General features: G+C 48.1%; 1 protein-coding gene and 1 long non-coding RNA gene across 4 annotated transcripts; both read left to right on the forward strand.

The window, feature by feature from the left end:
* The first annotated feature begins 7,916 nt into the window (after positions 1–7,916).
* Positions 7,917–13,096, forward strand: LOC142920784 (uncharacterized). 3 transcript variants are annotated; one of them, XR_012939035.1, is made up of 6 exons: positions 7,917–8,138; positions 8,513–8,559; positions 10,342–10,481; positions 10,625–10,702; positions 11,088–11,180; positions 12,212–13,096. It is a non-coding gene; the product is annotated as an uncharacterized LOC142920784 (long non-coding RNA). The 3 variants fall into 3 exon arrangements; XR_012939034.1 differs by lacking the exon at positions 12,212–13,096 and adding an exon at positions 11,862–12,202 and having other exon boundaries at positions 7,918–8,138; XR_012939036.1 differs by lacking the exons at positions 8,513–8,559; positions 12,212–13,096 and adding an exon at positions 11,862–12,202 and having other exon boundaries at positions 7,920–8,138.
* Positions 13,097–21,597: 8,501 nt separating this feature from the next.
* Positions 21,598–46,161, forward strand: LOC142920785 (protein cordon-bleu-like). The gene is made up of 4 exons (XM_076062866.1): positions 21,598–21,957; positions 30,259–30,433; positions 37,165–37,381; positions 42,454–46,161. The coding sequence occupies exons 2-4, from the start codon at positions 30,270–30,272 to the stop codon at positions 42,712–42,714; spliced, it is 642 nt and encodes a 213-aa protein (XP_075918981.1). The 5' UTR covers positions 21,598–21,957; positions 30,259–30,269; the 3' UTR covers positions 42,715–46,161.
* The last annotated feature ends 25,663 nt before the right edge of the window (positions 46,162–71,824 follow it).

Consider the following 71,824-nt stretch of genomic DNA (forward strand, 5'->3'; position numbering starts at 1 on the left):
CCCTGGTCAATGTGTACTGACCATACTTCACCACGCTGGTCAATGTGTACTGACCATACTTCACCACCCTGGTCAATGTGTACTGACCATACTTCACACCGCTGGTCAATGTGGACTGACCATACTTCACCACCCTGGTCAATGTGTACTGACCATACTTCACCACGCTGGTCAATGCGACCTGACCATACTTCACCACGCTGGTCAATGCGGACTGACCATACTTCACCACGCTGGTCAATGTGTACTGACCATACTTCACCACTCTGGTCAATGTGTACTGACCATACTTCACCATGCTGGTCAATGTAGACTGACCATACTTCACCACGCTGGTCAATGTGTACTGACCATACTTCACCACCCTGGTCAATGTGTACTGACCATACTTGACCACCCTGGTCAATGTGTACTGACCATACTTCACCACGCTGGTCAATGTTTACTGACCACACTTCACCACGCTGGTCAATGTGTACTGACCATACTTCACCACGCTGGTCAATGTGTACTGACCATACTTCACCACGCTGGTCAATGTGTACTGACCATACTTCACCACCCTGGTCAATGTGTACTGACCATATTTCACCACGCTGGTCAATGTGTACTGACCATACTTCACCACGCTGGTCAATGTGTACTGACCATACTTCACCACTCTGGTCAATGTGAACTGACCATACTTCACCACCCTGGTCAATGTGGGTTGACCATACTTCACCACCCTGGTCAATGTGTACTGACCATACTTCACCACGCTGGTCAATGTGGACTGACCATACTTCACCACTCTGGTCAATGTGTACTGACCATACTTCACCACTCTGGTCAATGTGTACTGACCATACTTCACCACGCTGGTCAATGTGACCTGACCATACTTCACCACCCTGGTCAATGTGTACTGACCATACTTCACCACGCTGGTCAATGTGACCTGACCATACTTCACCACGCTGGTCAATGTGTACTGACCATACTTCACCACGCTGGTCAATGTGTACTGACCATACTTCACCACCCTGGTCAATGTGTACTGACCATACTTCACCACGCTGGTCAATGTGTACTGACCATACTTCACCACGCTGGTCAATGTGTACTGACCATACTTCACCACCCTGGTCAATGTGTACTGACCATACTTCACCACTCTGGTGAATGTGTACTGACCATACTTCACCACGCTGGTCAATGTGACCTGACCATACTTCACCACGCTGGTCAATGTGTACTGACCATACTTCACCACTCTGGTCAATGTGTACTGACCATGCTTCACCACGCTGGTCAATGTGGACTGACCATACTTCACCACCCTGGTCAATGTGTACTGACCATACTTCACCACTCTGGTCAATGTGTACTGACCATACTTCACCACGCTGGTCAATGTGACCTGACCATACTTCACCACGCTGGTCAATGTGTACTGACCATACTTCACCACTCTGGTCAATGTGTACTGACCATACTTCACCACGCTGGTCAATGTGGACTGACCATACTTCACCACCCTGGTCATTGTGACTTGACCATACTTCACCACCCTGGTCAATGTGTACTGACCATACTTCACCACCCTGGTCAATGTGTACTGACCATACTTCACCACCCTGGTCAATGTGTCCTGACCATACTTCACCACTCTGGTCAATGTGACCTGACCATAATTCACCACGCTGGTCAATGTGTACTGACCATACTTCACCACTCTGGTCAATGTGTACTGACCATACTTCACCACCCTGGTCAATGTGACCTGACCATACTTCACCACTCTGGTCAATGTGACCTGACCATACTTCACCATGCTGGTCAATGTGTACTGACCATACTTCACCACGCTGGTCAATGTGACCTGACCATACTTCAGCACGCTGGTCAATGTGTACTGACCATACTTCACCACGCTGGTCAATGTGACCTGACCATACTTCACCACGCTGGTCAATGTGTACTGACCATACTTCACCACCCTGGTCAATGTGTACTGACCATACTTCACCACCCTGGTCAATGTGACCTGACCATACTTCACCACTCTGGTCAATGTGTACTGACCATACTTCACCACGCTGGTCAATGTGACCTGACCATACTTCACCACGCTGGTCAATGTGTACTGACCATACTTCACCACTCTGGTAAATGTGTACTGACCATACTTCACCACCCTGGTCAATGCGACCTGACCATACTTCACCACGCTGGTCAATGTGTACTGACCATACTTCACCACCCTGGTCAATGTGTACTGACCATACTTCACCACCCTGGTCAATGTGTACTGACCATACTTCACCACTCTGGTCAATGTGTACTGACCATACTTCACCACCCTGGTCAATGTGTACTGACCATACTTCACCACGCTGGTCAATGTGTACTGACCATACTTCACCACGCTGGTCAATGTGTACTGACAATACTTCACCACCCTGGTCAATGTGTACTGACCATACTTCAGCACGCTGGTCGATGTGGACTGACCATACTTCACCACCCTGGTCAATGTGTACTGACCATACTGCACCACGCTGGTCAATGTGTACTGACCATACTTCACCACGCTGGTCAATGTGACCTGACCATACTTTACCACCCTGGTCAATGTGTACTGACCATACTTCACCACGCTGGTCAATGTGACCTGACCATACTTCACCACGCTGTTCAATGTGTACTGACCATACTTCACCACGCTGGTCAATGTGTACTGACCATACTTCACCACCCTGGTCAATGTGTACTGACCATACTTCACCACGCTGGTCAATGTGTACTGACCATACTTCACCACCCTGGTCAATGTGTACTGACCATACTTCACACCGCTGGTCAATGTGGACTGACCATACTTCACCACCCTGGTCAATGTGTACTGACCATACTTCACCACGCTGGTCAATGCGACCTGACCATACTTCACCACGCTGGTCAATGTGACCTGACCATACTTCACCACCATGGTCAATGTGTACTGACCATGCTTCACCACGCTGGTCAATGTGGACTGACCATACTTCACCACCCTGGTCAATGTGTACTGACCATACTTCACCACTCTGGTCAATGTGTACTGACCATACTTCACCACGCTGGTCAATGTGACCTGACCATACTTCACCACGCTGGTCAATGTGTACTGACCATACTTCACCACTCTGGTCAATGTGTACTGACCATACTTCACCACGCTGGTCAATGTGGACTGACCATCCTTCACCACCCTGGTCATTGTGACTTGACCATACTTCACCACCCTGGTCAATGTGTACTGACCATACTTCACCACCCTGGTCAATGTGTACTGACCATACTTCACCACCCTGGTCAATGTGTCCTGACCATACTTCACCACTCTGGTCAATGTGACCTGACCATAATTCACCACGCTGGTCAATGTGTACTGACCATACTTCACCACTCTGGTCAATGTGTACTGACCATACTTCACCACCCTGGTCAATGTGACCTGACCATACTTCACCACTCTGGTCAATGTGACCTGACCATACTTCACCATGCTGGTCAATGTGTACTGACCATACTTCACCACGCTGGTCAATGTGACCTGACCATACTTCAGCACGCTGGTCAATGTGTACTGACCATACTTCACCACGCTGGTCAATGTGACCTGACCATACTTCACCACGCTGGTCAATGTGTACTGACCATACTTCACCACCCTGGTCAATGTGTACTGACCATACTTCACCACCCTGGTCAATGTGACCTGACCATACTTCACCACTCTGGTCAATGTGTACTGACCATACTTCACCACGCTGGTCAATGTGACCTGACCATACTTCACCACGCTGGTCAATGTGTACTGACCATACTTCACCACTCTGGTAAATGTGTACTGACCATACTTCACCACCCTGGTCAATGCGACCTGACCATACTTCACCACGCTGGTCAATGTGTACTGACCATACTTCACCACCCTGGTCAATGTGTACTGACCATACTTCACCACCCTGGTCAATGTGTACTGACCATACTTCACCACTCTGGTCAATGTGTACTGACCATACTTCACCACCCTGGTCAATGTGTACTGACCATACTTCACCACGCTGGTCAATGTGTACTGACCATACTTCACCACGCTGGTCAATGTGTACTGACAATACTTCACCACCCTGGTCAATGTGTACTGACCATACTTCAGCACGCTGGTCGATGTGGACTGACCATACTTCACCACCCTGGTCAATGTGTACTGACCATACTGCACCACGCTGGTCAATGTGTACTGACCATACTTCACCACGCTGGTCAATGTGACCTGACCATACTTTACCACCCTGGTCAATGTGTACTGACCATACTTCACCACGCTGGTCAATGTGACCTGACCATACTTCACCACGCTGTTCAATGTGTACTGACCATACTTCACCACGCTGGTCAATGTGTACTGACCATACTTCACCACCCTGGTCAATGTGTACTGACCATACTTCACCACGCTGGTCAATGTGTACTGACCATACTTCACCACCCTGGTCAATGTGTACTGACCATACTTCACACCGCTGGTCAATGTGGACTGACCATACTTCACCACCCTGGTCAATGTGTACTGACCATACTTCACCACGCTGGTCAATGCGACCTGACCATACTTCACCACGCTGGTCAATGCGGACTGACCATACTTCACCACGCTGGTCAATGTGTACTGACCATACTTCACCACTCTGGTCAATGTGTACTGACCATACTTCACCATGCTGGTCAATGTAGACTGACCATACTTCACCACGCTGGTCAATGTGTACTGACCATACTTCACCACCCTGGTCAATGTGTACTGACCATACTTGACCACCCTGGTCAATGTGTACTGACCATACTTCACCACGCTGGTCAATGTTTACTGACCACACTTCACCACGCTGGTCAATGTGTACTGACCATACTTCACCACGCTGGTCAATGTGTACTGACCATACTTCACCACGCTGGTCAATGTGTACTGACCATACTTCACCACCCTGGTCAATGTGTACTGACCATATTTCACCACGCTGGTCAATGTGTACTGACCATACTTCACCACGCTGGTCAATGTGTACTGACCATACTTCACCACGCTGGTCAATGTGTACTGACCATACTTCACCTCTCTGGTCAATGTGTACTGACCATACTTCACCACTCTGGTCAATGTGTAGTGACCATACTTCACCACCCTGGTCAATGTGTACTGACCATACTTCACAACGCTGGTCAATGTGACCTGACCATACTTCACCACCCTGGTCAATGTGACCTGACCATACTTCACCACGCTGGTCAATGTGTACTGACCATACTTCACCACGCTGGTCAATGTGTACTGACCATACTTCACCACGCTGGTCAATGTGTACTGACCATACTTCACCACGCTGGTCAATGTGTACTGACCATACTTCACCACGCTGGTCAATGTGTACTGACCATACTTCACCACGCTGGTCAATGTGTACTGACCATACTTCACCACGCTGGTCAATGTGTACTGACCATACTTCACCTCTCTGGTCAATGTGTACTGACCATACTTCACCACTCTGGTCAATGTGTACTGACCATACTTCACCACCCTGGTCAATGTGTACTGACCATACTTCACAACGCTGGTCAATGTGACCTGACCATACTTCACCACCCTGGTCAATGTGACCTGACCATACTTCACCACGCTGGTCAATGTGACCTGACCATACTTCACCACCCTGGTCAATGTGACCTGACCATACTTCACCACCCTGGTCAATGTGTACTGACCATACTTCACCACTCTGGTCAATGTGGAATGACCATACTTCACCACTCTGGTAAATGTGTACTGACCATACTTCACCACCCTGGTCAATGTGACCTGATCATACTTCACCACCCTGGTCAATGTGACCTGACCATACTTCACCACCCTGGTCAATGTGACCTGACCATACTTCACCACCCTGGTCAATGTGTACTGACCATACTTCACCACTCTGGTCAATGTGGAATGACCATACTTCACCACTCTGGTAAATGTGTACTGACCATACTTCACCACCCTGGTCAATGTGTACTGACCATACTTCACCACTCTGGTCAATGTGTACTGACCATACTTCACCACTCTGGTCAATGTGTACTGACCATACTTCACCACCCTGGTCAATGTGGACTGACCATACTTCACCACGCTGGTCAATGTGTACTGACCATACTTCACCACGCTGGTCAATGTGTACTGACCATACTTCACCACCCTGGTCAATGTGACCTGACCATACTTCACCACCCTGGTCAATGCGACCTGACCATACTTCACCACGCTGGTCAATGCGTGCTAACCATTGTGCCACCGCTCCCCCCCGTCGCCCTAAACGTGCTCAACCTGCGCAAATATTAAACGCCGTGTATATTACGATGATAAAATAAACATTAGGCGAGTAATTTAAGAGTTGTGTTTAATTAAAAGTTTACCTCACGCGAGCCCCCAGCGCAGCCGTTTCCACTTTTCCCGCCAAAAACAAACCGTCACCAAAACCAACGCTGCAAACTCTTCACGTTCCCACTTGGACGGCTAACTTCAGCTTAATTATTAATTATCTATCACTCGTGACTCTCTCTCTCTACACACACACATGTGTGTACATGTACACGATGAGGAGATTATTTACTTTGTTAACAAAACAACCTCGCGGTGGCCTTCAGGGACTGAGAGGCGCTGCCGAGGGCGCGAGGGTGGGGGGAGGCAGCCGGGGCCACGTGACCCGGAGTCACAAAAAGCGCGGGAAATTTGAAAAACCTCGCCTGGTCTACAGGAGGTCGTAGTTCATAGTTTCATTTACTTGGTATAGCCCTGTGAGCCATTCGGCTCTTGAATCGGGTGCAACCACAACAAACAAAAAAACATGAACAAGAAAACATCTTAAAGTGATTATGTGACTGTGCAAACAGAAAATCCAGGGAAAAAAACATAAAAAATATTCCTGAAATAGCACCGTACACCAACGCTGTGTGCAAAAAATCCCAGTGGGATGCAAGTCAAAATAACAACAACAACAACAACCACAAGACAACTAAGATTAAGGACATCAGTCTAATTCCGTACTACAATAAACAAAAACATGGCCAAAAAAAAAAACGTTTTCGAAATCACCAAAATAAAAGCGATACATGCAATGTAACAGTGATCATAGGGACTGTGACCGAATTTTTAACAATAAACTACATAAATAAATTATAACACCAAAATCTAGAGCCGTATTTTAGGCCACTGAATAGCAGTGGCAGCTAGGGGTGTACAACTCCTCTAGAGCAGTTTTGAGTGAAGATCTCATAGGTAGTGATTCAAGTTGCAGTTTATTGGCAATAGCATTCCAGACCCTGGGGGCATCAATAGCAAAGGCCCTTCCTCCTGTTTTTGTACGGCAATAGGGAATGTGAAGCTGGTAAATGAGCGAAGACCTGAGGTCAAATTTGTTCTTTGAAACAGAGAGGAGATCCAGTAGGTAGTCTGCGGAATTTTTTGTAAGTACATCGTGAATAAATAAGATCTGGTGCACAAGCCGTCGAACATTAAGATATGTTAAGTTTGACCCAATGTAGAGATCACAGTGGTGAGTCTATGGTGCAGTGTTGAGTCTATGGTGCAGTGTTGAGTCTATGGGGAGTGTTGAGTCTATGGGCAGTGCTGAGTCTATGGGCAGTGTTGAGTCTATGGGCAGTGTTGAGTCTATGGTGCAGTGTTGAGTATATGGGCAGTGTTGAGTCTATGGGCAGTGTTGAGTCTATGGGCAGTGCTGAGTCTATGGGCAGTGCTGAGTCTATGGGCAGTGTTGAGTCTATGGGCAGTGCTGAGTCTATGGGCAGTGTTTATCAATTCTACAGAATCTGAGCCTCGCTCGCACTGCGTGTTCGCCTATCCACACTACGATTTATAAAAGCGCCCTGCTAAGGCCTCACGTGATAACAGCCCCGCCGAGTCGCCTGCCCGTGATTCGAGGCACGGAACGTCGAATCTCCTCCTCCACCACGACAACACGAGGACATTGTTTTGTTTGTAACCTCACCACGAAGGAGGATATAGCTCAAGACCCCCTCCCCAGCACCTACGCAGCGTTGCGCTGGTGAGTGCCGCGTTGAGGCCTATTCCGGGAGTGTCACCGGTCTCGGCTAGATTGCCCAGCCGGCCGAGGCGGCACTTTGGCCGGCTACAGATGCTGCTGTCATGCGATGGTCTCCATGGAGACCTGGAAGATGGTCTCTAGGTTATGTTGTGGGTTAGCAAGCTTCCAAAGGATGCGTGAAGGCTGCCGCTCGGCTTTTTGTAACGAATCTTTGCTGCGTGTTTTAAACTTTAATTGTTTGCGATGCACGCGTGTCAACGTGGTGATGCGTCGCTCAAAGACTTCACTCGAGCGCGTCGTGTTCAAGCTCACTTTGTCTACCTTAGGAGCTTACAAAGTGCCGCCCAATAATTTACCATGCGTCTGCCTCTTAGGCCGAGTGAACCGCTTGAACAAGGGCACATTCAGAAGCGTAAACTCTGTGAGTATCTCGTTTTAAATTTTGATTTGAAGCTTTCGTGACTGCAGTAATTCATATTCTTAGCTCTTTCGGTAAAGTCACGTTGAAGGGAAACAATAAAATAATAAAATATATATAAAATAATTAAAATTCTCACGACGTTTCGACCTGATGACGACCGTTTGTGTTATGGTCGAAACGTCGTGAGAAATTTTATTGTTTTATATATATTTTATTATTTTATTGTTTCCCTTCAACGTGACTTTACCGAAATAGCTAAGAATATCTCGTTTTATTCATAGTTCGTGTTTCCAAGGACAAAAACAATTGCACATTCTCATTACCAATACATCGACCTGGCTGGTGGTCACACTTGCCAGGAGCCCCTTTCCCTGTCGGCTTGACATTTTTTTCAACTCAATTGTTTTTTTACACAGCTCTTGGACAGACGTGCGGCAGTGTTGGTTTATATCCTGGAAGGTGCTCTCACTCCAGGGGCTGTTTCATTGATGGGAAAATAACCTGAGCTGGGGCTGTAATCAATGTTGTTTTATTGATCTAGTTTAAAACATCAGCACGAACATCGGTGCCAAACTAACACGATGTGAGGCGCTAGATTTGAAGCTTTCGTGATGTGCAAGGATTCATAGTCTTTAGCTTTTTTTCGGTAAAGTCGCGCTGGTAAAAAAAATAAAGTTAAACCCAAGTTAAACTTTAGCAGCCTTATAGTTTACAGCAGTATGCTCCGCAAGGCAACCAGTTTGTCAGCTTAACTACTGCCTTCTGCCTCTGGTTCACGTGTGTAACGCTCTTCAACCTGCACACGGCCATCTCTCCGTCCCCAACCCCCTGCAGCATAACAGAAGGTGGCTTAACTTAGCCCCCCCCCACGGCCCTTCTTGTCTCTCCCCCCCCCCCTTAACCTGTATACAATCTCGGGTGTCTTAGAGTTCTCTTCACCTGATGCAGCAATTTTGCCGTGACGGTTTCCACCTCAAGACGGAAGCTTGTGCTGCTGCCTCCGAAACGTGATTTTAATTGAGTTGTTTTTTTCATTTATTTATTTTATAGATTTTTTTTACCTACGTGACTTTAGCAAAAAAAGAAAGAGTCCGATGCGAGGAGGCGTTTCCCCCAACGTTCGTTTTCTGCGGTGGCAAAAAATGCAGCCTCTGCGAAACGATGAGAACCTAAACATTTTGCTCAACACAGGAGGAACGTGTCCATCAGCGAGGGAGCCTTAGGCATGCATCCAATTGTCCCTTGTGAAGGAGGAGGTCTTTAACCCGGCATGGTTGTCACCTGGTGTACAGGAGGTCGTGGGGTTTGATACCGACCCTGACACTCCCTGCTCTTTCTTTGGGGTTGACGTTTCTCGCTCCCCGCGGCCGCGTGGATTTTTCTCCCAGAGTCCTCCGGTTTTTCCCCCTCCGCATTCCGAAACGCCACGCGTTTAGAGTATTTTGCCCTGAATGTCCACTTGATATCAGCCCACCATTTATGGGCCAAGGTCTCTTCTTAAAAAAGAGCTATGTAGCACGGTGGTGTGCTTCCCGTGGCAACATTAAACATTGGTTAGTTTTATTAGTATATATATTTTTAAAGTGATTTGTTTTACTCTTCCTGTAACTCTGCACTCACGCCGTGTTTTTGTTTTGTGTTTGTTGTCATGTTCTGACCCAGTGCCACAGCTGGACATCTGTGACAAAAAGAGCTTCGTAGCGCTTTGGATTCCTCCTCTTGCAGTCTAAATAAATATCATTCCCACTGCTCCTCCTACTCCCTCCCCTTCACCCCTCCTAGCCAAGTGAAGGAAGCCGCCAGGCCGACCATCTGCCACCTCCCCCCAATGGAGACTTTCTCCACCACCACCCGTTTAGTGGCCTTGCTGGTCGTTGTGCTGGGCGACCGTCGTCACAACCCCTTCGCCCTGCCCCTTGACCGTGAGTAGCAAACAGCGCCGCTACCACACTTGAGACGATGCCCCCTCTCAACGCTACTCCCACTAAAGGCCATCGACTAAACTCGACTCTTTTGACTTCACCAGGCAATGCCCACTGAGCTTCGTGGCGCTTTTTTTTTTCAGAAGCGCTCCGGCTCTTGCAAATGATGGCTTCAACGAAGCACTTCGACGTTCAAGCGGGGCCGAGTACTCGAAACACTTGTAGGTATCTGTGTGACACACACACTACACACACTACTCACACACAGAGACCCACAGACTTCTCACACAGAGACCCACACACTACTCACTCAGAGACCCACACACTACTCACACACAGAGACCCACAGACTACTCACACAGAGACCCACACACTACTCACACAGAGACCCACAGACTACTCACACAGAGACCCACACACTACTCACAGAGAGACACACACACTACTCACACAGAGACCCACACACTACTCACACAGAGACCCACACACTACTCACAGAGAGACACACACACTACTCACACAGAGACCCACACACTACTCACACAGAGACCCACACACTACTCACACAGAGACCCTACTAACACTCTGCTGTATTTTCGCCCACAGCTGCGGTTATCATCTCTGGCCACGTACGGTACCAAAGAAGCTCACATCAGGTGTATGCAGCAAAGCAGCAACCTCCGGACACACGACGGAAAGGTGCACGGTTGCGACATCACACACACACATACACATGTACAGGGCCCAGTTGAGTACGCAGTTTGTTAAGGTGCAGCACTGCAAGTACTTGCTCGTGCCCCTGTTGGCGGAAGGAGGAATAGGAGGAGGAGGGAGGAGGAGGATGAGGAGGGGGAGGAGGAAGGGGAGGAGGAGGAGGAGGAGGGGGAGGAGGATGAGGAGGAGGAGGGGGAGGAGGATGAGGAGGATGAGGAGGAGGGGGAGGAGGGGGAGGAGGATGAGGAGGAGGGGGAGGAGGGGGAGGAGGAGGAGGAGGGGGAGGAGGATGAGGGGGAGGATGAGGAGGAGGATGAGGAGGACGAGGAGGAGGAGGGGGAGGAGGATAAGGAGGAGGTCCTTCACTGCACAGAGCGCTGTAGGGAGCTCCCCTCTAGGCAGGGCACGTTGGACCCCACTCCTCCGCCACGCCAGCCAAACCTCTTGAAGTGTCCCACACTTCACCCCACCACGTGCCACCCGCCTAGACGGGAAGCACCGCGGTGAGCTCACTCCCACCGCCGGGCGGACAACAACGGAGTTGTCGCTCACGACCCGCGACCCCAGCGTGACCCCCCCCACGTCGACCCCCGGGGGCCGGGCCGGCGTCCCCTCGTTAGGAAAACTAAAACTGCGAAAAACTTTGTTTTTGTGTTTGACCGGCAGGTAAGGGCCCCACCGAGCTACGTGGCGCTTTTTCACCGGCGACCGGGCCGTCGCCGTCGTCAGCGGGCGCGGACATTTTTTTGTTTTGCGGCCCAAACGCTTTGAAACGCGCGACGTCGATTCTGAGTGCGGCGCGGGGGGAGAGACGCCCGGAAGGACCCGGAGGGAGAAATCCACGCGACCGCCACGGTGACGAGAGGCCAACGCGAGAAACAACCACTGCGAGCCGCAGAACCTTGCAGGCGAGAGGGAGAGAGAGAGGGTTCTGAAAATCGATTTTTTTATATTTTTAAAAAACCCACTTTGTGCGAATCGCCTTCTATGACCCCCCCCCCCTCCACGACTCGTAGGGGGGGACGCGGCAGCCCCCCGACGACAGCCTCACATAGCCAGCGCCCTGCAGATGCTGTCGGAGCCAGACAGGATGTACAGAGCGAGAGAGGGAGAGGCGGTGTACATGGAGTGCTCGGTGTTGGTGTGGCCGCCCGCCACCATCCTGTGGTGAGACCGAACGCCGCGCCTGAGCGTCCGTGCCTCTCCGCCTCTCCTCTCGCTCTCCGCTCACTGGAGACTCTTTTTGTTTATTTCACCGCCTGATGCCCACCGAGCCGTGCAGCTGTTTTTCAGAAGCTATCCGGCCATGTCGCAAATGACGGCCCTGACGACGCGCCTCGAAGCTCCCTGTCGCGAGGGCTGTACGTGCCCTGAACTTCTTTCGCACCCTACGTGGCCAACCGTGCTAATCAGAGGTACGGGAGCTGGGTCTGTTTTGTGAATGCCGCCAGTGGGTTTGCATGGCTGGCCACGTACGGAGCGAAAGAAGTTCAACATAGAACACTCCCATAGACTTCAATGTTAAAGGCTCCCATAGACTTCAATGTTAAAGGCTCCCATAGACTTCAATGTTAAAGGCTCCCATAGACTTCAATGTTAAAGGCTCCCATAGTCTTCAATATTAAAGGCTCCCATAGACTTCAATGTTGAAGACTCCCATAGACTTCAATGTTAAAGACTCCAATAGACTTCAATGTTAAAGGCTCCCATAGACTTCAATGTTAAAGGCTCCCATAGACTTCAATGTTAAAGGCTCCCATAGACTTCAATGTTAAAGGCTCCCATAGACTTCAATGTTAAAGGCTCCCATAGACTTCAGTGTTAAAGGCTCCCATAGACTTCAATGTTAAAGGCTCCCATAGACTTCAATGTTAAAGGCTCCCATAGACTTCAATGTTAAAGGCTCCCACAGACTTCAATGTTAAAGGCTCCCATAGACTTCAATGTTAAAGGCTCCCACAGACTTCAATGTTACAGGCTCAAATAGACTTCAATATTAAAGGCTCCCATAGACTTCAATGTTAAAGGTTCCCATAGACGTCAATGTTACAGGCTTCCATAGACTTCAATGTTAAAGGCTCCCATAGACTTCAATGTTAAAGGCTCCCACAGACTTCAATGTTAAAGGCTCCCACAGACTTCAATGTTAAAGGCACCCATAGACTTCAATGTTAAAGGCTCCCATAGACTTCACTGTTAAAGGCTCCCATAGACTTCAATGTTGAAGGCTCCCATAGACCTCAATATTAAAGGCTCCCATAGACTTCAATGTTAAATGCTCCCATAGACTTCAATGCTAAAGGCTCCCATAGACTTCAATGTTAAAGGCTCCCATAGAACAAGGATTTATGTCTACTGCATTAACCACAATACCTGCAGTCAAAATGCAAAAATAAAACATACTATGATAATATATGATGATGCATTGTCCTTGAAACTGATTGGTCCACACCAAGGGACGGCTTTCTTTTGAGCCTTTTGGCGTCATCTGGTCGAGCACCAATTGGGTCGAGGCTTCAATGCCACATATTTATTATCATAGTATGTTTTTTCGTTTGCATTTTGACTGCAGGTATTGTGGTTAATGCAGACATGAATCCTTGCTAAAAAGGCTTCAGTTTTGTTGCCAGAAAAAAAGAGGAAAAACCCTATTATTATATTTTGGTACTGGCAAAGGAGGTCTAATGATGAACAAAACATCAATGAAGCAATCTGATCTCATCTTGAACGGCTACTGTTGGCCTGCAGCCCGCCAAGTAACGCACTTGTGTAACGTATCTCAACAATAAAATGACTGGTCACTGTCCACTTCCAATGGAGCTTGGCTCTTTAACTTATCAGCCGTCTTTTCATTTGTGGGTGTGTCATTAACTTTGATAATTGATTCTTGTCAACACCACTGGGTACAAAGTTAATAAGTAACAATTTTTTTAAACAAAAATTAAACAGAAAAAACCGCAACACACACGCACATTTCATTCCGAGATCTATAGAAATGTATAAAGTAACCTGTTGCAGAATTTGCCACTTGCTGGTTTTATCCACCATCAATTTATTATGAGAACCCTGTCTATATCTCAGATACAAATTCAGTGTAATGACAGTTCATTGGCTGATTAATATGAAAATAGGTTTTCCCATTTTTTCTGGCAACAAAACAGGTCACATTTAAAGCTGAACTTTGAGCTGAAATCCTTCAGAATGTGAGATGTTTTTATCTTCCATTATTTTCATACTTATTGTGTATATTGAGCATCACTTTGTGAGAAGCCAAAAAATGTAAACTGGCCACCATCAGCAACGTGGAATTCCAGGCTACAGATACAGGGTGGTCCAAATGTCTCATGTCTCCTCTAAAGCTTAATATTGTAATAGGAGGCTTTATTTAAAACGCAACATTTAATATGCAAATATGTTCGGGGTCAATTAATTTTGGGAGTCACAAGACATCAGGACCACTCTGCACAGCACGAGTTCAGGATCTACAATGGGAATAGGGTGCCACCCAGCGTTGCTTCAATAGGGTCGCAGCGAGGGTTGGAGTTTAACAAGAAGGAAAGATTTACATTATGAGACCTCCTTTGTCAGTAACAAGATATAGTAATAGGTTTTACCCAATCAAATTCAAGGACAGTGCATATTTTTATGAGAGTTGTCGCTTTTGTTTGCATTTTGACTGCTTATGTTGTGGTTATTGCAAACATGATGCCTTGAATAAAGGTGTCAGTTTTTGTGCCAGTTAAAAGGGTAAAACCTATTACTATAACAAGGAAAGACATTTGCCCTCCCCTACCCCCCAAAGACTGGATACAGTCTGTGAAGTTAAACCTGCAATTCCTACAGTATGAAATATTTCTTCATACATCATTCCACTGTACATCGTCAATTAATCGTGGAGCGTTAATCCACAAACTGCACATCTTCTAAGACTCGACAAAGCAGGCTGTAACCAAAATTGATTTGTGGGTCCATCGTACTGAAGCGAATTTGACAGAATCACTGGTGCCGATTAGACACGGGGACATTGACAAGAACAAACGCATTGATGCATCGCTCAAATTTTTTAATGAAATGAAAACATCGATTTTACACGAACAGATTCAGAATAAAAAGATCAAAAACATTCAATGAACGATTTACAGGAGACAGCAAAGTGATTGTTCAGAAGTAAAGTTAATTATCGTAAATAACGAATGATAAAATAGCCAACCGTCTAATAATTAATCGGAAGGATGTGGTTGCAGGGTCAATACAAACGGACATTACTTTTAAAAATATATAGTTAAAAAACATTATAAATGCCTTTACATTAAAAAAAAACATTACAATGGCACAAGGCTGTTGTAGAAGGATCAACAATCAGCCGAAATCGTAAGGTTCCCCATCCCTTAGTTACTGATCCGTGGCCAAGATAGGTTGCATGGATTAAATCCTGTAATCTCGCCTGGATAAAATAATAATAATGAATGATTGTGACTTGTCTGTGTACTGCTGTAATGTGAGCTCTACTGTAATATTGTATTTGTACTGATGCGTTCTGATCTCGAAAATAAAAATTTTCCAAAGTGAGCATTTAGACGGTGCTCATCTCCAGTTTAAGAGCTCTGAGCCACGTGGTGGAAATTCGACGTTACTATGGCGGGGGCAAGTAACCCCACTGTTGACTTCTCCACAGTGTGTTACTCATTGTATCTACCCCCGACAGATGATGGGCTGATCCAGTCTAGGTTGTCTTCATAATTATGCCAGAAGATGCAAATACAATACTTTTCGAAGCACCGCACATTATTTTTGCATGTTGAATATTTACCGCCACTGTAAATATGTAATTTTAATCAATGCATTGCTATAATGTTTTAATCAATCGTATTGTTATTAAGGTTTGGGTCAGGATTTTAGAGCAGTGTGTTTCAAATAGGTCGACCAGATTTGAAATCGCTACATCTCTGCAAACCACGAACTCTTCATAATAATCCACAATAAAGGTTTTCTGGGTTAGATCGCGTTATTTATAACTGTGTCGTAACCCTCCACCACCCGACACGGCCAATCAGCAAAAAATAAGTGTCACGTTGACAAAAGACAATTAGTTCACTCATTTATTTGCTGATTGGCCGTGTCGGGTGGTGGAGGGTAAAAAAAAACCTTTATTATGAATAATATTGGTCGCGAAAGCTTGCTACGTGTTAAACTGACACAATCACAACTTTGCCTTTTATATATATGGAGATATACTGTATGTTATTTTAATTAACTTTAACAATACACTACTGTATACAGTATGCTTTTCTCAAATGTGTCTTTACTGCCCCATGCTGTATATACCATCTTAAATCAGGACCAGTACTAAGAGTTTAGCCACGTGACAATACAGCAGACTCTCTGTTGTGTACTATACAGGACGGTCCAGATGTCTTATAACCCCCAATTAACTGACCCCGGAAAATGTGTTTCATTTGCGTATTAATTTCTGTTTCTAAATAAACCTTACATAAAATATATACCGTATGAAGATAATTAAGTGTGTGGGGGGGGGGGGTCACAAGACATCTGGAGCACCTTGTGGAACGTGACTATTTTATGTTAATAAAAAACAAACGACACTTATTAAAGACGAGTTTTGTGGGCAGCAGATGACAGCGAAGTAAAATAAATTGTGCTGCACTTCTAAAACTGCCACGTCTATGACTCTCTGCCTTTACCATCCTGCAAAATCGTGTCCATGACCCAGACAGCGTGGAGAGGGCCCTCATCCAAACAGCACATTGCCAAAAGGGGTTTTGTACGTGCAGTATACATCAAGTATACAGATAGTACTCCTGTATATTGTAACATACCTTATCGACTGACAGTTACCAGTGTCTTTCAGGGCTAGGTGCCTTCCACCCACACAATGGTCATCCTTCTTTACACACACACACAAATATATATTTAGCTACTGGAATTTTCACATTCTGTACACACGTAAATTGAAAGCTTCCATCTAAAGAACACTGCACCGTAGAGGCAAAATCTCGAATGTATGATCTGTGTGCGAGTGTTTAAACTGTGGTGATGCTGGCATGGCTCCGAGAGAGACTCCAATCCAGTAATAACAAAACAACTATAATAATAATTGGGGTTTTCCCCCTTTTTTCTGGCAACAAAACTGAAACCTTTTTGCAAGGATTCATGTTACTGCATTAACCACAATACCTGCAGTCTCAATGCAAAAATAAAACATACTATGATAATATATGATGATGCATTGTCCTTGAAACTGATTGGTCCACACCAAGGGACGGCTTTCTTTTGAGCCTTTTGGCGTCATCTGGTCGAGCACCAATTGGGTCGAGGCTTCAATGCCACATATATTATCAGAGTATGTTTTTTTGTTTGCATTTTGACTGCAGGTATTGTGTGTGGTTAATGCAGTAACATGAATCCTTGTTAAAAAGGTTTCAGTTTTGTTGCCAGAAAAAAAGGAGGAAAACCCCTGTTATTATATTTTGGTACTGGCAAAGGAGGTCTAATGATGAAACAAAACATCAATGAAGCAATCTGATCTCATCTTCAACGGCCACTGTTGGCCTGCAGCCCGCCAAGTAGCGCACTTGTGTAACGTATCTCGACAATAAAATGACTGGTCACTGTCGACTTCCAATGGAGCTTGGCTTGTTATTTTATTTTTTTACCTACGTGACTTTACCCAATAGAACCAAAGAGTATGGAGCTTGGCTCTTTAACTTATCAGCCGTCTTTTCATTTGTGGGTGTGTCATTAACTTTGATCATTGATTCTTGTCAACACCACTGGGTACAAAGTTAATAAGTAACTTTTTTTTAACAAAAATTAAACAGAAAAACCGCAACACACACGCACATTTCATTCCGAGATTTATAGAAATTTATAAAGTAACCTGTTGCGGAATTTGCCACTTGCTGGTTTTATCCACCATCAATTTATTATGAAAACCCTGTCTATATCTCAGATACAAATTCAGTGGAATGACAGTTCATTAGCTGATTTATATGAGAATAGGTTTTCCCATTTTTTTCTGGCAACAAAACAGGTCACATTTAAAGCTGAACTTTGAGCTGAAATCCTTCAGAATGCGAGATGTTTTTATCTTCCATTATTTTCATATTTATTGTGTATATTGAGCATCACTTTGTGAGAAGCCAACCAATGTAAACTGGCCACCATCAGCAACGTGGAATTCCAGGCTACAGATACAGGGTGGTCCAAATGTCTCGCGTTCTTAATTGAATTCTCTAAAGCTTAATATTGTAATGGGAGGCTTTATTTAAAACCCAACATTTAACATGCAAATGACAAATATGTTAGGGGTCAATTAATTTTGGGAGTCACAAGACATCAGGACCACTCTGCACAGCGCGAGTTCAGGATCTACAATGGGAATAGGGCGCCATCCAGCGTTGCTTCAACAGGGTCACAGCGAGGGTTGGAGTTTAACAACAAGGAAAGATTTACATTATGAGACCTCCTTTGCCAGTAACAAGATATAGTAATAGCTTTACCCAATCAAATTCAAGGACAGTGCATATTATTATCAGAGTTGTCGCTTTTGTTTGCATTTTGACTGCTTGTGTTGTGGTTATTGCAAACATGATGCCTTGAATAAAGGTGTCAGTTTTTGTGCCAATTAAAAGGGTAAAACCTATTACTATAACAAGGAAGGACATTTTCCCTCCCCTACCCCCCAAAGACTGGGTACAGTCTGTGAAGTTTAACCTGCAATTCCCACAGTATGAAATATTTCTTCATACATCATCCCACTGTACATCACCAATTAATCGTGGAGCGTTAATCCACAAACTGCACATCTTCTAAGACTCGACAAAGCAGGCTGTAACCAAAGTTGATTTGTGGGTCCATCGTTCTGAAGCGAATTTGACAGAATCACTGGTGCCGATTAGACACGGGGAAATTGACAAAAACAAACGCATTGATGCATCGCTCAAATTTTTTAATAAAATGAAAACATCGATTTTACACGAGCAGATTCAGAATAAAAAGATCAAAAACATTCAATGAACGATTTACAGGAGACAGCGAAGTGATTGTTCAGAAGTAAAGTTAATTATTGTAAAATAACGAATGATAAAATAGCCAACCGTCTAATAATTAATCGGAAGGCTGTGGTTGCAGGGTCAACACAAACGGACATTACTTTTCAAAATATAAAGTTAAAAAACATTATAAATGCCTTTACGTTAAATAAAAAACATTACAATGGCACAAGGCTGTTGTTGAAGGATCAACAATCAGCCGAAGTCGTAAGGTTCCCCATCCCTTCGTTACTGATCCGTGGCCAAGATAGGTTGCATGGATTGAATCCTGCAATCTCGCCTGGATAAAATAATAACAATGAATGATTGTGACTTGTCTGTGTACTGCTGCAATGTGAACTCTACTGTAATATTGTATTTGTACTGATGCGTTCTGATCTCAAAAATATTTTTTTTACAAAGTGAGCATTTAGGCGGTGCTCATCTCCCGTTTAAGAGCTCTGAGCCACGTGGTGGAAATTCGACGTTACTATGGCGGGGGCAAGTAAACACATAAAGGCAACCACTGTTGACTTCTCCTCCACAGTGTGTTACCTATTGTATCTACCCCCGACAGATGATGGGCTGATCCAGTCTAGGTTGTCTTCATAATTATGCCGGAAGATGCAAATGCAATACTTTTCGAAGCACCGCACATTATTTTTGCATGTTGAATATTTACCACCACTGTAAATATGTAATTTTTATCAATGCATTGCTATAATGTTTTAATATAATCGTATTGTTATTAAGGTTCGGGTCAGGATTTTAGAGCAGGGTGTTTCAAATACATTGACCCGATTTGAAATCGCTACATCTCTGCAAACCACGAACTCTTCATAATAATCCACAATAAAGGTTTTCTTGGTTAGATGGTGTTATTTATAACTGTGTCGTAACCCTCCACCACCCGACACGGCCAATCAGCAAAAAAAAGCGTCACGTTGAAAAAAGACAATTAGTTCACTACTTTAGCCCCACACCGGTGGTGGTTGAAGAGTGAATCCACAACATTTACAGTTTGATTAGTACTGTGACGTTACGCTGGTAATTACATCCAACGTCATCGGGCAATACCACTTGAAACGGCGGGGCATAGAGTTTAAAATGATAACCGCTAGATGCTTCTGCCAGCGCACAAACATCCCCTAGCCTCAGTCATTCACCGGCCACACCCTGCGACTTGTCCTTGTGGTGATACGTCAAAGACCCGTAGAGTGATTTTGGTGCTACCATCAGCGACTCATCTGGATGACCTCAAAAACAGAATCACGGCAAGCGGTGACTTCAGTGGAAGAGAAGACTTCGCTTTGAGAGGCGTTTGGGACGAATTCAACTATCGTCTCGATGTTGGTGGAGGGCACATAGAGAATTTATAAAATGGTTAGTAAATCTTGATAACTCATTAAAGCGTTTGTAACTTCATTAGACCTCCTTTGCCAGTACCAAAATGTAACAATAGGGGTTTTTCCCCTTTTTTCTGGCAACAAAACTGAAACCTTTTTAACAAGGATTCATGTCTACTGCATAACCACAATACCTGCAGTCAAAATGCAAACAAAAACATACTATGATAATATATGTGGCATTGTCCTTGAAACTGATTGGTCCACACCAATGACAATGCATCATATATGATCATAGTATGTTTTTTGTTTGCATTTTGACCGCAGGTATTGTGGTTAATGCAGTAGACATGAATCCTTGTTAAAAAGGTTTCAGTTTTGTTGTCAGAAAAAAGGGGGAAGACCCCTACTGTTACGTTTGTAACTTGTTGTGTAATTGTAACGTGTTGTTGCCATCGTGAAATATACCGCTTTGAAATTGGGTCCACATTTTTTTAAACCACCCTGCATTAGCGTCTTACAAATTTACCCACGATAAGCCAATTTGGTTGACCCATCATTTGCGACGATATGCAGATCTCTTCTGGAAAGAGAAATAAATTAAAGCAGATCTAACAGAGCCCAGTGAGCCTTACCCTGGTAAAATTAAACACGGCTTGAGTTTATGAAGCGCTTTGCTGCACTAATAAATCTGAATGTTTGTTTTAGTAACCACCCACCCCCACACACCGAGTTGGCTTCAAGTCTCAGCCGTAGTGGGCGGGGTCACACTAGGGACGAGGAGGGGGCGGAGCCGTAGTGGGCGGGGTTACACTAGGGACGAGGAGGGGGCGGTGCCGTAGTGGGCGGGGTCACACTAGGGACGAGGAGGGGGCGGTGCCGTAGTGGGTGGGGTCACACTAGGGACGAGGAGGGGGCGGTGCCGTAGTGTGACCCCGCCCACTACGGCACCGCCCCCTCCTCGTCCCTCCCCTCCCCCTCCTCCTGCCGCTCTCATCAACTCCACTTCGCTCTCTCTCTCACAGCTCCCATAATCTCTCTCCCCTTCTCTCTCTCTCCCCTTCTCTCGCTCATCCGCTCCGTGGGCCCCTTCGCGCACACGACGACGGGACTACGCAGCGGTGACGGGGCCCGTCTGAGACCGACCGTAACCGAGGTCCCGGCCACACTGCCGTCGAGTTCTGTTCACGCTCCCGCCCGCCCCGCCCGCCCGCCTCCCGGCTTCCAGGGAGCAGCCAGCAGCAGCAGCCAGCAGCCTGTGGAGTTACAAGGTTTTGTCTGGAGACCCCGTTAAGACAAAATCCACGACTACAAACAACCACGTGACCAGCACCACCACCACCAGCACGTGATCACCAGCACGTGGTAATGGCTACCTTTTGTCGCACGCTGCTGCTGTTGTCGCTGTCTGTGTGAGCAGCAGCAGCAGCACGTGGAGGAAGTGGGGTTGGTTGCAAGTGTGGAAGTGGAGAGAGACGGAGAAGTTTGTACTTGTTTTGTTCACGATATTAATTATAAATAGATGGTGATGCTGCTGCTTGCTTGCACAGCGTCACAAACTCTTGCGGTTCTGCGAGGTCGCATTCGTAAACAACAACAACAGTTTGTAAAGTTGTTGCGTGGTGTGAAGTAAACAAGTTTATGTCGTCCGTGATGATGGTGTGGTTGTTGTGGTTGTTGGTGGTGGTGGTGGGGTGTTCTGGGCTCCCTTATTTATGTTTAATGATTGTTGTTTGTGACAATCTTTGAAGCCGTAGCAGCTATACGTTGATGATGGTGTGGTTGTTGTTGGTGGTGGGGTGTTCTGGGCTCCCTTATTTATGTTTAATGATTGTTGTTTGTGACGATCTTTGAAGCCGTAGCAGCTATACGTTGATGGTGGTGTGGTTGTTGGTGGTGGTGGGGTGTTCTGGGCTCCCTTATTTATGTTTAATGATTGTTGTTTGTGATAATCTTTGAAGCCGTAGCAGCTATACGTTGATGATGGCGTGGTTGTTGTGGTTGTTGGTGGTGGGGTGTTCTGGGCTCCCTTATTTATGTTTAATGATTGTTGTTTGTGATAATCTTTGAAGCCGTAGCAGCTATACGTTGAACAAGTCGGATTGATGAGTAACTCTGATAACTTGGCACAAGTTACATTTTGATTTTTATGCTTTCGTGACTGCAGGGATTCTTATTCTTGGTTCTTTTTGGTAAAGTCACCACGTAGAAGGGAAACTATAAAATAATAAAAATATAACACAAAATTCTCACGACGTTTCGACTGCAACACAAGCAATCATCATCAGGTGTGAAAACCACAGCAAGAATATTTTGTTGTGGTTTTCACACCTGATGATGATTGCTTGTGTTGCAGTCGATATGTCGTGAGAATTGTATTATTTTATATTTGTATTATTTTATTGTTTCCCTTCTATGTGACTTTACCGAAAGAACCAAGAATAATAATTTTATTGTTTTATATTTTTATTATTTTATTGTTTTATATTTTTATTGTTTTATTGTTTCCCTTCTACGTGGTGACTTTACCGAACGAACCAAGAATATTTTAGCACAAGTTGTGGTGGTGGTGAACGGGGCCTTTGGCGTTTGTGGTTTACGTGGCTGTGTTATTGTTTGATTTATTGTTCTGATATACAGCACCTCTAATGTATTTTTGCCGTAATTACAGTACTCTTATTCGTAGTTTAAAAGTAACGTGTATAGATTTTACAAGTTCTAAGTTACGAGTGAACGACTGTGTCTGATTTTTCGTGGCTAACGTGGCTGTGTTAATGAGCTCCACGTGGTTAATACACGTGGCCGATTTACGACTGCGGTCATTTATAAAGGTGTATTATAAGTGCTGTGTTTTACAGTATAAAGTACCACCACCACCGTGTGTGTGCACAGACGGTGGGAGCGGTTTAATAGGACGTGTGATAATATGCCTGACACATTTCTTTGCATTTTCTACATACGTGTAAAATCTATGACACTCAAGCGCATGTTTAAATAACTTGCTGAATACAAATACGGGCATGTTACATAACGCTTGAACAATGTAGTATTGAGATGCTGTGAATCACAATGGATGACGTAATTGTTATGGCGAGTGGCTTTTTAACAATCGATTCGGCAAAACAAAACTGAAACCTTTTAACAAGGATTCATGTTACTGCATTAACCACATACTATGATAATAAAAAAACATACTATGATAATATATGATGCATTGTCCTTGAAACTGATTGGTCCACACCAAGGGATGGCTTTCTTGGTGTGGACCAATCAGTTTCAAGGACAATGCATCATATATGATCATAGTATGTGTTTTGTTTGCATTTTGACTGCAGGTATTGTGGTTAATGCAGTAACATGAATCCTTGTTAAAAGGTTTCAGTTTTGTTGCCAGAAAAAAGGGGAAAAAACACTATTATTATATTTTGGTACTGGCAAAGGAGGTCTAATGATGGAAAACGTTGATCCATCTGAGCAGTGTCCGCTCACTCTGGCTGACACGTGTGTACTCATTGTTGTATTGTGTCTGTGTGTGTGTGTCCGTGTGTGTGTCCGTGTGTGTGTGTCCGTGTGTGTGTGTCTGTGTGTGTATGTCTGTGTGTGTATCCGTGTGTGTGTCCGTGTGTGTCCGTGTGTGTGCAAGCAGGTTGTTGTTGTTGTTCCTCCCCCTTTGAAACTCCTGCCAAGGTGCTTACACATAGAATAACTTCAGTGTACACCGTACACAGCAGGTTGCAACATCCTTGTACAAACACACACACACTCACACACTTATATACACACTCACATACACTCATACACACTCATATACACACTCATATACACTCATATACACACTCACATACACACTGACATACACACACACATACACACTCATGTACACACTCACATACACATACACACTCACATACATACTCACATACACACACACATACACACTCACATACACACTCACATTCACACTCATACACACACATACACACTCACATACACACTCACATACACACTCACATTCACACTCATATACACACTCATATACACATTCACACTCATATACACACACACATACACACTCACATACACACTTACATACACACTCACATTCACACTCATATACACACACACTCACATACACACTCACATACACACTCACATTCACACTCATATACACACTCATATACACACTCACATACACACTCACATACACACTCACATACACACATATACATACACACATACACACTCACATACATACACACATACACACTCATATACACACTAATATACACACTCATATACACACTCACATACACACTCACATACACACTCACATACACACTCATATACACACTCATATACACATACACGCTCACATACACACTCACATACATACACACATACACACTCACATACACACTCATATACACACTCATATACATACACACACACTCACATACACATACACACTCACATACATACACATACACACTCATATACACAACAACGACAAAGATCCCCCATATTACCTTAACAGACTGTATACACACATACACACTCACATACACACTCACATACACACACACTCACATACACACTCATATACATACTCACACACATACACACACTCACATACACACTCACATACACACTCACATACACACTCACATACACACTCATATACACACTCATATACACATACACGCTCACATACACACTCACATACACACTCATATACACACTCACATACACACATACACACTCACATACACACATACAACAACAACCGCCATTCGCCACTAAGTGGCGGTGACGTCACCACGACGCTTGTGCCAGGCTATGTGCACCCTGAGGCCACGTGAAGTGTCGAACGCCCGCTGGCAGGAGGTCACGGGGCAGACCCAGGTGCCACGGGTCGACTGACTGAGATGATTGGCTGATGCACCACCTGTGCCCCCTACTGTGCCAACCTGCTGTGCTTTAGCCACCCGGCGCTCCGCTCGCTGTTGTGAGCGTCGCTCCTCCGCCCTCCATTGTTGTTGGAGGGCGACTGCCTCCAACTGCCCAGTAGCATCCTTCACGAGCCTCCTCCACAGAGGCCGATCTTGACACCGCTGGTACCAGTCATCGGCAAGTCCACTCAGCTCCACGTCCTCCTGTACCACATCACTCCATCTCTTCTCTAGCCCGTGCCGCGCCCGCCCAGCCCCCTCAATCCGGCCAAACAAAAGCTGTTTCGGCATGCGGTGGCTGGGCATGCGGGCTACATGACCCAGCCATCGCAGCCTTGCCTGCCGGAGGAGCTCACCGATGGGACCCTGCCCAGATCTTTCAAGGATTTGTGAGCTCCTCACACAATCCAGTCTGGTTAAACCCAGGATGGATCGTAGGCAGGCCAGCCTAAATGTTTCTAACCGGCGAAGATGTTCCACCAGGGGGGTCCACGTCTCGCAAGCGTAGAGAAGGGAGGGAATGACCGTGGCCGAGAAGACCTGAAGCTTAGTGCGGAGCGACAGACCAGGTAGCTTCCACACAGCGTTACGCAACCGATGAAAAGATATTGCCGCTCGACTGATTCGGAGTGAGACCTCTGCTGTTAAACTGGAGCCAGTCATAAGCACACTGCCCAGGTATGGGAAACTCTCCACTCTCTCCACAACTGCCCCATCACCGATTGGGAGTTGTGGGGGTGGAGTGTCCGATGGTACAAAATACCCAGGCAGGTGCTTAGTTTTGGTGGGGCTGATGGTAAGGCCCCACCTCTTAGTGGCACGCTCCAGTCTCAGCAGCAGCGTCTCCAACTCCTCCTCTGACTGAGCAGCTATTACCAAATCATCAGCATACATAACGTGGTTGAGCAATAGGGAGCCATCCCTTGACCGCACCCGGGCATCGATTAGCCTCCCATTATATCTGTACCATATGGAGATTCCCCCGGTACAGCTATTGAAGGCTTCACGAACTACGTGGTCAAAATAGATGTTAAATAATGTGGGAGCCAGAGGACATCCCTGTCGCACCCCAAGATGTACAGGGAATGGCTCTGACTCCCGGCCACGTAGTTTTACCCGGGCCCGCTCACCATCATGAAGGTCCTTAATGATCGTGAGCAGAGGGTCAGGTACTCCAAAAGCACGAAGAACGACCCAGAGCCCAGGCCTACTGATGGTATCATAGGCCTTGACCAGGTCAATAAAGCAGAGATGTAGGTCTTGTTGGAATTCCCTACACCTCTGCTGTAGCAGACGGACAGAAAATATGGCATCTGTGCAGGACCGCCCTTTCCTGAAACCGCATTGGGGCTCCGCAAGCCTCTCCTCAGCGTGCCTGGCAAGGCGATGCTGAATAATCCTTGCCAGGACCTTTCCCGGCACACTGAGGAGTGAGATGCCCCTGTAGTTGTTACAGTCTGTGCGGTCCCCCTTTTTAAGAAGGGGGACCACCAGGGCATCCTTCCAATCCTGCGGAACCCGTCCAGTGGTCCAGACTGTTGTTATGATGTCATATAGGGCAGTCTGTGCACAAACGCCACCCTCCCTCAGCATTTTGCTTGGGAGATCATCTCTGCCCGCTGCCTTTCCTGGTCTCAGACTCCGGATCGCCTTCAATACTTCCTCAGCAGATGGCACCTCAGCCAGCCACTCACAGGGGGTGACTTCATCCAATATTTGAGGCACCGCAGCCTCAGCAGGGTCATCCTCACTTTGTGCCACGATGTTTTCCTGGCTGAGGGATTTTCCCTCCCCCAGAACCTCACAGAAATGCTCAGCAAATCTGCGAACCTGTTCCTGGGGGTCGGAAATTGGATCACCGTTTTTTCCCCTGATGATGGTAATAGGTGTGGCGCTGCAGGTTACTTTTTTGATGGAGTTAAATAGAGATTTGTGATCACGGGCCACTGAGGCAGACTCCATCTCCTCAGCAACCCGCGACCACCACCCATCCTTGCAGCGCCTCACGGCTCTCCGAACCTCTGAGCGAAGGCTGCGGTAAGCCTCCTCATTCTCTGACGTGGGATTCTGTAGCCGATGACAGTGGGCCTGTCGCTTTTTCTCAACCATCCTGAACAACTCCTTTGTCATCCAGGGTGTCTGGGGAGGTCTGGACCACGTACCCAGAGCAGCCATTGCAGCTGCATGAGTCACAGTCCTAAACCTCGCCCATTTACCCTCGACATCAGGAGGAGTCGGGGACGATGCCAATCCCAGCCGCAAGCGATGATGAAATTCTCGCTTGCAACTTTCATCAGATAACTGAGACCAGGCCACTTTAGGTTGGAATGGGGTCCTGGGTGTACACCCACCACCGGAGTGGAAGAATGGCAGGCGCATCTTACAGATGACTAGTCGATGGTCAGAGGGCAGATCAGCTCCACGGTAGGTCCTGGTGTCAAGGACATGGGCTCGCATTCGCTGGTCCGTCACTATGTAGTCCAGCAGATGTTCTTGCTTGGACCCGGCATGCATCCATGATGTTGTGTGGATGCGCCGATGCCGGAACAGCGTGTTGGTAATTACAAGCCCATGGGCTGCACAAAAATCTAGCAGCCTCCTACCGTTGTTATTGAGCTGATCTGGCCCATGCCCTCCAATCACTCCAGACCAGGTGCCAGTATCATGACCAACTCGGGCATTGAAGTCACCCAACATGATGACTCTATCCCGAGGGGCCACTTTAGCCAGCACCTGTGACAGGAGGTCATAGAAGGCATCTGACTCATCGGCTTTGCCTGCATCCCTCCACGGATGTTCATCTTCGGTGGGGGCATAAGTAACCACGACCACCATTCCTCGCCTCCGGTTGATGGGAAGGCGAGCGCAAAGTAGCATGGGGCTTACAGCTTCCCACACCTCACCGCCACGCTCCCACGCCCCCTTCATTCTTTTGTTCAAAAGAAGACCCACACCCTGTTGTTTGGCAGTCTGCTGCCCCGAGTAGAGGACTGTCCACCCCTCATGGTGGCAGGAGCCAGAGCCGGTCCACCGGACCTCCTGAATGCCGCATAGATCCAGGCGGTACCGGTCCAGCTCCCGACAGAGGAGTGGCAGCCTCTCCTCTGCAGTGAGCGTTCGAACATTCCACGTGGCCACCCGTAGTGGCTTTTCGTTGTTTCTGGAGTAGCCCCGAGGGTAGGTATTCAATCTCCTGGCTCCGCCAATTGGGGTTTGGCCAGGAGACGTCATAGACGCCTGGCCCCCCGGGGCCTCCGGCACAAGCTTAGTTGAAGAGAAACAACAAAATAACAAAATATATATAAAACAATAAAAAATTCTCACGACGTTTCGACCATAACTCAAACGGTCATCATCAGGTGTGAGTTATGGTCGAAACGTCGTGAGAATTTTTTATTGTTTTATATATATTTTGTTATTTTGTTGTTTCTCTTCAACGTGACTTTACCGAAAAAACTAAGAATATGAATTACTGCAGTCACGAAAGCTTTAAATCAAAATTTACAAGCTTAGTTGTTACATATTTCAGTTTAATTCGTGGTTTCGTGGTAATTAATTGAAGGTGGAGGGGTTACCAGCCCCTCGCACCCATCCAGAGCCCCCGTTTAGCCCCTGTGGTGGACACATATGCCATGAGGGGAGGAGCCAATCAAAATGGGATCTCCCCCCACAGCGCTGTCCACGACAGAGTTGCCCGTCCGGCACCGCGAGGAGGTAGGGGGTTGTTTTGCCGGACACACACATACATACACACACATACACACACTCACACTCTTACTGCATTACGCCAAGAATGCAGTAAGTGGTCAGATCGTAAACATTCGGGATAATTATTCACCCAAACAAAAATTATATCGTACGTACTGATCACACCCCTAAACTCACTTAAGTCATGTACTAAGGTGTGTCTTGATAATGTTAACTGGTTACTTGACGGAGTGACCACACCCCCCCCCCCCACCATACTGATAGATGATTTAAAAAAAAATGAACGGATCAATGAATGACTCATCACGTGCTAATCACTCATCAACATCCTGTTGTCAAGAGTGATTTAATATCACTTCTCTGTGTAGTAATTTCATGGCGGTACAGGGCTTGCACAGTCAGTGCAAGATGTATTCAAAGAGCACTGCCCAATTTTAAGTGAACGTGAAATTGCATGCAACAAAGTAGCAAACGTGTTACGTTGAACTGGCAATTGCATTTACGTAGATATTGCGTTTTACATAAGCATCACATGGAGCTACTGTGTTTGTAATATAATGGTTCCATCTGCTTCGTTTTTATGAAATGTTTTATTTATTTAAAGCATCATGATCATCCATTACTGCTGCTAACCACTAAATGAATACATTAATTTCCTTTCAATTTGTGAATATAGGTGCACGTGGCCATGCGAGATCTGAAAGTGATGTGTGTAAGGGCGGTCACACGCCTATCACTTGATTAATTGCAGTTTTAAGTCAGGGTTGAATGTTGACGCATTGATCCCCATTGCCTTGTGATCTCTTAAGTGGCCGATCATTCGTTGTTCCTAACAAAACGCCAGTCCACCGACGTTGGAGAATGAGTGGCTTCGCCTTGACCTAACGAATGTACCTGCATCAACCCTGACTGCACACCCAACCCCCCTTGTTGATGTAACAATATAAATCCTTAAAACGGCCTAGCAGCGCAACGTCCCACTGCTCTTTATTTTGTTGTCGTTCCGCAGCAGCCAGGAAGATGAAGCCCCGTGCGCCGGTACCACCGCTGATGCGGTCCCAGTCCCAGACTGGGACCCCCAGCTTAGACCCACCGGACGGTGGCGACGGCCCCCCAGTGGACAATGTGGAGCTCAACGTCATCCTGCCGGGCGGGGTGCACCACGTGGCCCGAGTCGACGGGAGGTGCCTGTCGTGCACTTGGATTATTTACACAAAGATAAACAGACAAAGATCCCCCGTGTAGCCTGTAACAGAGTTGTAGGGGCAAGTGCTGTTAGCGAGCACACACAAAGACAAAGATCCCCCACCGTGTAGCCTGTAACAGACTGTAGGGGCAAGTGCTGTTAGCGAGCACACACAAAGACAAAGATCCCCCGTGTAGCCTGTGACAGGCTTTAGGGGCAAGTGCTGTTAGCGAGCAGCACACAAAGACAAAGATCCCCCGTGTAGCCTGTAACAGACTGTAGGGGCAAGTGCTGTTAGCGAGCAGCACACAAAGACAAAGATCCCCCGTGTAGCCTTAACAGACTGTTGGGCAAGTGCTGTTAGTGAGCACTTATGAAGGCCGGAACGGTACACGAGGGGGTGGGTGGCCAGCACCACGCCCGACCGCCTTTGTCTCCCCAGTGGCAATGTTTTTATCCACCGCACCAGGTACTCATTTGAGGCTGAGTCGACCTAGGGGAGGCCCGGGACCCGTTCAGATAATTGTCACCGGTGTTGGCCGTGAGCGGGAATCAAACCCGGGTCGCCAGGTTCATAGCGCAGCGTAGCGCTAACCGCTACACACACACGCACACTCATTCCATTCCTGCGGGGATCAAGCGATGGATGGGTAAGCATTTTATGGCCGCCCAAGTTTGGCACAGGCGTAATGGGTTCCGTAGACACACCTTCGTATAGACAACTCCTTTATTACAACACAGCGCTCCCCGACAGTCCTGATGGGCTGCTACAGCCCTAGGGACACGGCCTACTCCCGGCGTGCCGTGACGCTGGCAACGCTCTCGGCTCCTCCGCTGTGATCACCCTAAGGGGGGGCTGACCCCTGACCCCGACCCAGGGTCTACACTCTGGCTTCCTCTGACCTCGCCCTTATAAGGGCGTAGGGCCGGGGAGTCCCAGAGTCCCACCACTGGCCCCAGAGTCCTACCACAGGCCCAGAGTCCCACCAGCGGCCCCAGAGTCCCACCACTGACCTCAGAGTCCCACCACTGGCCCAGAGTCCCACCACTGGCCCCAGAGTCCAACCACTGGCCCCAGAGTCCCACCAGCGGCCCCAGAGTCCCACCACTGGCCCAGAGTCCCACCACTGGCCTCAGAGTCCACCACTGGCCCAGAGTCCCACCACTAGCCCCAGAGTCCCACCACCGGCCCAGAGTCCCACCACTGGCCCAGAGTCCCACCACTGGCCCCAGAGTCCCACCACTGGCCCAGAGTCCCACTACCAGTGCCCCAGAGTCCCACCACCACCGGCCCAGAGTCCCACCACTGGCCCAGAGTCCCACCACCACTGGCCCAGAGTCCCACCACCGGCCCCAGAGTCCCACCACCGGCCCAAAGTCCCACCACTGGCCCAGAGTCCCACCACCGGCCCAAAGTCCCACCACCGGCCCCAGAGTCCCACCACCGGCCCAGAGTCCCACCACTGGCCCAGAGTCCCACCACTGGCCCAGAGTCCCACCACTGGCCCAGAGTCCCACCACTGGCCCCAGAGTCCCACCACCGGCCCAGAGTCCCACCACTGGCCCCAGAGTCCCACCAGCGGCCCAGAGTCCCACCACCGGCCCAGAGTCCCACCACCGGCCCAGAGTCCACCACCGGCCCAGAGTCCCACCACCGGCCCAGAGTCTCACCACCGGCCCGCACGGCGTCCCCGGGGCCCTTGCAAGGGGCCCCAGGGTCCTGTCTGGCTGCTACCGGTCTTCGGCTTCGGTCTTCAACTGGTCCCAGATCGGCTGGGGGAGGTCCCCTTTGATGCCCCTTGCCCAGTGAGGGGCTCAGCTGTCTGGGATCCTAGAAGCCCCGTAGCCCTTCACCCCGACGGTACGAGGTACCGTAGTACCATCTGTGGTGTTACACTACGTGGTACCGTAGTACCATCTGTGGTGTTACACTACGTGGTACCGTAGTACCATCTGTGGTGTTACACTACGTGGTACCGTAGTACCATCTGTGGTGTTACACTGCGTGGGACCGTAGTACCATCTGTGGTGTTACACTACTTGGTACCGTAGTACCATCTGTGGTGTTACACTACGTGGTACCGTAGTACTATCTGTGGTGTTACACTACGAGGTACCATCTGTGGTGTTACACTACGTAGTACCATCTGTGATGTTACACTACGAGGTACCCTAGTACCATCTGTGGTGTTACACTATGTGGTACCGTAGTACCATCTGTGGTGTTACACTACGAGGTACCGTAGTACCATCTGTGGTGTTACACTACGAGGTACCATCTGTGGTGTTACACTACGTGGTACCGTATTACCATCTGTGGTGTTACACCACTTAGTACCATCTGTGGTGTTACACTACGTAGTACCATCTGTGGTGTTACACTACGTAGTACCATCTGTGGTGTTACACTACGTAGTACCATCTGTGGTGTTACACTAGTAGTACTATCTGTGGTGTTACACTAGTAGTACTATCTGTGGTGTTACACTAGTAGTACTATCTGTGGTGTTACACTAGTAGTACTATCTGTGGTGTTACACTACGTAGTACCATCTGTGGTGTTACACTAGTAGTACCACCTGTGGTGTTACACTACGTAGTACCATCTGTGGTGTTACACTACGTAGTACCATCTGTGGTGTTACACTAGTAGTACTATCTGTGGTGTTACACTAGTAGTACCATCTGTGGTGTTACACTACGTAGTACCATCTGTGGTGTTACACTACGTAGTACCATATGTGGTGTTACACTACGTAGTACCATCTGTGGTGTTACACTACGTGGTACCGTAGTACCATCTGTGGTGCTACACAAGCATTGAAATGTCAATTTGGAAAGGCGTGAGAGTGGAGTTTAATGAGAGTGGTGAGTGGAGTTTAATGAGAGTGGTGAGTGGAGTTTAATGAGAGTGGTGAGTGGAGTTTAATGAGAGTGGTGAGTGGAGTTTAATAAGAGTGGTGAGTGGAGTTTAATAAGAGTAGTGAGTGGAGTTTAATAAGAGTGGTGAGTGGAGTTTAATAAGAGTGGTGAGTGGAGTTTAATAAGAGTGGTGAGTGGAGTTTAATAAGAGTGGTGAGTGGAGTTTAATAAGAGTGGTGAGTGGAGTTTAATAAGAGTAGTGAGTGGAGTTTAATAAGAGTGGTGAGTGGAGTTTAATAAGAGTGGTGAGTGGAGTTTAATAAGAGTGGTGAGTAGAGTTTAATAAGAGTGGTGAGTGGAGTTTAATGAGAGTGGTGAGTGGAGTTTAATAAGAGTGGTGAGTGGAGTTTAATAAGAGTGGTGAGTGGAGTTTAATGAGAGTGGTGAGTGTAGTTTAATAAGAGTGGTGAGTGGAGTTTAATAAGAGTGGTGAGTGGAGTTTAATGAGAGTGGTGAGTGGAGTTTAATGAGAGTGGTGAGTGGAGTTTAATAAGAGTGGTGAGTGGAGTTTAAGAAGAGTGGTGAGTGGAGTTTAATAAGAGTGGTGAGTGGAGTTTAATAAGAGTGGTGAGTGGAGTTTAATGAGAGTGGTGAGTGGAGTTTAATAAGAGTGGTGAGTGGAGTTTAATAAGAGTGGTGAGTGGAGTTTAATAAGAGTAGTGAGTGGAGTTTAATAAGAGTGGTGAGTGGAGTTTAATAAGAGTGGTGAGTGTAGTTTAATAAGAGTGGTGAGTGGAGTTTAATAAGAGTGGTGAGTGGAGTTTAATGAGAGTGGTGAGTGGAGTTTAATAAGAGTAGTGAGTGGAGTTTAATAAGAGTGGTGAGTGGAGTTTAATAAGAGTGGTGAGTGGAGTTTAATAAGAGTGGTGAGTGGAGTTTAATAAGAGTGGTGAGTGGAGTTTAATAAGAGTGGTGAGTGGAGTTTAATGAGAGTGGTGAGTGGAGTTTAATGAGAGTGGTGAGTGGAGTTTAATAAGAGTGGTGAGTGGAGTTTAATAAGAGTGGTGAGTGGAGTTTAATAAGAGTGGTGAGTGGAGTTTAATGAGAGTGGTGAGTGGAGTTTAATAAGAGTGGTGAGTGGAGTTTAATGAGAGTGGTGAGTGGAGTTTAATGAGAGTGGTGAGTGGAGTTTAATGAGAGTGGTGAGTGGAGTTTAATGAGAGTGGTGAGTGGAGTTTAATAAGAGTGGTGAGTGGAGTTTAATAAGAGTAGTGAGTGGAGTTTAATAAGAGTGGTGAGTGGAGTTTAATAAGAGTGGTGAGTGGAGTTTAATAAGAGTGGTGAGTGGAGTTTAATAAGAGTGGTGAGTGGAGTTTAATAAGAGTGGTGAGTGGAGTTTAATAAGAGTAGTGAGTGGAGTTTAATAAGAGTGGTGAGTGGAGTTTAAGAAGAGTGGTGAGTGGAGTTTAATAAGAGTGGTGAGTGGAGTTTAATAAGAGTGGTGAGTGGAGTTTAATGAGAGTGGTGAGTGGAGTTTAATAAGAGTGGTGAGTGGAGTTTAATAAGAGTGGTGAGTGGAGTTTAATAAGAGTGGTGAGTGGAGTTTAATGAGAGTGGTGAGTGGAGTTTAATAAGAGTGGTGAGTGGAGTTTAATAAGAGTGGTGAGTGGAGTTTAATAAGAGTGGTGAGTGGAGTTTAATAAGAGTGGTGAGTGGAGTTTAATAAGAGTGGTGAGTGGAGTTTAATAAGAGTGGTGAGTGGAGTTTAATAAGAGTGGTGAGTGGAGTTTAATGAGAGTGGTGTGTGGAGTTTAATGAGAGTGGTGAGTGGAGTTTAATAAGAGTGGTGAGTGGAGTTTAATAAGAGTGGTGAGTGGAGTTTAATAAGAGTGGTGAGTGGAGTTTAATAAGAGTGGTGAGTGTAGTTTAATAAGAGTGGTGAGTGGAGTTTAATAAGAGTGGTGAGTGGAGTTTAATGAGAGTGGTGAGTGGAGTTTAATGAGAGTGGTGAGTGGAGTTTAATAAGAGTGGTGAGTGGAGTTTAATAAGAGTGGTGAGTGGAGTTTAATAAGAGTGGTGAGTGGAGTTTAATAAGAGTGGTGAGTGGAGTTTAATGAGAGTGGTGAGTGGAGTTTAATAAGAGTGGTGAGTGGAGTTTAATAAGAGTGGTGAGTGGAGTTTAATAAGAGTAGTGAGTGGAGTTTAATAAGAGTGGTGAGTGGAGTTTAATAAGAGTGGTGAGTGGAGTTTAATAAGAGTGGTGAGTGGAGTTTAATAAGAGTGGTGAGTGGAGTTTAATGAGAGTGGTGAGTGGAGTTTAATAAGAGTGGTGAGTGGAGTTTAATAAGAGTGGTGAGTGGAGTTTAATAAGAGTGGTGAGTGGAGTTTAATAAGAGTGGTGAGTGGAGTTTAATAAGAGTGGTGAGTGGAGTTTAATAAGAGTGGTGAGTGGAGTTTAATAAGAGTGGTGAGTGGAGTTTAATGAGAGTGGTGTGTGGAGTTTAATGAGAGTGGTGAGTGGAGTTTAATAAGAGTGGTGAGTGGAGTTTAATAAGAGTGGTGAGTGGAGTTTAATAAGAGTGGTGAGTGGAGTTTAATAAGAGTGGTGAGTGTAGTTTAATAAGAGTGGTGAGTGGAGTTTAATAAGAGTGGTGAGTGGAGTTTAATGAGAGTGGTGAGTGGAGTTTAATGAGAGTGGTGAGTGGAGTTTAATAAGAGTGGTGAGTGGAGTTTAATAAGAGTGGTGAGTGGAGTTTAATAAGAGTGGTGAGTGGAGTTTAATAAGAGTGGTGAGTGGAGTTTAATGAGAGTGGTGAGTGGAGTTTAATAAGAGTGGTGAGTGGAGTTTAATAAGAGTGGTGAGTGGAGTTTAATAAGAGTGGTGAGTGGAGTTTAATAAGAGTGGTGAGTGTAGTTTAATAAGAGTGGTGAGTGGAGTTTAATAAGAGTGATGAGTGGAGTTTAATGAGAGTGGTGAGTGGAGTTTAATGAGAGTGGTGAGTGGAGTTTAATAAGAGTGGTGAGTGGAGCTTAATAAGAGTGGTGAGTGGAGTTTAATAAGAGTGGTGAGTGGAGTTTAATAAGAGTGGTGAGTGGAGTTTAATGAGAGTGGTGGACGTGCTGCGTGAGTGGGCGAATGATCCCAGGTAAAACTGGCTCCACGTGGAATGTTTCTGTGCTCACACAGCGGGTTTTAAATGCATTAAAATAAATGTGTTATTTTCACGAAGCATAAATCTTCATGGCCGCGAGGTCAAATTGCCCTCTTTGCAAGCAATTTTATAATGAGCTATTTCCAGTTGTCTGTAATGTGGTCATCTTTTGGGTGATTGCATCTGCCGGTGTGTTATTTTTTTTGGGATTTGTTAAATGCGCAAATAATCGCTATGGATATAATAAACACGCCATTTTATTTCTTGGAAAACATTTACGGTCATTTTGAATACAACATTAAAAGTATATTTTGTATCCATGCAACACGTTTTAACTTGTTAAGCCGTGTTTGAAATCCATGAGTGTGAACAAGACGTATGATTGATCCCCCTCCTTGTAATACGTTAGGATGGTGAGTGTTTTGAAGATGCATTGTGTACAATTTTTTACTTACATTCCATACTCATTGCTACGGCCCCGTAAACAGTAATTTAAATTACACTCCACACATCGAATGTAAACATGACACAAACGCATCCGCGAGCGTTCATAGCCATGCAGTAAGAATATCACGCTGCATCTTTTGAACAATTTTCTGGTTTCTAAATTACGAGTCGGGTTTCAGTCGGGAACAACAAATGTCCTTACGCACGACTCACACTTTGACGTTGACTTGGAGCTGCTGCTGCTGCCCACGTGTTGCTGTGTGAGCAGCAGGACGGTGACGGACCTCCTGGTTGAACTCTGCGGTCCCTACCGGTTGAGCCCTGACGGCCACACCCTGGAGCTGCTATCGAGGGACGATGCATCGCCTCTACAGTACGGGCCCAGCACACCGCTGGGGGCCCTCGGTGCTGGGACAGCCCTCCTCAAACCTCGGCCCGCCGGCGATGACCGACTGGAGAAGCCGATGCAGCCCGTTGTCCCGGAGGTAAAGCGTTGATTCGCTGACGCGGCCTCGTCGTAGGTAAGACTTTGACAGTCGAAACACGCTGGAACCTGCGTAGAGATCTTGGAGTGACGGCCTTCCTCCTAAAAAGCCTCGGCCCGCCACTGATGACCGACTCAGGAAGCCGATGCAGCCCGTTGTCCCGGAGGTAAAGCGTTGATTCGCTGACGCGGCCTCGTCGTAGACAAGACTTTGTACAGTCGAAACACGCTGAAACCTGCGTAGAGATCTCGGAGTGACAAAGCTGATTAGAAAAATGGACGTGTAAGCAAAGTGGCCCGGTTCATGCGTACATGCAAATAACTATTATTAGATGAATTATAAGAGTTTGAAACTACACTTTGAGCTAGGTGTGGCTATGGGTGTGTGTTAACACAGCATGTGTGTACATTGTCAGTACACAATTTTAGTTAAATTCTCCTTAAGTACATTTTAGACGTCATTGCCTCAATTGGTTAGCTTCTGCATTAGGCGTCTTTCACACATTTCCTCGGCCGTGTCGTGCTTGTTGACACTTTGTAGAAAGTCTCACGTGTTGTTACAGGTAAAAGGATTTTGTACAGTTTTGTATTAGGGTCCATCTGTGGATTACCATGTTATATACATGGCTCTCCGATTTGACCTTTGTGATAATGTGCCGGATTCATTTCTGAACCTTGCACGCATGCTGCCGACTACACCGTCACGCGATGAGTTATCATCGGGAAACCTTGACCCCTTCGGGTCAAATCTACTTATGAATGGAAATATTTGTGAGACTGGATTTGGTTGGATTTTGGTATCTTGACTAATGAAACATGATGAAATGCCATTATCACATCATGCCTCACTGGATGCACCGGTTGGTGTTACCCGCCAGTTTACAACTTGCAATTTATCAATCTTTGAAATAGCGTGATCAACCGGACTACGCGTTGATTGTGTTTTGACCGACCGACTGTGTTGCTTTATATGGTTTCCAAATGTTGCTAAACCCTGTTTGTCTGGTATGCTTCTCTCTCTGTGTCCCCTGTTGTATCTGTGTTAGTTCCCCCCTACTTGGGTGTCTGTGTATACATCTGAGGTTGTGTCTCCCCTCTCTCTCGTAAACTTAGCTCTTCTGTACCTGATGATGGCTGCTTGTGTTGCAACCGAAACGTCGTACGCTATTATGTTATTTTATTATTTATTATTTATACGTGACTTTACTGATAAAAAAACAAAGAGTAACTACATTTTGCTTTGGCTCAGTTCGCCTGCAGATCATGTTTTTACCAGGCTATACTTAGCATTCATCCAGTAGAAAATTTATACTGAATGATGATGCGGATGATGATGATAATACTTATCCATGGGTGGAATATGCTATGCAAACATTCTTATTTTAAAAATGTTTTACTTTTAAGCAACTTGTATAAACATTGCAACCTAATTAATTTTAAAGGAAAATATTTCCCTCTCGTCACTTCACCGGCTGTGATTATATTTATCACTTGCATTCAGTGAAAAGGATGGATTGCTTTTAGATCAAAGTATTTACGCGCCATACTTGGCTTTATTGAGAAGATAGAGTTGGACCGTTCCGTTCTTCTGTGCAAAGTTGAAGTCTGCTTCGAAAAGCGTACGATGCTTTTTGTTAAATCTTTTAAATTTGACTGCCTCGTTACTTGGTAGTAATGAGGAAGTCAAATTTCCTCTTGGAAATATGTGAATGGTTGGAGTAAGATTTCAATTGGTAAAAGGAGACCGGCAGTCTTATGAATAATACGAAGGGCTAAGATGCAGCCACTTTGTGTGACTATTTGAGTAGGACTGTGGTGGTCAGGCAGAGTTGGAGTTGGTCAGTTTAACACGTAGCAGGCTTTCGCGACCAATATCCATCATAGAGGTTTTTGGGTTAGACCGCGTATAAATATATAAATGTTGTGTCGTGAAAACCCGCCACCACCCGACACAGCCAACTAGTAAGGGCTGTCGCGTAAACAGAACGTGGACGATTCGTCACTAGTACAGCACTCGTGTGTAGTGTATAGTGTAGTGTATAGTAGTGTATAGTGTAGTGTATAGTAGTGTATAGTGTAGTGTATAGCAGTGTATAGTGTAGTGTATAGTGTAGTGTGTAGTGTATAGTGTAGTGTATAGTAGTGTATAGTGTAGTGTCTAGTAGTGTATAGTGTAGTGTATAGTAGTGTAGTGTATAGTGTAGTGTATAGTGTAGTGTACTAGTACAGCACACCGGTGTGTTGGGGAGCCAAGCCACAACATTTACAATCTGAGTACGACGTTTTGCCAGTAATTACAACCAGCTTCATCAGGCGACATCCAGATTTGTGGAGAAGTCTTCCTGTCTCGTTCCTTACATAGAGGCATAGATGCGTTTACTTTTGATTTATAGCCAGGTCAGCCTATACTGTCATAGTTTTATGCAACTGTTTCCATATTTCCTACTTTATTGACACCAACACAAGTACAATTAAATTACAATAATGAAATGCTCTTAAACAGAGATATGGATAGATATTGGTAATTAGAGACATGTGTTTTCCATGATATCCAAATCTATTACGTATTTCCAATTCTACTCTGCATTGTTTAGTCTGAAATGTAATTTAAGCATGCTTAGCAACTGCAGGTGCTTTAATCCTGGGGATCAGTGAACAAGGCCTTGATCTTCTCTCCTGTGGTGGCTTTGCATTGTACACCAGGATCAGGGGCTAGTTTAGAATGTTTAGCGAGTATGTAAATGTTGTGAAAGCCCAATTGTACCAGAGGCCATGGTACATTAGTTGATATTCTACCAAATGACAAAACGTCTTAGATTTTATCTTGTGATGGTTGTTTATTGTATACTAGACACAGAGGCATATAGCTGGATACAGACCGATAACCTTTGGTGCATTTATTTTCATCTTACAAGTTTAACACGTAGGCTTTCGCGACCAATATTCATAATAAAGGCTTTTGGGTTGGATCGCGTTATTTATAAACGTGTCGTAACCCTTATTGTTAAATTAAATATATTGCAACTACAATTCCTTATAGGGGAAACTACTAGTAATTAATAACAATTGAATAATTACCAATCTATTATATAATTACAATACCCTCCCCCTATCCACCTCTAATCGCTGCGCCTGATATGAGTTAAATGATGACGTCACCCTACTGCTGCTCTATTTAAGACCGGGAGCAAGCGGAGAGGGCTTCACCATTCTGGCGAATTGCCCGATGATGCTGGATCTAATCACCAGCGAAACGTCGTATTCACAATGTTGTAAATTATGTTGTGGATTCACTCTTCTACGCGCAAATGGGCTAAAGTAGTGAACTAATTGTCTTTTACTCTTTGGTTCTATTCGGTAAAGTCACCACGTAGGTAAAAAAATAAAACAATAAAATTCTCACGACGTTTCGGCCACAACACAAGCGGCCTTCATCAGGTGAAGGGACCAGCCTGTCTCGAGGACAGCGCTGGAGTGAAACACAGCCACGCTCAGACTACGACCTTTAAGTTTGGCTGTGTTTCACTCCAGCGCTGTCCTCTAGACAGGCTGGTCCCTTCACCTGATGAAGGCTGCTTGTGTTGTGGCCGAAACGTCGTGATTTTTGTTGTTTTATTTTTTTACCTACTACGTGACTTTACCGAATAGAACCAAAGAGTATGGATCCTTGCAGTCACGAAAGCTTCAAATCTAGAATATTTTGTCTTTTGTGAACGTGACACATGTTTACTGCTTTGGCCATGTTGGGTGGTGGAGGGTTTTACGACACATTTATAAATAACGCGATCTCACCCAAAAACCTTTATCGTGAATCATACAAGTTACACGATGAATTTGCTTAGTTAGAGGCTCTCCCCAGGGGTACAAATGCATGCATCCTGTCATCCAGGATATATGGAATATTACACAGCATCATTTGTTAAGCAGGTTATATACTGGTGATGTGATCCAGAAATTCGAAACCAGCTTACTTTCTGAAATCATGCTTTGTCTGCACTGCTGGAAAATATTGGTCTGGAAGGTCCATAGGCAGAATGGATGAAACATCATTACAAAAAGGTTTTTGTTGGGACTGAGCATGAGCCCAGTACAGAGTCACAGTACAAGGGGGGGAACAGAAAGACAAAACATAATTTTACAGTCTGTGTATTATGTATTCATTACCCATGATCCTCCACCACAAACTTGAGTTTGTGTATAGTTTTTCTGTTTTCTGCTGCTAAATCCACCATAGCTTTAATGGTGCTGCTGTTCTCAACAGCTGGAAACAGCATTTGTTTAAAAGGGCAATCCACAAGGTCGAAACTGGTGCAGAGTTTTCCTGCAAAGGCAGAGGCCCCATTGGCTGAGAGACAAATACAATAACATTGTTATTTGTGTGAAGAGGTGGGCTTCCTGTCCCATTGAACCTCCACTACAGCACATCGTGAGGTTTTATACTGTAATTCAGACCAAGTGTAACCCAGTTTTAGTCCCCCTTAATCCACAGCCTAGCCCAGTATTTCATTTTTAAATGGAGAAATTTGATGAACGTTGACAGCTGGATCCTAAGAGGGTAAACGAAGAGGGGATTTGTTAACGACAGCGTTCAATTCGTCGATCCTCTACTTAAATCTCTTAATTCTAGATTTGAAGCTTTCGTGACTGCAAGGATCCATACTCTTTGGTTCTATTGGGTAAAGTCACGTAGGTAAAAAATAAAATAACAAAAATCACGACGTTTCGGCCACAACACAAGCGGCCTTCATCAGGTGAAGGGACCGTGCTGTCATGAGGACAGCGTTGGAGTGAAAACAGCCAAGCTCAGGTCATGGCCCATGCACCTCCTACGTACATCGTGCTCATGTTTATACTAATTCCTTTGTCAAAGCGTTTTGCTTCCTCCCACACAGCTTAAAGGACGCGACCTGGGCTTGGCTGTTTTCACTCCAACGCTGTCCTCGTGACAGCACGGTCCCTTCACCTGATGAAGGCCACTTGTGTTGTTGTGGCCGAAACGTCGTGATTTTTTTTACCTACGTGACTTTACCGAATAGAAGCAAAGAGTATTACATCACTTAATTTGTTTTTCAGCAAACGGTGCGACTGATGGTGAACTACTCGCGAGCGCGTAAGAAGACCGTAGTTCTGGCGAGCCCGCGCGTGGCCCTGCAAGCGCTGCTGCCCGACATCTGCAACGAGTGCGAGCTTGACGTCCACCACACGGCGCTGTTCGGGGACGCCAGCGAGACGGAGCTGCTCGATACGTCGTGCTCGCTGTCCGAGCTCGGCGTCAAGGAGGTGTACGCCGTCGACAGGAGCAGAGGTTTTGTTTTAACATTACTTTTGAGCTGATGGAAAAGAACAAAAAATTCGTTTCGATTTGAAGCTTTCGTGACTGCAAGGATTCATCCTTCTTTGGTTCTTTTGGTAAAGTCACCGCCACGTAGAATGAGAATAAAATAATAAATTAATAAAATTAAATAACACAATAAAATTCTCACGACGTTTCGGCCACAGCACAAGCGGCCTTCATCAGGTGAAGGGACGAGACTGTCTGGAGGACAGCGCTGGAGCCGCTTGTGTTGTGGCCGAAACGTCGTGAGAATTTTATTTTGTTATTTTATTTGATCAATTTATTATTTTATTCTCATTCTACGTGGTGGTGACTTTACCGAAAGAACCAAAGAATAAAAAATTCGTTTTATCATGGCGGTCCTTTATAAGGCTGGCTTAAAGCCTACCTTCCCTGCAGTTTCTTTTAGACTTGTCAATAGAACCTCCTGGTTATTGACCTAGAATTCATCTTCTTTGGTTCTTTCGGTAAAGTCACCACGTAGAATGAGAATAAAATAATAAATTAATAAAATAAAATAACACAATAAAGGTCAGACGACAGGTCTGTTCCTTTCACCTGAAGAGGGCCACTTGTGTTGTGGCCGAAACGTCGTAAGAATTTAATTGTGTTTTATTAATTGATTATTTTATTCTCATTCTACGTGGTGACTTTACCGAAAGAACCAAAGAAGATGCATCCTTGCAGTCACGAAAGCTTTAAATCGAAATTTGACCTAGAATTGTTTATTTTATCGGTATGACTTTTAAGATAACAATTTGTTTTAGACGTCTGTATATATGTGTGTATGTGTTCATGTGCGACTATATTTTGTACATTACAGGCCTATATATAACGCGTAAAAATGTTTCTTATATCATCATGCAATACATTTTTTTTTACATTTCATTTTGATGCCTTCCACACTACCCTGATATACCTGGAAATAATTCTGTTCTCATTTCAATCGTTCTGATGTACAGTCTATTGTCTACATTTTGATTTAAAGCTTTCGTGACTGCAGTAATTCATATTCTTAGCTCTTTCGGTAAAGTCACGTTGAAGGGAAACAATAAAATATATTTTAAACAAAATATATTTTATTATCTTATTGTTTCCCTTCAACGTGACTTTACCGAAAGAGCTAAGAATAGTCTATGGTCTGTTTATGGTTTTTTTCTGAGATTCCAAATGCAATGACACTTGTCTTCCTTTCACGTACTTTTATCATTATTACAGTTCATTTGGAATCGCGGACCCCCATGTGGTGATGGTTCAAACCGTGTGCACCTTCTGAAGTTTTAATTTTTTGATATTCTACTCATTTTTTCACCTCTAAAGTTTTCAGACATCGGTATATCTTTTGGGTTTCAAGGTATTTTACTTGTCAGCGTCCTGGAAATATGCCCTGGTCATCTGACTTTCAGTTTTGATACCCCCCCCCCCTCCACTATAATAAATAGCCTTGCTATCCACGTAGAGGTCTCTTACAAGTATATTCTAGTTGCTGTGCCTACTTTTGTGACAGTGTTCATAACTGCTAGCATTTTTAAAGTAAATAGTGCACGTGGCACCTGCTCAAATATCTCTAGTTAGATGCTGATGTGAGCATTGCTTGAAATCAGTCCGCCCGGCAAACTCTCTCAGTCTGCTCACTCTCGGTCTAGTCGCCTCTGGTTCTTTCGGTAAAGTCACCACCATGTAGAATGAGAATAATAAGATAATAAAATAACACGATAAAATTCTCACGACGTTTCGGCCACAACGCAAGAGGCCGTCTTCAGGTGCTTAAGGTTGTGTGAAATCCCTCCCCGTAGAGGTTAAATTTCGATTTAAAGCTTTCGTGACTGCAAGGATTCATCTTCTTTGGTTCCTTCGGTAAAGTCACCACCACCACGTAGAATGGCCGAAACGTCGTGAGAATTTTATTGATGGTGACTTTACCGAAAGAACCAAAGAAGATGAATCCTTGCAGTCACGAAGGCTTCAAATCGAAATTTAGTCGCCTCTGCCTCGTGCTAATTTGTGTCAGTAGGCAAAGCGCATGAATTGGCTTCGAACCTAAAGCCGCCGTGATTGGATTTCTCTGTCGTTCCTTTGGCTACCCATGCATAGCAAAGGAGGTCTCATAATGTAAATGCTCACCCCGAGCCCTCGATACTCTGATGGTGCGCTGTTTTTGAGTTGCACGCCTTTTGGCGTCTTCTGGTCCAACACCAATGGAGACTAGGCTCTAAGAAAAGCCGTCTCGCGTGTGGACCAATCAAATTCAAGGACAGTGCCAATATTATTATCAGAGTTGTCTTTTTGTTTGCATTTTGACTGCTTGTGTTGTGGTTATTGCAAACACGATGCCTTGAATAAAGGTGTCAGTTTTTGTGCCAGTTAAAAAGGTAAAACCTATTACTATATCTTGTTACTGGCAAAGGAGGTCTCATAATGTAAATGCTCACCCCGAGCCCTCAATACTCTGATGGTGCGCTGTTTTTGAGTTGTACGCCTTTTGGCGTCTTCTGGTCCAACGCCAGTGGAGATTAGGCTCTAAGAAAAGCCGTCTCGGGTGTGGACCAATCAAATTCAAGGACAGTGCCAATATTATTATCAGAGTTGTCTTTTTTGTTTGCATTTTGACTGCTTGTGTTGTGGTTATTGCAAACACGATGCCTTGAATAAAGGTGTCAGTTTTTGTGCCAGTCAAAAGGGTAAAACCTATTACTAATGCAGAGGATTGTTCGTGTTATTTGTTTGTGCGTGCGTGCGTGCGAGTTTATGAGCTGCATGTTTGGGCTTGCTGGCTGCTGGAATCGAGCACGGAATGTTCACACGTCCCGTGTGCGGCCACCATGTGGGTGAACTGACTTCTTGGCCGCATTAATAATGGCTTGGGAGGCTTAGAATGTCCGTGCTTGGACAGCTCCATGGTTACCGTGACGGGCTGCAAGTTTCAACCCCTTGGCACAACCAGCGCCGTTCTCTGCTGCGCGCTTTGCTGCATTTTGTGTGCCACCAGCGCCACCCGGTGGGAAATTGAAGAAGTGTAAAATATATAAGCTTAGCTCTTTCGGTAAAGTCACGTTGAAGGGAAACAATAAAATAATAAAATATATAAAACAATAAAAATTCTCACAACGTTTCGACCATAACACAAACGGTCATCATCAGTTGTGAAAACGTGAGAATTTTTATTGTTTGATATATCTTTTTTATTACTTTATTGTTTCCCTTCAACGTGACTTTACCGAAAGAGCCAAGAATATGAATCACTGCAGTCACGAAAGCTTTAAATCGAAATTTAAGTGTAAAATATTTTAATTTTTTTACAATCCTGCCATCTAGTGGAGAAGTATTGTTACAATGAACAATGTGAACGCTCCGTAGAGGTGTACCTAAAAAAATATATATACACAAGTATGGTGTAATATGCATGTTTATATCAACATTTAATAAACACCTTGATAATTTTGGTACGTGCGTGAAAATAGTACACCTTTTGCAATTTGAAGTTTCTTGGGTTTCAAGCGTCGTACAATTAATAAATAAATAGACCACATATTGAAAGGCTTAATTAATTTAACTTTAATAATAGTTGGGTTTTCCCCTTTTTTCTGGCAACAAAACTGAAACCTTTTTAACAAGGATTCATGCCTACTGCATTAACCACAATACCTGCAGTCAAAATGCAAACAAAAAACATACTATGATAATATATGGTGCATTGTGCTTGAAACGGCGACGTGGCTCCAGCGGCCCGGGTCGAAGGCGAGGCCAACGGTGCGGGAGGGGGTGACCGGCTTCTTCCGGTCTCCTGTGCGAGGCGCGGCTGGCCTGGAGGGCTCTGAGCAGGAAACACAAGGTTTACATCGTTAGACCTCCTTTGCCAGTAGCCAAAATGTAATAATAATAGGGGGTTTTTCAACCTTTTTTCTGGCAACAAAACTGAAACCTTTTACATTATGAGACCTCCTTTGCCAGAAACAAGATATAGGAATAGGTTTTACCCTTTTAGTACGCCTTTTGGCGTCTTCTGGTCCAACACCAGTGGAGACTAGGCTCTAAGAAAAGCCGTCTCGGGTGTGGACCAATCAAATTCAAGGACAGTGCCAATATTATTATTTTCAGAGTTGTCTTTTTTGTTTGCATTTTGACTGCTTGTGTTGTGGTTATTGCAAACATGATGCCTTGAATAAAGGTGTCAGTTTTTGTGCCAGTCAAAAGGGTAAAACCTATTACTATATCTTGTTACAAACATGTCTCCGTGTATCTACACATGACACTCCTCTCGACAAGAGAATAACACACCGTTTAATGAAGTCACAAGAGAACACCACGGCAAGAAAAACCACTGCTCAATTTCAAATACGCAGGGGTGCAAGTGTGTCACGTACTGACCTTCTTTATCTTTGGCCGCAAAAAGCTCCAAAGCCCTTTGTGTTTTTTCTCCGGGAGGTCTGCGTTGTCGTTCAGGTCATGGCCCAGCTCTGTAACGCAAAGAGAGCCACTCAATATATCCACAGGGTACTCTTTGGTTCTATTCGCTAAAGTCACGTAACAAGCAAAAAAATTAAAAATTCTCACAACGTTTCGGCCACAACGCAAGCGGCCTTCATCAGGTGAAGGGACCGTGCTGTCACGAGGACAGCGTTGGAGTGAAAACAGCCAAGCCCAGGTCGCGTACTTTAAGCTGTGTGGGAGGCTGTTTTCACTCCAATGCTGTCCTCATGACAGCACGGTCCCTTCACCTGATGAAGGCCACTTGTGTTGTGGCCGAAACGTCGTGAGAATTTTTCAATTTTTATTTTGTTGTTGTTTGTGACGTGACTTTACCGAATAGAACCAAAGAGTATGGATCATTGCAGTCGCGAAAGCTTCAAATCTAGAACATCCACAGGTGAAGGTTTCCATTACCTGAGCGTTAATGTGCATATAGCAACAGGGATGACACGCAGCGAATTCGCTTCACAGTGAACGGTCCGTAGTTTTTGCAGATGCAACACAAAGTTAAATTATCATTAGACCTCCTTTGCCAGTTCCAAAATGTAATAATAATAGGGTTTTTCCCCTTTTTGATGGCAACAAAACTGAAACCTTTTTACAAGGATTCATGTCTACTGCATTAACCACAATACCTGTGCACCAATCAGTGAGTGGATGAGTGGATGGGTGAGTGAGCGGGTGAGTGGGTGGGTGGGTGAGTGGGTGAGTGAGTGGGTGGGTGAGTGGGTGAGTGAGTGAGTGGGTGGGTGAGTGGATGAGTGGATGGGTGAGTGAGCGGGTGAGTGGGTGCGTGGGTGAGTGGGTGAGTGAGTGGATGGGTGGGTGAGTGGATGAGTGGATGGGTGAGTGAGCGGGTGAGTGGGTGGGTGGGTGAGTGGGTGAGTGGGTGGGTGGGTGAGTGGGTGAGTGAGTGGGTGAGTGAGTGAGTGGGTGGGTGGGTGGGTGAGCGGGTGAGTGGGTGGGTGGGTGAGTGGGTGAGTGAGTGGGTGAGTGAGTGAGTGGGTGAGTGAGCGGGTGAGTGAGTGAGTGGTTGGGTGGGTGGGTGGGTGGTTGGGTGGGTGGGTGAGTGGGTGAGTGAGTGGGTGGGTGAGTGGGTGAGTGGGTGAGTGGGTGAGTGAGCGGGTGAGTGGGTGGGTGAGTGAGTGAGTGAGTGGGTGAGTGAGTGAGTGGGTGAGTGGTTGGGTGGGTGGGTGGGTGAGTGGATGAGTGGATGGGTGAGTGAGCGGGTGAGTGGGTGGGTGGGTGAGTGGGTGAGTGAGTGGGTGGGTGAGTGAGTGGGTGAGTGGATGGGTGAGTGAGCGGGTGAGTGAGTGGTTGGGTAAGTGAGTGAGTGGGTGAGTGGGTGAGTGAGTGGATGAGTGGATGGGTGAGTGAGCGGGTGAGTGGGTGGGTGGGTGAGTGGGTGAGTGAGTGGGTGGGTGAGTGGGTGAGTGAGTGAGTGGGTGGGTGAGTGGATGAGTGGATGGGTGAGTGAGCGGGTGAGTGGGTGCGTGGGTGAGTGGGTGAGTGAGTGGATGGGTGGGTGAGTGGATGAGTGGATGGGTGAGTGAGCGGGTGAGTGGGTGGGTGGGTGAGTGGGTGAGTGGGTGGGTGGGTGAGTGGGTGAGTGAGTGGGTGAGTGAGTGAGTGGGTGGGTGGATGGGTGAGCGGGTGAGTGGGTGGGTGGGTGAGTGGGTGAGTGAGTGGGTGAGTGAGTGAGTGGGTGAGTGAGCGGGTGAGTTAGTGAGTGGGTGAGTGAGCGGGTGAGTGAGTGAGTGGTTGGGTGGGTGGGTGGGTGGTTGGGTGGGTGGGTGAGTGGTTGGGTGGGTGGGTGGGTGAGTGGATGAGTGGATGGGTGGGTGAGTGAGTGGGTGAGTGGATGGGTGAGTGAGCGGGTGAGTGGGTGCGTGGGTGAGTGGGTGAGTGAGTGGATGAGTGGATGGGTGAGTGAGCGGGTGAGTGAGCGGGTGAGTTAGTGAGTGGTTGGGTGGGTGGGTGGGTGAGTGGATGAGTGGATGGGTGGGTGAGTGGGTGAGTGAGTGGGTGGATGGGTGGGTGAGTGGGTGAGTGGGTGAGTGGGTGAGTGAGCGGGTGAGTGGGTGGGTGAGTGAGTGGGTGAGTGAGTGAGTGGTTGGGTGGGTGGGTGGGTGAGTGGATGAGTGGATGGGTGAGTGAGCGGGTGAGTGGGTGGGTGGGTGAGTGGGTGAGTGAGTGGGTGGGTGAGTGAGTGGGTGAGTGGATGGGTGAGTAAGCGGGTGAGTGGGTGCGTGGGTGAGTGGGTGAGTGAGTGGATGGGTGGGTGAGTGGATGAGTGGATGGGTGAGTGAGCGGGTGAGTGGGTGGGTGGGTGAGTGGGTGAGTGGGTGGGTGGGTGGGTGAGCGGGTGAGTGGGTGGGTGGGTGAGTGGGTGAGTGGTTGGGTGGGTGGGTGGGTGAGTGGATGAGTGGATGGGTGAGTGAGCGGGTGAGTGGGTGGGTGGGTGAGTGGGTGAGTGAGTGGGTGGGTGAGTGGGTGAGTGAGTGAGTGGGTGGGTGAGTGGATGAGTGGATGGGTGAGTGAGCAGGTGAGTGGGTGCGTGGGTGAGTGGGTGAGTGAGTGGATGGGTGGGTGAGTGGATGAGTGGATGGGTGAGTGAGCGGGTGAGTGGGTGGGTGGGTGAGTGGGTGAGTGGGTGGGTGGGTGGGTGGGTGAGCGGGTGAGTGGGTGGGTGGGTGAGTGGGTGAGTGAGTGGGTGAGTGAGTGAGTGGGTGAGTGAGCGGGTGAGTGAGTGAGTGGTTGGGTGGGTGGGTGGTTGGGTGGGTGGGTGAGTGGTTGGGTGGGTGAGTGGTTGGGTGGGTGGGTGGGTGAGCGGGTGGGTGGGTGAGTGGGTGAGTGGATGGGTGAGTGAGCGGGTGAGTGGATGGGTGGGTGAGCGGGTGAGTGGGTGGGTGAGTGAGTGGGTGAGTGGATGGGTGGGTGAGTGGATGAGTGGATGGGTGAGTGAGCGGGTGAGTGGGTGGGTGGGTGAGCGGGTGAGTGGGTGGGTGGGTGAGTGGGTGAGTGAGTGGGTGAGTGAGTGAGTGGGTGAGTGAGCGGGTGAGTGAGTGAGTGGTTGGGTGGGTGGGTGGTTGGGTGGGTGGGTGGGTGAGTGGTTGGGTGGGTGGGTGGGTGAGTGGATGAGTGGATGGGTGAGTGAGCGGGTGAGTGGGTGGGTGGATGAGTGGATGGGTGAGTGAGCGGGTGAGTGGGTGGGTGGGTGAGTGGGTGAGTGAGTGAGTGGGTGAGTGGTTGGGTGGGTGAGTGGGTGAGTGAGTGAGTGGGTGAGTGAGCGGGTGAGTGGGTGGGTGGGTGAGTGGGTGAGTGAGCGGGTGAGTGAGCGGGTGAGTTAGTGAGTTAGTGAGTGAGTGGGTGAGTGAGCGGGTGAGTTAGTGAGTGGGTGAGTGAGCGGGTGAGTGAGTGGGTGAGTGGATGGGTGAGTGAGCGGGTGAGTGAGTGGTTGGGTGAGTGAGTGGGTGAGTGAGCGGGTGAGTGAGCGGGTGAGTGAGCGGGTGAGTGAGTGGTTGGGTAAGTGAGTGGGTAAGCGGATGGGTGAGTGAGCGGGTGAGCGGGTGAGTGAGTGACCGGGTGAGTTAGTGAGTGGGTGAGTGAGCGGGTGAGCGAGTGAGCGGGTGAGTGAGCAGGTGAGTTAGTGAGTGGGTGAGTGGATGGGTGAGTGAGCGGGTGAGTGAGCGGGTGAGTGGGTGGGTGAGTGAGCGGGTGAGTGAGCGGGTGAGTTAGTGAGCGGGTGAGTGGATGGGTGAGTGAGTGGGTGAGTGAGTGGGTGAGTGGATGGGTGAGTGAGCGGGTGAGTGAGTGGTTGGGTAAGTGAGTGGGTGAGCGGATGGGTGAGTGAGCGGGTGAGCGGGTGAGTGAGTGAGCGGGTGAGTTAGTGAGTGGGTGAGTGAGCGGGTGAGTGAGTGAGCGGGTGAGTGAGCAGGTGAGTTAGTGAGTGGGTAAGTGAGTGAGTGGGTGAGTGGATGAGTGGGTGGGTGAGTGAGTGGGTGAGTGAGTGAGTGGGTGAGTGGTTGGGTGGGTGGGTGGGTGAGTGGATGAGTGGATGGGTGAGTGAGCGGGTGAGTGGGTGGGTGGGTGAGTGGGTGAGTGAGTGGGTGGGTGAGTGAGTGGGTGAGTGGATGGGTGAGTGAGCGGGTGAGTGAGTGGTTGGGTAAGTGAGTGGGTGAGTGGATGGGTGAGTGAGCGGGTGAGTGAGCGGGTGAGTGAGCGGGTGAGTGAGTGGATGAGTGGATGGGTGAGTGAGCGGGTGAGTTAGTGAGTGGGTGAGCGGGTGAGTGAGTGGGTGAGTGTATGAGTGAGTGGGTGAGTGAGCGGGTGAGTTAGTGAGTGGGTGAGTGAGTGGGTGAGTGAGCGGGTGAGTTAGTGAGTGGGTGAGTGAGCGGGTGAGTGAGCGGGTGAGTTAGTGAGTGGGTGAGTGAGCGGGTGAGTTAGTGAGTGGGTGAGTGAGCGGGTGAGTTAGTGAGCGGGTGAGTGGGTGGGTGAGTGAGCGGGTGAGTGAGTGGGTGGGTGAGTGAGCGGGTGAGTGGGTGGGTGAGTGAGCGGGTGAGTGAGTGGGTGGGTGAGTGAGTGAGTGGGTGAGCGGGTGAGTGAGCGGGTGAGTGAGCGGGTGAGTGAGCGGGTGAGTGAGTGAGCGGGTGAGTTAGTGAGTGAGTGAGTGAGCGGGTGAGTGAGTGAGCGGGTGAGTGAGCAGGTGAGTGGGTGGGTGAGTGAGCGGGTGAGTGAGCGAGTGAGTGGGTGAGTGAGCGGGTGAGTGAGCGGGTGAGTTAGTGAGTGGGTGGGTGAGTGAGCGGGTGAGTGAGTGGGTGGGTGAGTGGATGGGTGAGTGAGCGGGTGAGTGAGTGGTTGGGTGAGTGAGTGGGTGAGTTAGTGAGTGGGTGAGCGGGTGAGTGAGCGGGTGAGTTAGTGAGTGGGTGAGTGAGCGGGTGAGTGAGCAGGTGAGTTAGTGAGTGGGTGGGTGAGTGAGCGGGTGAGTGAGTGGGTGGGTGAGTGAGTGGGTGAGTGGATGGGTGAGTGAGCGGGTGAGTGAGTGGTTGGGTGAGTGAGTGGGTGAGTGAGCGGGTGAGTGAGCGGGTGAGTGAGCGGGTGAGTGAGCGGGTGAGTGGTTGGGTAAGTGAGTGGGTGAGTGAGCGGGTGAGTGGGTTGTTGGGTGAGTGGGTGAGTGAGCGGGTGAGTGAGTGACCGGGTGAGTTAGTGAGTGGGTGAGTGAGTGAGTGGGTGAGTGAGCGGGTGAGCGAGTGAGCGGGTGAGTGAGCAGGTGAGTTAGTGAGTGGGTGAGTGGATGGGTGAGTGAGCGGGTGAGTGGGTGGGTGGGTGAGTGGGTGAGTGAGTGGGTGGGTGAGTGGGTGAGTGAGTGAGTGGATGGGTGAGTGAGCGGGTGAGTGGATGAGTGGATGGGTGAGTGAGTGGTTGGGTGAGTGAGTGGGTGAGTGGGTGAGTGAGTGGGTGAGTGGATGGGTGGGTGGGTGAGTGAGTGGGTGAGTGAGCGGGTGAGTGAGCGGGTGAGTGAGCGGGTGAGTGAGTGGTTGGGTAAGTGGTCGAGTGAGTGGTTGGGTGAGTGAGCGGGTGAGTGAGCGGGTGAGTGAGCGGGTGAGTGAGTGGTTGGGTGAGTGAGTGAGTGGGTGAGTGAGTGGGTGAGTGGATGGGTGAGTGAGTGGGTGAGTGAGTGGGTGAGTGAGCGGGTGAGTGAGCGGGTGAGTGAGTGGGTGAGTGAGTGGTTGGGTAAGTGAGTGGGTGAGTGGTTGGGTGGGTGGGTGGGTGAGTGGATGGGTGAGTGGATGAGTGGGTGAGTGGATGGGTGAGTGAGCGGGTGAGTGAGTGGTTGGGTAAGTGAGAGAGTGGGTGAGTGAGTGGGTGAGTGGATGGGTGAGTGAGTGGGTGAGTGAGTGGGTGAGTGAGCGGGTGAGTGAGCGGGTGAGTGAGCGGGTGAGTGAGTGGTTGGGTAAGTGAGTGGGTGAGTGGTTGGGTGGGTGGGTGGGTGAGTGGATGAGTGGATGGGTGAGTGAGTGGTTGAGTGAGTGGTTGGGTGAGTGAGTGAGTGGGTGAGTGAGTGGGTGAGTGGATGGGTGAGTGAGTGGGTGAGTGAGTGGGTGAGTGAGCGGGTGAGTGAGCGGGTGAGTGAGCGGGTGAGTGAGTGGTTGGGTAAGTGAGTGGGTGAGTGGTTGGGTGGGTGGGTGAGTGGATGAGTGGATGGGTGAGTGAGCGGGTGAGTGGGTGGGTGGGTGAGTGAGTGGGTGGGTGAGTGAGTGGGTGAGTGGATGGGTGAGTGAGCGGGTGAGTGAGTGGTTGGGTAAGTGAGTGAGTGGGTGAGTGGGTGAGTGAGTGGATGAGTGGATGGGTGAGTGAGCGGGTGAGTGGGTGGGTGGGTGAGTGGGTGAGTGAGTGGGTGGGTGAGTGGGTGAGTGAGTGAGTGGGTGGGTGAGTGGATGAGTGGATGGGTGAGTGAGCGGGTGAGTGGGTGCGTGGGTGAGTGGGTGAGTGAGTGGATGGGTGGGTGAGTGGATGAGTGGATGGGTGAGTGAGCGGGTGAGTGGGTGGGTGGGTGAGTGGGTGAGTGGGTGGGTGGGTGAGTGGGTGAGTGAGTGGGTGAGTGAGTGAGTGGGTGGGTGGGTGGGTGAGTGGGTGAGTGAGTGGGTGAGTGAGTGAGTGGGTGGGTGGGTGGGTGAGCGGGTGAGTGGGTGGGTGGGTGAGTGGGTGAGTGAGTGGGTGAGTGAGTGAGTGGGTGAGTGAGCGGGTGAGTTAGTGAGTGGGTGAGTGAGTGAGTGGTTGGGTGGGTGGGTGGTTGGGTGGGTGGGTGAGTGGTTGGGTGGGTGGGTGGGTGAGTGGATGAGTGGATGGGTGAGTGGATGGGTGGGTGAGTGAGTGGGTGAGTGGATGGGTGAGTGAGCGGGTGAGTGGGTGCGTGGGTGAGTGGGTGAGTGAGTGGATGAGTGGATGGGTAAGTGAGCGGGTGAGTGAGCGGGTGAGTTAGTGAGTGGTTGGGTGGGTGGGTGGGTGAGTGGATGAGTGGATGGGTGGGTGAGTGGGTGAGTGAGTGGGTGGATGGGTGGGTGAGTGGGTGAGTGGGTGAGTGAGTGGGTGAGTAAGCGGGTGAGTGGGTGGGTGAGTGAGTGGGTGAGTGAGTGAGTGGGTGAGTGGTTGGGTGGGTGGGTGGGTGAGTGGATGAGTGGATGGGTGAGTGAGCGGGTGAGTGGGTGGGTGGGTGAGTGGGTGAGTGAGTGGGTGGGTGAGTGAGTGGGTGAGTGGATGGGTGAGTAAGCGGGTGAGTGAGTGGTTGGGTAAGTGAGTGAGTGGGTGAGTGGGTGAGTGAGTGGATGAGTGGATGGGTGAGTGAGCGGGTGAGTGGGTGCGTGGGTGAGTGGGTGAGTGGTTGGGTGGGTGGGTGAGTGGATGAGTGGATGGGTGAGTGAGCGGGTGAGTGGGTGGGTGGGTGAGTGGGTGAGTGAGTGGGTGGGTGAGTGGGTGAGTGAGTGAGTGGGTGGGTGAGTGGATGAGTGGATGGGTGAGTGAGCGGGTGAGTGGGTGCGTGGGTGAGTGGGTGAGTGAGTGGATGGGTGGGTGAGTGGATGAGTGGATGGGTGAGTGAGCGGGTGAGTGGGTGGGTGGGTGAGTGGGTGAGTGGGTGGGTGGGTGGGTGAGCGGGTGAGTGGGTGGGTGGGTGAGTGGGTGAGTGAGTGGGTGAGTGAGTGAGTGGGTGAGTGAGCGGGTGAGTGAGTGAGTGGTTGGGTGGGTGGGTGGTTGGGTGGGTGGGTGAGTGGTTGGGTGGGTGAGTGGTTGGGTGGGTGGGTGGGTGAGCGGGTGGGTGGGTGAGTGGGTGAGTGGATGGGTGAGTGAGCGGGTGAGTGGATGGGTGGGTGAGCGGGTGAGTGGGTGGGTGAGTGAGTGGGTGAGTGGATGGGTGGGTGAGTGGATGAGTGGATGGGTGAGTGAGCGGGTGAGTGGGTGGGTGGGTGAGCGGGTGAGTGGGTGGGTGGGTGAGTGGGTGAGTGAGTGGGTGAGTGAGTGAGTGGGTGAGTGAGCGGGTGAGTGAGTGAGTGGTTGGGTGGGTGGGTGGTTGGGTGGGTGGGTGGGTGAGTGGTTGGGTGGGTGGGTGGGTGAGTGGATGAGTGGATGGGTGAGTGAGCGGGTGAGTGGGTGGGTGGATGAGTGGATGGGTGAGTGAGCGGGTGAGTGGGTGGGTGGGTGAGTGGGTGAGTGAGTGAGTGGGTGAGTGGTTGGGTGGGTGAGTGGGTGAGTGAGTGAGTGGGTGAGTGAGCGGGTGAGTGGGTGGGTGGGTGAGTGGGTGAGTGAGCGGGTGAGTGAGCGGGTGAGTTAGTGAGTTAGTGAGTGAGTGGGTGAGTGAGCGGGTGAGTTAGTGAGTGGGTGAGTGAGCGGGTGAGTGAGTGGGTGAGTGGATGGGTGAGTGAGCGGGTGAGTGAGTGGTTGGGTGAGTGAGTGGGTGAGTGAGCGGGTGAGTGAGCGGGTGAGTGAGCGGGTGAGTGAGTGGTTGGGTAAGTGAGTGGGTAAGCGGATGGGTGAGTGAGCGGGTGAGCGGGTGAGTGAGTGACCGGGTGAGTTAGTGAGTGGGTGAGTGACCGGGTGAGCGAGTGAGCGGGTGAGTGAGCAGGTGAGTTAGTGAGTGGGTGAGTGGATGGGTGAGTGAGCGGGTGAGTGAGCGGGTGAGTGGGTGGGTGAGTGAGCGGGTGAGTGAGCGGGTGAGTTAGTGAGCGGGTGAGTGGATGGGTGAGTGAGTGGGTGAGTGAGTGGGTGAGTGGATGGGTGAGTGAGCGGGTGAGTGAGTGGTTGGGTAAGTGAGTGGGTGAGCGGATGGGTGAGTGAGCGGGTGAGCGGGTGAGTGAGTGAGCGGGTGAGTTAGTGAGTGGGTGAGTGAGCGGGTGAGTGAGTGAGCGGGTGAGTGAGCAGGTGAGTTAGTGAGTGGGTAAGTGAGTGAGTGGGTGAGTGGATGAGTGGGTGGGTGAGTGAGTGGGTGAGTGAGTGAGTGGGTGAGTGGTTGGGTGGGTGGGTGGGTGAGTGGATGAGTGGATGGGTGAGTGAGCGGGTGAGTGGGTGGGTGGGTGAGTGGGTGAGTGAGTGGGTGGGTGAGTGAGTGGGTGAGTGGATGGGTGAGTGAGCGGGTGAGTGAGTGGTTGGGTAAGTGAGTGGGTGAGTGGATGGGTGAGTGAGCGGGTGAGTGAGCGGGTGAGTGAGCGGGTGAGTGAGTGGATGAGTGGATGGGTGAGTGAGCGGGTGAGTGAGCGGGTGAGTTAGTGAGTGGGTGAGCGGGTGAGTGAGTGGGTGAGTGTATGAGTGAGTGGGTGAGTGAGCGGGTGAGTTAGTGAGTGGGTGAGTGAGTGGGTGAGTGAGCGGGTGAGTTAGTGAGTGGGTGAGTGAGCGGGTGAGTGAGCGGGTGAGTTAGTGAGTGGGTGAGTGAGCGGGTGAGTTAGTGAGTGGGTGAGTGAGCGGGTGAGTTAGTGAGCGGGTGAGTGGGTGGGTGAGTGAGCGGGTGAGTGAGTGGGTGGGTGAGTGAGCGGGTGAGTGGGTGGGTGAGTGAGCGGGTGAGTGAGTGGGTGGGTGAGTGAGTGAGTGGGTGAGCGGGTGAGTGAGCGGGTGAGTGAGCGGGTGAGTGAGCGGGTGAGTGAGTGAGCGGGTGAGTTAGTGAGTGAGTGAGTGAGCGGGTGAGTGAGTGAGCGGGTGAGTGAGCAGGTGAGTGGGTGGGTGAGTGAGCGGGTGAGTGAGCGAGTGAGTGGGTGAGTGAGCGGGTGAGTGAGCGGGTGAGTTAGTGAGTGGGTGGGTGAGTGAGCGGGTGAGTGAGTGGGTGGGTGAGTGGATGGGTGAGTGAGCGGGTGAGTGAGTGGTTGGGTGAGTGAGTGGGTGAGTGAGCGGGTGAGTGAGCGGGTGAGTGAGCGGGTGAGTGAGCGGGTGAGTGAGTGGTTGGGTAAGTGAGCGGGTGAGTGAGCGGGTGAGTGGGTTGTTGGGTGAGTGGGTGAGTGAGCGGGTGAGTGAGTGACCGGGTGAGTTAGTGAGTGGGTGAGTGAGTGAGTGGGTGAGTGAGCGGGTGAGCGAGTGAGCGGGTGAGTGAGCAGGTGAGTTAGTGAGTGGGTGAGTGGATGGGTGAGTGAGCGGGTGAGTGGGTGGGTGGGTGAGTGGGTGAGTGAGTGGGTGGGTGAGTGGGTGAGTGAGTGAGTGGATGGGTGAGTGAGCGGGTGAGTGGATGAGTGGATGGGTGAGTGAGTGGTTGGGTGAGTGAGTGGGTGAGTGAGTGGGTGAGTGGATGGGTGGGTGGGTGAGTGAGTGGGTGAGTGAGCGGGTGAGTGAGCGGGTGAGTGAGCGGGTGAGTGAGTGGTTGGGTAAGTGGTCGAGTGAGTGGTTGGGTGAGTGAGCGGGTGAGTGAGCGGGTGAGTGAGCGGGTGAGTGAGTGGTTGGGTGAGTGAGTGAGTGGGTGAGTGAGCGGGTGAGTGAGTGAGCGGGTGAGTTAGTGAGTGAGTGAGTGAGCGGGTGAGTGAGTGAGCGGGTGAGTGAGCAGGTGAGTGGGTGGGTGAGTGAGCGGGTGAGTGAGCGAGTGAGTGGGTGAGTGAGCGGGTGAGTGAGCGGGTGAGTTAGTGAGTGGGTGGGTGAGTGAGCGGGTGAGTGAGTGGGTGGGTGAGTGGATGGGTGAGTGAGCGGGTGAGTGAGTGGTTGGGTGAGTGAGTGGGTGAGTGAGCGGGTGAGTGAGCGGGTGAGTGAGCGGGTGAGTGAGCGGGTGAGTGAGTGGTTGGGTAAGTGAGCGGGTGAGTGAGCGGGTGAGTGGGTTGTTGGGTGAGTGGGTGAGTGAGCGGGTGAGTGAGTGACCGGGTGAGTTAGTGAGTGGGTGAGTGAGTGAGTGGGTGAGTGAGCGGGTGAGCGAGTGAGCGGGTGAGTGAGCAGGTGAGTTAGTGAGTGGGTGAGTGGATGGGTGAGTGAGCGGGTGAGTGGGTGGGTGGGTGAGTGGGTGAGTGAGTGGGTGGGTGAGTGGGTGAGTGAGTGAGTGGATGGGTGAGTGAGCGGGTGAGTGGATGAGTGGATGGGTGAGTGAGTGGTTTGGTGAGTGAGTGGGTGAGTGGGTGAGTGAGTGGGTGAGTGGATGGGTGGGTGGGTGAGTGAGTGGGTGAGTGAGCGGGTGAGTGAGCGGGTGAGTGAGCGGGTGAGTGAGTGGTTGGGTAAGTGGTCGAGTGAGTGGTTGGGTGAGTGAGCGGGTGAGTGAGCGGGTGAGTGAGCGGGTGAGTGAGTGGTTGGGTGAGTGAGTGAGTGGGTGAGTGAGCGGGTGAGTGAGCGGGTGAGTGAGTGGTTGGGTAAGTGAGTGGGTGAGTGGTTGGGTGGGTGGGTGGGTGAGTGGATGAGTGGATGGGTGAGTGAGTGGGTGAGTGGGTGGGTGGGTGAGTGGGTGAGTGGATGGGTGAGTGAGCGGGTGAGTGGGTGGGTGGGTGAGTGAGTGAGTGGGTGGGTGAGCGGGTGGGTGAGTGGGTGAGTGAGCGGGTGAGTGTGTGGTTGGGTAAGTGAGTGAGTGGGTGAGTGAGTGGGTGAGTGAGCGGGTGAGTGAGCGGGTGAGTGGTTGGGTAAGTGAGTGAGTGGGTGAGTGGGTGAGTGAGCGGGTGAGTGAGCGGGTGAGTGAGCGAGTGAGTGAGTGGTTGGGTAAGTGAGTGGGTGAGTGGTTGGGTGGGTGGGTGGGTGAGTGGATGAGTGGATGGGTGAGTGAGTGGGTGAGTGGGTGGGTGGGTGAGTGGGTGAGTGGATGGGTGAGTGAGCGGGTGAGTGGGTGGGTGGGTGAGTGAGTGAGTGGGTGGGTGAGCGGGTGGGTGAGTGGGTGAGTGAGCGGGTGAGTGAGTGGTTGGGTAAGTGAGTGAGTGGGTGAGTGAGTGGTGAGTGAGTGAGTGGGTGGTGAGTGGTGAGTGGGTGGTGAGTGAGTGGTGAGTGGGTGAGTGAGTGAGTGGTGAGCCAGCCACAGTCACACACACACACAGTATAGTGTAGTGTATAGTGTAGTGTATAGTAGTGTATAGTGTAGTGTATAGTGTAGTGTATAGTGTAGTGTATAGTGTAGTGTATAGTAGTGTATAGTGTAGTGTATAGTGTAGTGTATAGTGTAGTGTATAGTGTAGTGTATAGTGTAGTGTATAGTGTAGTGTAGTGTATAGTGTAGTGTATAGTGTAGTGTATAGTGTAGTGTGTAGTGTAGTGTATAGTGTAGTGTATAGTAGTATATAGTGTAGTGTATAGTGTAGTGTATAGTGTAGTGTATAGTGTAGTGTGTAGTGTAGTGTATAGTGTAGTGTATTGTATAGTGTATAGTGTAGTGTATAGTGTAGTGTATAGTGTAGTGTATTGTATAGTGTATAGTGTAGTGTATAGTGTAGTGTATAGTGTAGTGTGTAGTGTAGTGTATAGTGTAGTGTATAGTAGTATATAGTGTAGTGTATAGTGTAGTGTATAGTGTAGTGTGTAGTGTAGTGTATAGTGTAGTGTATAGTGTAGTGTGTAGTGTAGTGTATAGTAGTGTATACTGTATAGTGTAGTGTATAGTAGTGTAGTGTATAGTGTAGTGTATAGTGTAGTGTAAAGTGTAGTGTATAGTGTAGTGTGTAGTGTAGTGTATAGTTGTGTATTGTATAGTGTAGTGTATAGTGTAGTGTATAGTGTGGTGTATAGTGGTGTATAGTAGTGTATAGTAGTGTGTGGTGTATAGTATAGTGTATAGTGTAGTGTATAGTGTAGTGTATAGTAGTGTATAGTGTAGTGCATAGTATAGGCATTTCCCTGTCCCCAGACGACCTGCTTGTCAGTTTTGATGTGGTGTCCTTGTTCACCAAAGTCCCGGTACCTGACACCATCGCTATCATTGAAGACCTGGTTCATCAAGGACTGCATACTGATGTACCCCCCCTGGTGAGACACTGCTTAACCAACACATACTTCACCTGGAATGGAACTTTCTACAAACAAACTGAGGGCACCCCAATGGGCTCCCCCCTATCTCCGGTTGTAGCCAACGTATTCATGGAAAAATTTGAAACTGACGCCATCCAGACTGCCACTCTACGCCCGACCTTATGGAAGAGGTACGTTGATGACACCTTTGTCATCTGGCCACATGGCCAGCCTGCTCTAGACCAATTCCGCGACCACATCAATTCCATACACCCAGCCATCAGATTTACCATGGAGGTCGAAAAAGATGGCAAACTACCCTTTTTGGATGTCTTAATTAAAAGGATACATGATGGTTCAATGAGCCACTCTGTCTACAGGAAACCTACCCATACAGATGCTTACTTGAAACCGGATTCCCACCACCATCCATCCCAGAAGAACTCCCTCATCAAGACTCTATACCAGGGGTCGGGAACCTTTTTGACTAAGAGAGCCATGAAAGCAAAAAATTTGGAAATTTATTTCAGTGAGAGCCATATAATATATTTTAAAAGTGAATTCAACTAAATGTCAGTATAATAAGCCTCTGAATTTATTCTTTTAAATAATGTTGTTATAACACTCACCATTAATGCGACTTCTGGTGCTGCATGGATTTGCTGATGTCTTTGTAGTCGGGTTGGTACTTGGTGAGGTTAAGCTTCATGCAAGCGTTGAGGCTTTCATCCGTTAAACGTGATCGTAGGTTGGACTTGATGTTTTTAAGATGTGAGAATGACTGCTCACATGCATACGTAGATCCAAACATGGTCAATACAGCAATACTCACACGCTGCAGTGTGTGGTATGTGACAGGAAGCGCGTTCCAAGTTTTGAGAATCAGCTGGTCTTCGGGTTGGAGTTTTTTCATTTCTGTCCACATGTGCTTGCTCGCCAACTCCGCTTTCTGTCGTGTGATTCTTTCCAAATCTTCATTCAGTGACTTGAACTTATTCACCCACATGTCTGAGGCCTTCAGGTCAGCCACTTCTGCTTCAAAATCTCTGACGGAGACACCAGGGATGTAATTCAGGTCGGCTGTGTTCAGTGAACACTCGTTTGGATGGGTGATGAACTTAAAAAGACGAGTGTGCTCACGAAATTCTCCAAAGCGTGCGTTGAAGGACTGTAGGAGACTGGATGTGCAGCCAGCTAGCTGGTGGAGATCAAGGTTTTGAATGGGCTCACTTGCTGTGCATGCATCTTTAAATTGGCTCAGTTTTTCAAAATGTAGTAAACGACCTGTTTCAAGATCCGTGATGAAAAGCTCTAGCTTGTTTTCAAAAGCAAATACAGCTTGTTGAAGGGATAACACTGTATTTCCAATGCCTTGCATTTTCACGTTGAGCTGGTTCAGATGTTCAGTCAGATCTACGAGATAGTAAAACTTGAGGAGCCACTCGGTGTCGGCTAGCTCAGGATGCTCGACGCCTTTCATTTCAAGGAAAGTCCGGATTTCGTTCAGGCAAGCCGCAAAACGGCTAAGCACCTTCCCTCTTGACAACCAACGCACATTGCTGTGCAAAAGCAGACCAGGATAGTTATTTACAACTTCATCCAGCAGTGTTTTAAACTGGCGATCATTTAAGGCTCGGGCAACAATAAAGTTGATCACACGAATGACCAGCGACATCACTTCGCCAAACTGCCTGTCACACATCTGAGCACAAAGTGCCTCCTGGTGTATAATGCAATGGAAACTTAGGATGGGTCTATTTTCATGTTCACGGAGAAGCGCCACAAATCCTTTGTTTTTCCCCACCATACACGGAGCACCATCAGTACACACTGAGAGAAGTTTATCCATAGGTAGACTTTTTTCTTGAGCAAACTCCATGAAAGACTTGAATAAATCCTCACCTCTTGTGGACCCTTTTAATGGCAGAACAGCAAGACTTTCTTCGCGCAGTGTGTCACCAACAGCATATCTTGCAATCACGCTGAACTGCGACAAATGGCTCACGTCTGTTGACTCATCCAAAGCCAGAGAAAAGAACGGCGCTGCATTTATGTCCTTCACTTGCGTTTCCTCCACTTTGTTTGCCATCACGATGGTACGATCATGAACAGTTCTTGCCGACAGAGGCATGTCTTGTATCCGTTTGATTATCTTGTCTTTGTTCGGAAGATCATCAAAAGTTCATTGGCTACATCCAGCATGAACGTTTTAGCATACTCGCCATCTGTGAATGGTTTTCCGTTCCTCACTATTGCTAAAGAACCAGCAAAGCTAGCCGAATTATAGTCACCTTGCCGGGTCCATACGCGGAGTTGCTGCTGGCTAGCTTGCACCCTGCTCAGAAGCTCTTGGCACGCTTTCTTTCTGCTGTCTCCCGCAGGGTATTTTGATGCAAAGGTAGCGTGGCGCGTGTCGAAGTGTCGCATTACATACGACCGTTTCAACGATGTAATTTTGTCATTGCAAATTAGACACACCGCAGAACCCGCTCTCTCCACAAAGGCGAATTCTTCGGTCCATTCGTCCTGAAATGTACGATACTCGTCGTCTTTTTTTCTTTTCGCCATCTTCTTCGTCGAAGGGTTAGCTTTGAGCTAATGACCGAGCAGACGCAGTCTCAGACTGATTCAAAAGGGGGCGTTTACCTGTTTTACCCAGCAACGGCAAACGTAGGCCAGTATCATCCAATTAAAATAATGGACAATTGCTCCTGCAGCCCTGAACAGGACATGCGCAGTGAAAAATCGATGGATGGATTAAAACAAGTGAGAATATTTTGTTTTATCTGCGAGCCATATGCAATCATCAAAAGAGCCACATCTGGCTCGCGAGCCATAGGTTCCCGACCCCTGCTCTATACCATAGAGCCCAATGCATTTACGACCAGGAACACATTACCAGTGAACTCAAGCACGTACACCAGGCTCTCAGGGCTAATGGTTACTCCGACTACACAATCCGCAAAGCCATCACTCCAGTCATGAAGAAGGATCCTCTTGTGGAGCCACTCAAAACCATCACCTTACCCTACATTGCAGGGGTCACTAAAAAGATCTCCAAAATCCTGAATAAACACAAGATCCAGGTCCGATTCAACACAGTACACAAAATCCGTGATTTAGTTCCATCTGTAAAAGATGCTCTTCCAGACATACAGTACCCGGGCGTTTACAAACTAAAGTGCCTCTGTGGTAGTAGCTACATTGGAGAAACCAAAAGACATATCTCGGACCGCATCCGCGAACATAAAGCAGACTTGAAACACGGTAAGACGAACTCCTCTGCCGTGGCAGATCACTGTTACAATTCAGTGGGCTCACATGACATTGACTTCTCCAAGACGGAGGTTCTTTGCAAACCAACCGGCTACCATGAGAGATTCGTTCATGAGGCCATTCACATATACAAGCACAGAGACAATTTCAACCGAGAAGATGGATTCTGGCTTAGTAACCACAGGAAAGATGTTTTAAATCATTTCTGTTCTTAATTAATTGTATTTTTACGATGACCTTCAGACCGCAGCTCTTTCGCCAGCATTGACTCTTAATACTTCTCACACCACGGTTAATGGTATGGTTTACAACATGAGTATAATAGCGCCTCGCAGCTGTCTCTCTCCCCCTCCTCTGTTCCGACCATGGATGAACTCGTCCGTCTGAACGGGGCCCGTAGCTATCCGTGGTGCTAAAGTTGAGGGTAAGAATCCACCCATTTTTTCGCCATATAGCATTGTGATATATAACGACTTATTGTTGGTAGCTTAGCTGATTGGAGAATATAGAGTTTATTAATAACATTAAGGTAATTTATATTTTAGTTTTTTATTGGTTCACTATATAGTACTGTGAATAGCTCAGATGTGTAGGCCTTGACTTCAACATAGTCATTTCTGTGACCAGTCACTAGCTAATCACGCAGTTATTTCAATGCTAAATTCGCCTAGTTATTTCAATGCTCAATTCTCCTGTTTGATTTGTACTAAGTGCCTCGGTGAATGTGTATGCTCTTACTTTAATGTAGCTATTTCTGTGACCAGTTACAAGCTAATCACTCAGCTATTTCAACGCTAAATTCTATGCTAATTCCTTTGTCAAGGGGTATCTCTGCGGATGTGTATGCTTTAACTTAGCTATTTCAATGCTAAATTCTATGCTAATTCCTTTATGAAGGGGTGCCTCTGCGGATGTGTATGCTTTAACTTTTAACATAGCTATTTCTGTGACCAGTCACAAGCTAATCATTCAGCTATTTCAATGCTAAATTCTATGCTAATTCCTTTGTCAAGGCGCTTTGTTTCCTCTCACACAGCTTAAAGGTCGTGATCTGAACGTGGCTCTTTCACTCCAGCGCTGTCCTACCAGACAGTCTCGTCCCTTCACCTGATGAAGGCCGCTTGTGTTGTGGCCGAAACGTCGTGAGAATATTATTGTGTTATGTTATTTTATTTTATCAATTTATTATTTTATTCTCATTCTACGTGACTTTACCGAAAGAACCAAAGAAGATGAATCATTGCAGTCACGAAAGCTTTAAATCGAAATTTAACACATACTTCTCAAATACTCTAGCGTGACCCAGCCAGGTGGGCTACTGCCAGGTCCGCTGACTGGAGACTTGACTCTTCTTGGGGTCTTCACGATGCATCTTCGCTCTTGATACGGGCAGCCTCGAACCTCGTGAGGAGGCTGCTTATATGGGCCTCGGCGTGCCCGGGCCCCGCCCTGGCCACGCCTCCCTTCGAGAACCCTCTCGAAGCCCCCCTGCTGTCCACGTGCCCTCCGAGGTGCCCCCTAGGCCCCCCCGGCCCCCACTGGGGTCCAGTCATGTGTCCAGCCGGGGTCACAGAGAGTGCCACGGCCTCACACCACCCTCGTGGCCTCCCGAGCCCAGAACCGGCCCTGACGTCATTCCCGCCTCCAGCCGGGATGACGTCATGCATGTGTGTAGACCCGCGTGGTCATGACGCTTCCCCGCATAGTGACGTCACGCTTGTGCGTGTGTACACAGTAGTGATGCTACCATCACTACACATACACAGTGTACACACACACGGTGTACACACACAGTGTACATACACAGTGTACACACACACGGTGTACACACACACACAGTGTACACACACACAGTGTACAAAGTGTATACACACAGTGTACACACACAGTGTACACACACAGTGTATACACAGTGTACACACACACACAGTGTACACACAATGTACACACAGTGTACACAGACAGTGTACACACACAATGTACACAGAGTGTACACACACAGTGTACACACTGTATACACATGGTGTACAGTGTACACACCCAGTGTATACACAGTGTACAAACAGTATACACAAACACAGTGTACACACAGTGTACACACAGTGTACACACATACAGTGTACATAGAGTGCACACATACAGTGTACATATAGGGTACACACTGTGTGTATACACAGTGTGTACACACAGTGTACACACACACAGTGTATACACAATAATGTCCATGTTGTTGCTGAGCTCACACACCCAAGGGAGCAATGGAAAATGAATCTAAATAAACTTCAACTCTGTGACGTCACCACTTTGCATTACCTCATCGGCGTGAAACGCCAGGGGGAGGTCTACCTCGCTAGTGACGTCATGTCACCAAGGTATTCACCCCTCCCCCGTCCACCGCGCTCTTGAGCGTGACGTCACCTCCGCTCGGGTCACTGCCGATATCGTTCCAGTGGCAATCCTTATTTGGGCAAAGCTACGCCCAGTGACTGGTGGCTCATTAACATAATGTGTTCGTTAAAGCCGTCGCGAGTTTATTGCGACGGGTTCAGCGCCCACGCCCCCATCGCTCGACATATGGGCCGGCCTCATTAACATAATTTATTTATATTCTTAGTTTTTTCGGTTATTTCTCTTCAACGTGACTTTACCGAAAAAACTAAGAATATGAATTACTGCAGTCACGAAAGCTTTAAATCAAAAATATAATTTATTTAGTTACAGAGCCGCTCGTGGGAGGGAAGTGACGTCATACTACTTCCTGCTGTCGCGAGGCAACAGGAAGCTGCCGTGGCGCGCTCGCACTGAAATCCGAGGTGAGAAATTCTCATCGTTGTGGTGGTGGTTGTGGTGGTGGTTGTTGTTGTTTACCAAGGTAGGGCCTCTCTCTCGTAGGGATGTCAGTTGAGTAGCAGCGAGCATTGGAATCGACATCCAGGTTGGAACTTTACAACGCGGGGCCTAGCCACGCGAGGCCTTGCCTCCTGCCCTCGCCTGATTGCATTCACTTTAATTATCTCGCTTAAGTTTAATTTGTCTTCACCCGGCTCGCCACTTTGTAACTTTGTTTTATTGTAAATATTCACGCAGTTTTTATTTTCTTTTGCTAGCAGGCCAAGCCCGCTTGAGCTGCTATACCGCTCTTGTTATCAGAAGCGACCTGCCCGCAACAACACAAGGTGAGGCTTTGTTAACGTGTGTGAATGTTTTGACTTAAAACTTTGGTGACTGCAGGAATTAATATTTTTGGTTCTTTCGGTAAAGTCACGTAGATAGAAAATAAAATAACAGATAATAATTTTTCTTTTTTTAAATGAAGCAAAAAACCCCACAACGTTTCTATGGCAACATTAATGTTGAAGATGCAAGGACTTACAGGAATATTTATGACATTTGCCCTCTCATTGCGTGCCATGACAGTGCTGTTTGCAGAGTCACACATAGTCACTGTAAGATGTTTCTCTTGGTAGTGTTTTTGTTTTGTTGCTTGTTGTGGTTGCACCCGATTCAAGAGCCGAATGGCTCACGGGACTATAACCAAAATAAATCAAACTGAAAATCCCAAAACTGAAACCGCTTGATGAATTTGGGAAAGTTTTTCACTGCATCTCCAAATTTATATAAAAGGCAAAGTTGTGATTGTGTGCGTCTGTTCAAAATGTTTAGCGTACTTCCCGACATGCAACAAACTGGAAATTTTCCATGTGGGTACTTTCCAGACTGTACACCGTGCAAACATTATACAAATACACTTTTGTGTTTTTTGTTGGGGGGGGGGAGTGGAGCTCAATGCATTTATTTTTTGCACGGCAAGTGAGCTGTGACGTCAAATCTGTCACGTGACCCTCGCATGTGGAAGAGTAACGCATTGTAGTGTAGCAGTTAGCGTTGTCTGTGTGTGTCTGTGTGTGTATGCGGTCAAGGGATGGCTCTCTATGGCTCAACCACGTTATGTATGCTGATGATTTGGTAATAGCTGCACATTCGGAGGAGTTGGAGACGCTGCTGCTGAGACTGGAGCGTGCCACTAAGAGGTGGGGCCTTACCATCAGCCCCACCAAAACTAAGCACCTGCCTGGGTATTTTGTACCATCGGACACTCCACCCCCACAACTCCCAATCGGTGATGGGGCAGTTGTGGAGAGAGTGGAGAGTTTCCCATACCTGGGCAGTGTGCTTATGACCGGCTCCAGTTTAACAGCAGAGGTCTCACTCCCAATCAGTCGAGCGGCAATATCTTTTCATCGGTTGCGTAACGCTGTGTGGAAGCTACCTGGTCTGTCGCTCCGCACTAAGCTTCAGGTCTTCTCGGCCATGGTCATTCCCTCCCTTCTCTACACTTGAGAAACGTGGACCCCCCTAATGGAACATCTTCGCCGGTTAGAAACATTTAGGCTGGCCTGCCTACGATCCATCCTGGGTTTAACCAGATTGGATTGTGTGAGGAGCTCACAAATCCTTGAAAGATCTGGGCAAGGTCCCATCGGTGAGCTCCGGCGGGCAAGGCTGCGATGGCTGGGTCATGTAGCCCGCATGCCCAGACACCGCATGCCGAAACAGCTTTTGTTCGGCCGGATTGAGGGGGCTAAGCGGGCGCGGCACGGGCTAGAGAAGAGATGGAGTGATGTGGTACAGGAGGACGTGGAGCTGAGTGGACTTGCCGATGACTGGTACCAGCGGTGTCAAGATCGGCCTCTGTGGAGGAGGCTCGTGAAGGATGCTACTGGGCAGTTGGAGGTAGTCGCCCTCCAACAACAACGGAGGGCGGAGGAGCGACGCTCAGAACAACGAGCGGAGCGCCGGGTGGCTAAAGCACAGCAGGTTGGCACAGTAGGAGGCACAGGTGGTGCATCAGCCAGTCATCTCAGTCAGTCGACCCGTGGCACCTGAGTCTGCCCCGTGACCTCCTGCCAGCGGGCGTTCAACACTTCACGTGGCCTCAGGGTGCACATAGCCTGGCACAAGCGTCGTGGTGACGTCACCGCCACTTAGTGGCGAATGGCGGTTGTTGTTGTTGTCTGTGTGTGTGTCTGTGTGTGGAAACGTAACGCATTGTAGTGTATCGGTTAGCGCTACGCCGTGCTCCGAAACCCGGTGACCCGAGTTCGATTCCCGCTCACGGCCACCACCGGTGACGATTATTTGAGCCGCTTCTGGGCCTCCCCTAGGTAGACTCAGCCTCAAACGAGTAACTGCTGTGGTGTGAACATTGCCACTGGGGAGACAAAGGCGGCCGGACGTGGTGGATCCAAGTCTTGGGAGAAGCCGGGTAGTACAGCTAGTCGTGAATACATGAATGAATATAGACGTGTAAGTCACGTGTGACTCTATATTAATTCCTCCATGGCTCGATACTGACGTGTAGATGGTGTGGATATTCTTATTTTATGTCTGAAGCTGACGCTGGTCTGATGGAGCAAAGGCAGTCAGCACAGCAGCTCGGTACGACAAGTCAACAATGCGACCAGCGTGCATACAGCACGGATCGGACTGGAAATTTGACACAGCACCAGAGAACTCGCACAGGAGAGAAACCCTTCAAGTGCACAGTGTGTGACAAGGCATTTGCATGGCCATCAGTTCTTCAGACCCACCAGAGAACTCACACAGGAGTGAAACCCTTCAGGTGCAGTGTGTGTGGGAAGGCATTTTCACGGTCATCTGCTCTTAAAATACACCAGAGAACACACACGGGAGAGAAACCCTTCAAGTGCACTGTGTGTGGGAAGACATTTCCAGATTCATCTACTCTTAAAACACACCAGAGAACACATACGGGAGAGAAACCCTTCAAGTGCAGTGTGTGTGTGAAGACATTTTCACGGTCATCTGCTCTTAAAACACACCAGAGAACACACACGGGAGAGAAACCCTTCAGGTGCAGTGTGTGTGGGAAGCCATTTTCAGATTCATCTGCTCTTAAAACACACCAGAGAACACACACAGGAGAGAAACCCTTCAAGTGCAGTGTGTGTGACAAGGCATTTGCATGGCCATCAGTTCTTCAGACCCACCAGAGAACTCACACAGGAGTGAAACCCTTCAGGTGCAGTGTGTGTGGGAAGGCATTTTCACGGTCATCTGCTCTTAAAATACACCAGAGAACACACACGGGAGAGAAACCCTTCAAGTGCACTGTGTGTGGGAAGACATTTCCAGATTCATCTACTCTTAAAACACACCAGAGAACACATACGGGAGAGAAACCCTTCAAGTGCAGTGTGTGTGTGAAGGCATTTTCAGATTCATCTACTCTTAAAAAACACCAGAGAACACACACGGGAGAGAAACCCTTCAAGTGCAGTGTGTGTGTGAAGACATTTTTACGGTCATCTGCTCTTAAAACACACCAGAGAACACACACGGGAGAGAAACCCTTCGGGTGCAGTGTGTGTGTGAAGCCATTTTCAGATTCATCTGCTCTTAAAACACACCAGAGAACACACACAGGAGAGAAACCCTTCAAGTGCAGTGTGTGTGACAAGGCATTTGCATGGCCATCAGTTCTTCAGACCCACCAGAGAACTCACACAGGAGTGAAACCCTTCAGGTGCAGTGTGTGTGGGAAGGCATTTTCACGGTCATCCGCTCTTAAAATACACCAGAGAACACACACGGGAAAGAAACCCTTCAAGTGCAGTGTGTGTGTGAAGACATTTTCACGGTCATCTGCTCTTAAAACACACCAGAGAACACACACGGGAGAGAAACCCTTCAGGTGCAGTGTGTGTGTGAAGCCATTTTCAGATTCATCTGCTCTTAAAATACACCAGAGAACACACACAGGAGAGAAACCCTTCAAGTGCAGTGTGTGTGGAAAGGCATTTTCAGATTCATCTCATCTTCAAAGACACCAGAGAACACACACGGGAGAGAAACCCTTCAAGTGCAGTGTGTGTGGGAAGACATTTTCAGATTCATTTGCTCTTAAAACACACCAGAGAACACACACGGGAGAGAAACCCTTCAAGTGCAGTCTGTGTGGAAAGGCATTTTCAGATTCATCTACTCTTAAAAAACACCAGAGAACACACACGGGAGAGAAACCCTTCAAGTGCACTGTGTGTGGGAAGACATTTTCAGATTCATCTGCTCTTAAAACACACCAGAGAACACACACGGGAGAGAACCCCTTCAAGTGCACTGTGTGTGGGAAGGCATTTGCACAGTCATCTGCTCTTAAAAAACACCAGAGAACACACACGGGAGAGAAACCCTTCAAGTGCAGTGTGTGTGAGAAGACATTTTCAGATTCATCTGCTCTTAAAACACACCAGAGAACACACACGGGAGAGAAACCCTTCAAGTGCACTGTATGTGGGAAGGCATTTGTACAGTCATTTGCTCTTAAAACACACCAGAGAACACACACGGGAGAGAAACCCTTCAGGTGCAGTGTGTGTGGGAAGACATTTTCAGATTCATCTACTCTTAAAAAACACCAGAGAACACACACAGGAGAGAAACCCTTCAAGTGCAGTGTGTGTGGGAAGGCATTTTCACAATCATCAAATCTTCAAGTACACCAGAGAACACAGAAGCATCAGAAGATCCGCAAGGAGTGCAGTCTGAAATCAGCTTGTGAAAGTCAAAGTGCCGCAATGAGCCCATCCCTCATGAAACACGAACCGGAAGAAAATCCCAGCTTGGACACTTTTAAAGTTATCGAGGTGAAATGTGAAGAGGTGAAGGTGAAGAGGGAAGAAGTGATGGTGAAGAGGGAAGAAGTGATGGTGAAGAGCGAAGAAGTGATGGTGAAGAGCGAAGAAGTGATGGTGAAGAGCGAAGAAGTGATGGTGAAATGTGAAGAAGTGATGGTGAAGAGTGAAGAAGTGAAGGTAAAATGTGAAGAAGTGATGGTGAAGAGCGAAGAAGTGAAGGTAAAATGTGAAGATGAAGATTCACATCCAAAATGGGACCTTCACATCGATGGAGGCAACGTGAAGCAGGAGGAGAATTCTGACTGTGAGGCAGAGCGAAGCAACTCCCAGCAGTTTGTGGAAGTGGAGGTGTGGGTGGACTTCCTCCGAGACAATACAAAGTCAAGTGGAGACCCGGTAGATGTGTAAGCCAGAGACGATGTCGCTCCAATAGATGCACCTTTGTCACAGGCCTTTAATGACAAGAACGTGAAGTTGAACACTTTGTGGGCCCATTGGTTGGGTAGATCTGTAACCAGGAGCGAGAGACAATAAGCTCCCAAGCATTCACTATGTTATAACAATGGTATTTACACGGTGCTTGCTTTATCGCCTCAGCAACTCAAAGTTTCGTGTCGTACCTCGTCTGAACACTCGAAGAGCATCCCCAAGTAGCAGCTGCCCCTGTGTGGCACAAGGTAGTGGCCCTGCACCGGCCTGCATGTGGACAAGAGCCTGTCAGTAGGGGGCGATGATTGATGCGTCATCTCGGTTGTGTAGTTTGTAGGCAATCTTGATTCGAAGCTTTCGTGACTGCAGGAATCCACACTCTTGAGTTCTTTCGGTAAAGTCACCA

This window comes from Petromyzon marinus, unplaced genomic scaffold, assembly GCF_048934315.1.
Source record: "Petromyzon marinus isolate PM22_M1 ecotype Great Lakes invasive population unplaced genomic scaffold, UKy_Petmar_22M1.pri1.0 PM_G_Scaffold_76, whole genome shotgun sequence".
NCBI lineage: Eukaryota > Metazoa > Chordata > Hyperoartia > Petromyzontiformes > Petromyzontidae > Petromyzon > Petromyzon marinus.

What these genes read in the sequence shown, in the direction of transcription:
- LOC142920785 (XM_076062866.1), top strand. Translation starts at nt 30,270, where the DNA reads ATGAAGCCCCGTGCGCCGGTACCACCGCTGATGCGGTCCCAGTCCCAG. An exon ending in GTGGCCCGAGTCGACGGGAG is followed by an intron (nt 30,434 to 37,164) that starts GTGCCTGTCGTG and finishes CTGTGTGAGCAG; the next exon opens with CAGGACGGTGACGGACCTCC. An exon ending in TGCAGCCCGTTGTCCCGGAG is followed by an intron (nt 37,382 to 42,453) that starts GTAAAGCGTTGA and finishes TTTGTTTTTCAG; the next exon opens with CAAACGGTGCGACTGATGGT.